Genomic DNA, 72,089 nt, shown 5'->3' with positions numbered 1-72,089 from the left:
GAACAGTATCCATGGCCCTCACACTGATGTGCTGAGGAGACTGCCTGCATCACTATCCGGGCCTTGCGACTTTGTGTCATTGAGTTGGGCAAGCCCCAGCTGGAGTTCCTGGACCTATCCCTATCCCTTCTAGCCTCATGGTCTTGAGGCCAGAGGCATGAAGAAACCTCCTTCCTTACACCTGCTTCAGTTTTCTTCATGAAGATACACCATCCTAGCAAAGACCCTCAACATTTCCCTCATCATGAGATCAGTGGAGCACAGGAGGTGGTGAGGAAAGCAATGCAAACAACTAATTTGGGCAGTGTACTGTTCGGGGAAGGGACTGGGTTCCTTGGAAACTTATAAGATTCCCCAGTTAGAAGATCATTAGTGGCGTGAAATTTTCTGGAAGACATTTGGCTGCCACAATCAATCCTCTGCTCTAGTGTGTACATTCAAGAGAACATTGGGTACATTCTAAGCTAAAATCTCAGTTCCCATGGGATAACGATTAGGCCCAGGCAGCTTGGCTAGTGCCCATCATTAACTGAGCGTGCATCAGAATCTTCTACAACGTTCAGAAGTTCTTCAGCAGAGAAGTTGGTATAGGATGTGTTCCCAGAAAATAGAGAGCTTTAAAACACTGGTTTGGATGAGTTCGTTTGGATGAGTTTATGATGCACCATCAGAAGGACCTTACATTTCAGAAAGCAAACCCTTGAAAGTCAACTGAAACATTCAGAAGTAGCATGCAGAGCACCATTTTACTGGGCAGTACCACTTGCGCATGCAGATGGCATGTCAATTGCAGCTTTGCAAATACTATAAAATATGGGGTCCAAATTCAAAATGACACTGATGAAATTCAGAAAGACGTTGATGGGGTAGAATAAATGTCATTGACAAATTCAAGATGACATCGACAAAATGGAATGGAGCAGACTGTAGAGAAATGTGAAACCTTATACCTTGGGTAGTAAAAGCAAATATATAATTGCAGAATGGAGGGAAACTGACAAAGCTCCAACACTGGTGCGAAACTGATCAAAACAAAAGATGACAATTGCTCCTTTCAAAGGTTTCTTTCGGATGGTTTTGCAGGGTGCTGCGTTTTATATGTAGAACTGAATGTTCAGACGTTCAGGGCTAGTTCCTGCTGTACAGTAGATTCTTACCTGTTTCAGGTGACACAATGGGATGGGTATAGATGTAAGAACTAGGAGTTCTTGCAGTGACAACAGGATTCACCTTGTATCTGTGGCAGGCCCAATAGGTTTCAAATCCATTTGATCTGTTAAACCAAAGCTCTATTTTGCCCCCTTGACTATAATGGGAAATATAAAATGACAGTAACTTTTTTTTCCTTCTCACAAAAGTGGTTGAAAGCAATTGAGCCCCTTCTGAGCAGATTAAGCCTACCAAATTCCAGGCGGACCCCACCCACAGGGTTTCATATAGGGATCCCTTATTACTTTATTGGTTTCTTCAAAGCCTCTAACTTGATTTTCTGTCAGAGCTGGATGCAAATTACAGCATAGTCAACTTATTTGAGGTGGTGAAGCCTCTAATATTTCAGAAAGATAGGTTCAAGGGCAGACTTCACCATTGGGGGGGGTGAAAAAATAGATACAGAAATCCCCTGCAATGCATTTTTGTGGGGAGGCAATCAGTTTTAAAGCTGGTGGTATGAGGGAGGCACTTTTGGGAAAGAAATCTGTCAAATCTCAGACAAATATGGTCCAGGGTCTACCATTCTGGATGATTACATTTTTGTTATTAAAAAAAACTGGAGGAGTTACGGTTTTTACCTCAGTGTCCCCCTTTCCTCCATGAAGAAAAAGAGAGATAAAGAGACCTGGTTTTAATTCATACAAAAAAGAATATTTGGTAAAGAAGTAGGTCATGCAAATAGTTTAACTCTGCTACTTATGCCCTGCCCTCACAGTGAAAACTTGTGGGAGGGTGACTCACATGTTTATGTCAGTATCCCTCCCTCAAATCACTGTGATTGGAGTGTGATGGGGAAATAATTCATTTTGATTAAAAGTTAGACCTGCCCATCAAAATGAAAAATCGCCCCCTCCCCTCTTGAGCTCTATGTATTTCCCCAGTCAGCTGGGCTTCATTTCTCAAAAAAGAAAAGAAGAAAGAGTGGTTGATTGGCAACAGCTCTACTTTTAACTTTATGGGGGGGGGGGGAAATAAGACAGAGCTACTCAGAATGTTGGTCACTCTCTGATCTGCTTGAACACAACTTGTTAATGGCACAAGGTCAGCACCAGATTTAGGTTTTAGATTTGATGAGGCCCTAAGCGACTGAAGGTAATGGGGCCCTTTATATGTCCAGCTGTCCTTTGTCAACAACAAATTGTCATCATTTTTTGTGTTGAATGTATGCTATATGGTAATTTATGGACCTAATAGGTATCTAAAGCCATTTGCACATAACAAATAAGAGCCTACACAACACAAAACACTTTCGCTGCATGTAGGTTTTATTTTATTTGTTTTTATCTTATATTTTGGAAATGTATATCCAGTTGTTGTTTTCTTTTTAAAAAAATTTGAGGGGGCCAAAAGAGTGGGGCCCTAGGCTATAGCTTGTTTAGCTTATACAAAATTCAGCACTACACAAGGTAACTTAATAATGTGAACTACTATCCTAAATTACTCTAATACACCTTGTTATTTGGGGAACACAGAGAACCAATGTTCACCCCCTAGTAAGAAGTGTTATCTGATTAGTGCAGCAAAAAAAGCAGGTATTGAGAGCACATTGGTAGTTGTAGCATGGATGAAAGCCCTATTCCATGAGCAGAAAAGCATTCATGGTTCAATTAAGAGGAACTGGTTCACTCGGGCAGAATTTAAAATGGAGAGACTGTCATGCAGACAGGATTCTCACAAAATCTGCAGACATGCATACAGGTGGATACCCCTTGTGTGTCACTAGGAAATGCATGTACATAAATGCATTATGTACATAAATGCTTAAAATGGGTATAATTTGCATACTAACTCAAAACTATTCAAATGTCAAACGGCGGCAAAAATGTGCACACAAGTGTGATCAAGGAATATTTGCAAAGCATATGCACACAAGAATAATAAAATGGAAAATATTTTATCTGTTTGCAAACAATTAAGGAATCGGGTAGGAGGGCAATGTCAGAAATTCTCTGTTAGAGGCAATCCACCTAGCTCTATACATGAGATTAATTACAAAATTAATATGAATATGACAAGAGACTGATGAGTTTATATTATGCCAGCCCTGACATACAATTAATTAAGGAGTGACAACTGTGATAACAAGCAGTAGGGCTGTACAAGGGAATTAGATCTTGTCTTTTTTAATTATAAGATAGTTTATCCTCACCAGTCAATCCACCCAGCTCACAGCACTCCACATCATGCAGAGAAAGAGAAGAAAGAAGCAAAGAACAATAACTACATTAATATCCTGATTTGGAGATTGCAGATCTCCCCTTCATCTCATTGAACAGTTTGCGTGTTGGTGGGGGAACGGAAGTCTTCCCCCCAATAGAAGAATGAGTTCAAGGAGAAAAAGGGCAAGTTCAGCAGTGGACATGCACCCCATTTCTTCAGTTTTAGAATTCTGACTTTGGGAGATAAGTGATCACACAAGCTTCATTACTAGACACAAAGGTCCCCCAAACAGGACAATGATGGTGGCACAGCACATGTAGAATGGTATGGAACTTAGGGTCAGCACCAGATTTCTTATTGGGTTTTTCTGCAGCTAAATATAATGCTAATTCATTTTAGTATATCATCTGCTTTAAAACTTTAATTTATAAATGATGTCAAATCACAAAGTGCCAAGTTTGAATATCAAATGTGAAGAATTATTCACACCTCTAATAACAGCCACTAGCTTAGTGATAGCTTAACAATTGAAGACATTAAGGGGGCATTCCTGTGGCATAATCTGCCAGGATGAGAAGTTTGTTGTTGTTGTTTAGTCGTTTAGTCATGTCCGACTCTTCGTGACCCCATGGACCAGAGCACGCCAGTCACTCCTGTCTTCCACTGCCTCCTGCAGTTTAGTCAAACTCATGCTGGTAGCTTCGAAAACACTGTCCAACTATCTCGTCCTCTGTTGTCCCCTTCTCCTTGTGCCCTCCATCTTTCCCAGCATCAGGGTCTTTTCCAGGGAGTCTTCTCTTCTCATGAGGTGGCCAAAGTATTGGAGCCTCAGCTTCAGGATGTGTCCTTCCAGTGAGCACTCAGGGCTGATTTCCTTCAGAACTGAGAGGTTTGATCTTCTTGCAGTCCATGGGACTCTCAAGAGTCATGAGAAGTTTAAGATGCACCAATAACTCCAATTTAGCCAGGAGGTTCCTGGCTCAGCCAGGCTCAGCCACAATAAGCCCCCTACCCAGAATCAGCCAAAGATATGCTGGTCTAACCTGATCATCCTAGGTCAGATGGGGATAAGCCAGCTGAGGAGAAGTTGGGTGAGTGGAGGTCAGTGTAAGTCCCAAAAAAGTTGGGTTCCAGAGGTATGGCAGGGGCAGAACTCGGCAAGAGGCTGTATCCTAACTGTTCAGCCAAGTCACGTGATCTGACAAAAAGAGTAAAGATAAAGGTAAAGGGACCCCTGACCGTTAGGTCCAGTTGTAGCCGACTCTGGGGTTGCGGCACTCATCTCGCTTTATTGGCCGAGGGAGCCGGCATACAGCTTCTGAGTCATGTGGCCAGCATAAATAAGCCACTTCTGGTGAACCAGAGCAGCGCACGGAAATGCCATTTATCTTACCGCCAGAGCAGTACCTATTTATCTACTCGCACTTTGACGTGCTTCCGAAATGCTAGGTGGGCAGAAGCAGGGACCGAGCAACGGGAGCTCACCCTGTAGTGGGGATTCGAACCGCCAACCTTCTGATCGGCAAGTCCTGGGCTCTGTGGTTTAACCCACAGCACCACCCGCGTCCCTCCTGACAAAAAGGGTAGTTTATGTCGAACCCTTTTTTAAAGGCTTGTTTTTTCTCTGACAAGCTTCAGCCAGCTCATCTAGCAGTAGCCTTGCTCCTTAATGGGGTTTGGATGTGGCACAACTTTCTCCAGCTTAACTTACACCAGCTTGATTTACACCAGTTTTCTTTGCCTAGGATTGCTTCCTTCTTGGAGGATAGTATTTCTGTCTTTATTAAAAATCAGTGGAAATTTACAAATGCTAGTCTATTAACAGTGCTACGTGTCTCCTCTCAAAAGTACGGTAAGTCCCACTGAGTTTATTGAGGTATACTCCCAATAAAATGAGTATATAATTGCAATATATGCTCTAATAAGCAGGACTCCATTCATCAGCCAAAGAAGTTTGAAAGATGAAACCATTTCTTCCTCTTAACAGATCTGTTAAATTGTATGCATATGGTACATAGCTTCCCTTTGTATATTGATTAGCTCAGCTGGACTTACTGTTTCCCAGGAATCCTATGTACATACAATCCTATGCATATTTACTTGGAATGGGGGGGGTATCCCACTGAGTTAATTGGGTTTACTCCTGTGAAAGAGCTCACTGGATTGCAGCCAGAGTCCCCACAAACTCTCAGTTCTGGTTGCTCAATCTTGATATCAAATCAACAGTCTATATCAATCAAATTGCCCACCAAGAATGAGGCCAGCAATTGTACCAGTATAAACACCTACCGTATTTTTCTGTGTATAACACGCCCCCGTGTATAACATGACCCCTATTTTGGGGGACTCAAATTTATGAAAAGGGGGGAGATGACCCTCGTGTAGAAGACAACCCCCGTTTTTTAACATTATTCTAGAGTAAAAAAAACTTAGTCTTATACACGGAAAAGTACAGTATATACTATTATAGTGGTACCTTGGTTCTCAGACACCTTAGTTCTCAAAAGCCAAAAATCCAGACGTGTTCTGGTTTTCGAATGTTTTTCAGAAGCCAAATGTCCAAAGCAGTTGTTGGCTATTGTTTCCGGGGCACCTGCACCAATCAGAAGCTGTACCTTGGTTTTTGAACATTTCAGAAGTCAAATGGACTTCCGGAACACATTAAGTTTGGTGCTTTTGTTGTTGCTATTTATTTTGTGTTTTTCTTTTTAAGGCTTTCTTGGGTAATTTGTTTTTGTGACTGTGTAGACCCCAGTTCAGCTACTAATTGATTAATTGTGTGACTGTGGAAATAGATAAAAGCCCCCCATCCAAACAATGACTATCATCAGTGCAGGTACGGAATTTTTTTTTTAATTTTTATCATCTACAATACTGTCTTTGTTTTATAGTGCAGTACATTTATTATTGCTTTCATTTTATGGATCAATGGTCTTGTTAAATAGTAAAATTTATGTTAAATTGCTGTTTGAGGGGTTGTTTTTAAAAGTCTGGAACAGATTAATCCGTTTTGCATTACTTGGTTTGTGCCTTGGTTTTGGAACACGTTGGTTTTGGAACAGTTTGAGAACCAAGGTACCACTGTACTAAAGACAAACTGACAGCTGAACATCATAAATTGGACAGACACTGACATTACAAAAGATCAGGGAAAGTCAAATCACAGGCAACCACCTACTGCTAGCAGAATATAGATAAGCTCTTCATGTGGTTTGCGTGAAAGCTCAGCTTGCGCAAACGGCAACACGTTATGTTTACTCGTAAATGTCAGATATTCTGCTAGTGACATTATTCTTCTGGTGCCTTGGAAAGCTTTTCTGGCCATTGTAACGCACAAGTTCAAAAGTTATGTAATGTGTGCACCACATCTTCCCTTGGGGGTTATTGGGATGAACATCTGTCAACATAAATCAGAAAGTGTCAAGAACCAGCAGAAAATAGCTTTAGTGCAAAGAGTTCTAGAAGGTCTCTTTGCTTCTAGGAACTACTTCTTAGCAGCTGTTTCTGCTACCAATAGATCCTGTGATAAATCAGACATCAAAAGGCATGAAATTCCACAATGACATCTGATGTTGGTGCAAGTTTAATAGTGAAAGTCGGGGATTTGTCATGTGATGAGCTTATGCCTGTTAGAACTTAAAATGCTTAAAAAGAAAATGAAAAAACACCTGCGCACACACGCACACACACACACAAAGATAAAGAGTGGGGGAAGCACACCAGAATTTCTTTAAAAGGTGCTTAAGAAAAAGAAATGCCCTAAAACTGACAGTTCCTACATTCTGGGCCAATGGCTTATTAACATCAAATGAATTAGGTACTGCAGTGTCAAGTGTATGTGGTGTAGAGAAGAGGTTATTGCTTGCATTGCATATTAAATATTAATTCCCACTTCAGTGAGCTGCTTTAGACATAGCCAGTGTTTTGGGGGTAAAAACAACAACACAGTAGCAATGAGGTGCCAGCATTAATTTCAGATTAAAAACACCATCATGGGTAGCAGCACAAAATGGCTGCCATGGGCAGAAAAAATTTACCAGCGAGTTCTATCATTAAAAAACCCCTGGACATAACATTTCTAGCCTAATAAAACATCTTTAACAGGCATATGTTAACACACACATTACCCTTCTTCCATTGTGTACCAACCTCAGCACTTCAGTCCTCGTTCCCCACTACATCCCAAATAGGGAAATGTGATTTAATGTAGGAGGGGCAGGAAGTCATTTCCATTTTAATCCAGATGTACCTTGTTCACATGTCCCAAATAAGTGAACCGAAACATCCTTCGAAATTTGCACCTGTCTGAATTTTGTGATGCAGAAACTGCACAAAAACAACATATATGCAAGTGAAAATTACATCTGAAACTAATTGCATTAGGCAACGTTGCTTGCAAGCGTGATGAATGAACTCTGTGCAAAACTGCATATATTAAGATAAATGTACAGAAAAATGCATATGAAAAAAGCATTTTTTAAAAAATAAAAATTCTCAAATAGATGAAGAAATTAAGTGACGGTTGGAAAAATGAGAAACAGAGAAACCAAAATCGACAAATAATATCGGTATACTAACCAGAATCTCAACTCTCTTTTACTATTTCAGATGTAATGAGAACTGTGATCACTATGCTGCAGCTGGAGTGTATGGAATCAAGGTGAAAGGAGAAGGAAAGGATGTGCAGGCCCTGCACTCATATTCAGCTTCCTAAACTATGGTTTGATCTTAAATATTTGGTCTTATTCATTTGCATCATTTTATCTGCCTGTAATTCCACGGCAAACATTCCTGCAATTGCAGCAAAATGTCTGCCTTTGAGGAAAGGCAAGAGGGTAGCCATTAGTAGATCCTGCCTTACATACCTGCATGTTCATACTAAGTTATCTGAATAAAGCTATCAGTTGACCCCTTGGAGGTCACAAATTACCATCTGTAAAGAAGAAATGTGCATTGCAGGCCATACATGAATCCATTTTTCCAGATCATAACAAACGTTGCATTCAAAGAGCTGCAGAAAAGTCAAAAGATAATACATGCACAAAATAAAAAAAGAAGCTGATTTCTCACTCTCCCCAAAAGCTGTCATAACTATCTGGCTAACTTCAAATTAAAAGGACATCAGGCAACATTTTGAGAAGCTTCCCTTCTTTTTATTTTTAATAAAATTCTTTCAACCAAATTACCAGAGGGCTAACCACTTTATTATTCAAGGAGGAAATGATTGAAAGCTTTCTTTATGTTTCAGCCAAGTGCTGCATTAGCAGAACAATTTTGTAAATTATTAATCAGTAAATACATGTAATAATACATTTTGATTTTGGAAGAGAGGGGGAAATAAAAAAAAGGGTTAATTGCTCTCCCCTCCTCAGTTTACCTGGCAGCAGAATTCAAAGCACAAAAAAGGAAAATAATTAATACTGTGCCTTCACCTACATTGTAAACTCAAAGGCTACTTTCCTGGCTTTTAGACTTATTTCAAAACAGTTTTGCTTACTTGTTTTGGGAAGGGGAAAAATGGCATCCTAGTTCTATGCAAAACTACAATGGGATTTCCAATTCTCCACCTTGCACTTGAGTTCTGATTAATGGCAGTCAGACCTCCCCCCCCCAAAAAAAAAACACACACCTCTGCTAGCTTCTATATTTTCAAAGTGAAAACAGCCATGGTTCTCTGTCCCTTGAGCTCTGGGTGCAGCCTGAGATCTATTTGTACCAGGCACAGCCCTTCCAATTTTACAGTGCAACCAGTAGAACCCATCAGCAAAATGGGAAGTTGCTGCCCCTGCCAGGAGGTGCGGGGGATGCCACCGCCCCAGGTGTCATCCTTGAGGGGGGTGACAAAATGGCACACAGGGGTCAGCACTTACCGCGGTGCCTTGCCTGCAGCATATCCGAGCCATGCGTCTCTCCTGGGAGTGACGCGGTGGCTTGGGCCCCCATGCTGCTCAAAATGACAGCGTGGGGCTTGCGTCCACCAGGCAGACTCTGTGGGCAGCTCGCCACACCACCACCCTGGGCCGATCACCATGGTGCCCCCATGCTCGGATCGCCGCGGCACTGCCATAAAGTGCCCCATGCCCGGATCGCCACACCCCTGTGTAATTCCCCCATGTGAGGATTGTCACAGCGCCCCCGTGCGCAGATCGATGTGGTGCCCCTGTGGGCAGATCGCCCCGCCCCCGCTACTCCAGGTGCTAGAGCAGCTAGTTACGCCCAGAGCCTTGCAGAGCCAGGCAGAGGCCTGGGCCAAGTAGATAATGTGCCCCCCTTTTTTACCCTGGGGATAACTGAAGTCTTATAAATAAGTAAGTATATAAATAATTTTCACAATAGTTATGTATACAAAAGTTATGCTGACAAATAATTTTATTTCAAGGCTTGAACCGTATCTGCATATAAAGACAAAATGGAAAACAGGGCTTGTGAATATGCTGACCGAGCCCCCCCTTGGAATCGGAGGCCCGGGCCAAGTGGCCCATATGGGCCCCCCTCTGTCTGGGCCTAGTTATGCCCCTGGCCCCTGCTGTCCTCCCACCCCACATAAGCCTCACTGACCGGAGCCACACAGTGGTGGCTCCTGGTAAGCTCACAAGATCTCCCTGGAAGCTGCCAGCACAGACCCCGGTAAGCAAGGCTTCTGCAGGAGCTTTCGCCACCTGAGGCAGCTGCTTCAGTCTGCCTCATGGGCAGGCCAGCTCTAAGCGCAACCCTATGCACCTTTACTCAGATGTAAGGCCCACTGGGGTTTATTTACAAGTCAGTGTGCATAGGAGTTCAGGTCTGCGTCCAGGGAAGGAAGAGCAGTGAAATCAGAGGCAGCGAACTGCAAAGCCCTGCTTGCTTTTCTTTTTATTTGCTGAGCAACCAACTTAACCTCTTCTCTCCTAGTGTAAACAGCAACATAATCGAGAGATATCTTTGAAGGGCACCCCCTCCACGCCCCCCCCTCTAGTGTGAGGTGGGCAATTAGGAACCTCTGGCATATGCATTCTATAACAGTGCCAATCTGCCGATTCTACTGTGTGGCATGATAATGATTTCATAATCCGGAAAGATAAATAATGCAAACGAAGTTTTCCAAGATCACAAGGGAAGGGGGTTCCACTTAATAATCCTCACTTTGCTGTTACTTTTAGCTATTATTTATTTTACTCTCCACATTTTCTTGATAATGTAATATTTCAAGCCGACTCGTCATGATCATAAGCGCAGGTGTATGTGCTGTTAGCTTTTAAGTGATAAAATATTTCTTCAAATATTTAGTATCTTTATTGCCTCCTCTTCAAGCTATTTTCCTTGTAAGCTGATGCAGTGTTTTCAGGGTCCTACTTCTTCATTTAAAAGCATTTCTAAACCACTTAATATTTTAAAAGTTTGTAACTGGTGTACAATAGTCTTCAGAGGATCAGACACTTCATCAATCACAAGAGTGCCAAGGATCACAATATGGCAACAGTACAAAGTCTGTACCCTGAGAGTGAGGACAATATTTCCTGTGATCATTCTGAATGAGTAAACACTTTCACCCCATTTTAGAGAAAACACCGGGAAATTGCCAAAAAGGAACATACTTTTTACTCCTGATTAAAGATTTTTTTTGTTCATTTTGCAAAAAGTGACCCCTATTGCTTCAGCCCAAAGAACTAGCAGATAACATGACCTTAATTTTTATTTTAAGTACAAAAATGAAGCCAATAAAAGGACTGTAAAATATCATGTGCCTTTTCTAACCCTTCACTATAATCACTACTTATTTTTCAGCCTGCTCTCACTGTTCCTTTTGACTATTTTTACCTTATCTGCCATTAACTCTAATTTTGGCTCTAGCATTTGCTCCGCAGGGTCATGGGTTCAAATTCCAAATCCTCCAGAGGAATCAGGTGCATCTCATTTTGTGCTCTGCAAAGACCAAACAACAGCAATAATAATATACAACAATTTGCAGGCCACAAAAAAAGAGCAGTAAAAGCACCACAACAAAAACCCTGTTCTACAGATTAAATTCATACATGTCCAATGTGTTTTTGTTTTCATTTTTTTAATACGGAAATTTTAAAATGTTTACTTGAAAATTGTAGAAATATGAATATTTGTTCTGAAGTAAATCATATCACAAAGAGACATTTGTGATAAAAAATATGATCTTTAAATGCTACTTAGTAGGTCATAGGCAGTTTAATCAAAAATCTGAAATATCTTTTTTGTTAAATATTCAACTTAAAACCTTTTGCTACTCTCTCTCTCTCTCTCTCTCTCTGTGTGTGTGTGTGTGTGTGTGTGTGTGAAAAGAACAAATTCATATCCAAAAGCAAGTGGCCAAGACTATTTTGAAACAATCTAATGAAGGACATATTTCAACATTTGCAATGGCTTTTTAAATGAGGATATTCTGCTTTGCAGGACAGGAGGAAGGAGAGATCTATCTATATTTTCTTTTTTGCATGCTAAAGAATGATATGAAATGGGAAAAGAGAGTAGAATAGGACAGCATCCATCATTTTATTTAATTCTATTTGTTATTTATTATATTTATTTGTTAATGAAAATGTATTAAAAATACAGGGGGAGACAGAATCATCAAGTCACATTCACAATACTATAAATATAATCTGCACGTATGCCATCCAAATATTTATTATTTAAATTTATTATTTAGTTATTTATTTATTCATTGAATTTGTTAGTTGCTTTATCTTGCCTAGGGCAACCCAATGCAACATAAAAAAAACACTCATAGGGACAGTAAAGCCAAAAAGAAAATGAAGTACATTAAAACCATCCTGCCCACTTCTAAAAGGCCACAGAGAGTTAAAGGCCAAATGCCTGGTCTTAGATGAAAGTGTTTGCCTGGCACCTATAGATATATTAAGGTGATGCCAGGCAGGCCCCAAACAAAGCAAAGAAGACCCCAAAGGTGCACAAATAACAAAATATTTCAAGATTTCTTCCTATGCTGGTTCCTTTCCAATTTTCTGTCATTAGCCAAGTGCAACATCTTTGGATCTTGGCATGGCAACAATCATAAATGTTAAAAAAAAGAAGATGTTTGTGATGGTATGCCAAAAAACTGATCCTCCATATGGCAGGAGGTACATGTGATCTGTTTGATACAGACTGGGAGCCATGCAACATGCACCACTACATAGCCAAACAATAAATAAATAAATCCAGAAGACCATGTGAATCAACCTTTATTCTGCTGTCTAATGTTAATAAGGATCTCCTTGGCATCTGTCTCTCAGACAGTCCCCGACACCATCTTTTTATAATGCACAAAGCATGTGGCCTAATGCCAAGGATATGGTACTAAACAAGACTGATGGACTCCCGTTTCACAGTATCATACACATTCACCTGCAAAGAGTTTAAATAGCAATTCGGCTCTGTATTGTAAGGATTATTCTTCCTGTTTCCTTTAGTTCTTCCCTGGGATCTTTCTAGAGCATTGAAGCTCCTCTTGGATGTTTTGTTCATTTCCTGGGAAGCTATTAAATGGGAATAGTTAGCATAGAAAATTTGATCATAATCCCTGTTTGATACATTTCTCTGTTTCAATAGGTTGTTGTTTTTTAAGTACAGTATCCTTTTCCCTTCGCCTTGGTTATTGCTAGAATAGTCCCTTGCCTTCTGAGTTTTATCAAAAGTTTGATTTCACCTGCACGCTTCATTGTAGTACCTTCCGAAAGGCTGCAGGGAGCTTGCCTCTCACTTTCTTTGGCATAAATAGCTTGGCGGAACACAGAGAGCTGCCTTACAGTGAGCACTACCAAAGGAAGATCAGCCTGACCCCCAAATAATTACAACTGGCCACTCAATTTTTTCCTCCACTCCAGCTCCAAAGAGGGTTTCTAGTTTTGCTTTATTCGCAAGGTCCTCCTGAGCTCTGGCATGATCCTGTCTCCTTTGGTTGCCCACCAATCCTGACTTTGGGCTTCCTGCTCAATTCTGCATCCTGGTTTTACTGGACCAGCTTAGAATCTGGTGGATTCTTGGATGACCCACCTCCTCCCATCCTGAATATCCTTATTTTAATACCCCATTGTGCTAGTTACTGCCACCTCCAGCAGCTTCTGCTCATCCACATTTTCAATGGACACAGTTGTCAGGAGCTCATCCTACACTGGAGCAGGACCCTGGCAGAGACACATGCCTGACTGGCACATTCTCTCCCTCCTGGTCGTTCGTTTGAGAGCTTCAAAAGCTTTCTTCTGTCCAAACATCACAGCAATTGATGCCAACAGACACTGGCACACTTAGGGATCCGCAGAGTCTGCACAGTTTACGTGACAGACCTCAGCAACTCAGCATTTTGGCTAATCTACTTTATTTACATATAAACACACTCGGAGCACTGCAACATGGCTCCCTCTCTCTCTAGCATCAGACAGCAAAGAGAGAGAACAAAGGACAATAGTGCCACTTCACAGAACACAGTAACCCAAGCATCCTGTCTCTGTCACTTCCCACTTTGTGGAGTTAAAACATACACCGTCATGCGATAGACAAAAATCCCATGACTGCAGTCATGGAGCAGGAATTCTAACAGTGGCAGAACCCAGCAGAGCTAGATGGAGAGAAACATCCATTGCATCCTAACTTCCTCCAGTGTGTCAGGTCAGGGCTGTTGACTGGCCTGCCCATCATTTAGTGTGCAGCAGTCAGAAGTTATATCTGCCCTAAACCTGTAAAAGTAGGATGGTGTGGCTCCTTCACTGCATGATGACAGTTGATTTGCATTTTTCCACTTAAGAATTATTGTGGTGGGGAGGGGAATACTACTGAGGGATAGCTAAGTCTGTTGAAACCAGACTCTCAAGCAAATTAGGTTGCATATTAAAACTGAAAGAAGAAACGCAATGCCAAGCAGAGAGAGCAATAAATGAGATTTTGCGCCAGGCAAAAATGTTCCTTTTTAATCAGGTCTTTGGTTGATTTGATTGACACCCTCTTAAAATGTGGGGTTTTTGTAGGGGTGGGTTATTGGGTTGTTTTTATTTTGGTTATGTATTTTGTGGTTTTATATTTTGATTTTATTCTGTGAACCGCCCTGAGACCTCTGGGTATAGGATATATAGATATAGATATAGATATAGATATAGATATAGATATAGATATAGATATAGATATAGATATAGATATAGATATAGATATAGATATAGATATAGATATATAGATATATATATATAGATGCAGGTTTTGGTGTCCTCGGGTGTCTTCCCGTGTAAAAGTTGGGGTGTCTAGGCGACGTTTCGACGAGGTCTCACTCGTCATCTTCAGGCTGGTTCTTTCGGCTTCTTGTTACTGGAACAGAGCAGGATCTCAGTGTTTGAGTTCCTATAAATACTGTTGAGGGGGTGTGGTGTATAGCCTCCAATGTTCTGGGCAGAGAGGAAGTTTCCAGGCTAGTGTGCCTTTTCTTCTTTTGTTCCTGGAAACTTCCTCTCTGCCCAGAACATTGGAGGCTATACACCACACCCCCTCAACAGTATTTATAGGAACTCAAACACTGAGATCCTGCTCTGTTCCAGTAACAAGAAGCCGAAAGCACCAGCCTGAAGATGAGTGAGACCTCGTCGAAACGTCGCCTAGACACCCCAACTTTTACACGGGAAGACACCCGAGGACACCAAAACCTGCATTCCTGTACCCGTGAAAATCTACGAAAGCATATATATATATATTTGCTTTCGTAGATTTTCACGGGTACAGGAATGCAGGTTTTGGTGTCCTCGGGTGTCTTCCCGTGTAAAAGTTGGGGTGTCTAGGCGACGTTTCGACGAGGTCTCACTCGTCATCTTCAGGCTGGTGCTTTCGGCTTCTTGTTACTGGAACAGAGCAGGATCTCAGTGTTTGAGTTCCTATAAATACTGTTGAGGGGGTGTGGTGTATTTATAGGAACTCAAACACTGAGTTCCTGCTCTGTTCCAGTAACAAGAAGCCGAAAGCACCAGCCTGAAGATGACGAGTGAGACCTCGTCGAAACGTCGCCTAGACACCCCAACTTTTACACGGGAAGACACCCGAGGACACCAAAACCTGCATATATATATATATATCTCCTATACCCAGAGTATAGAGTATAGAATATAAATATTTCGCTCTATAAGACGCACCAGACCATAAGACGCACCTAGTTTTTGGAGAAGGAAAGCAAGAAAAAAAAAATTCTGAATCCCAGAAGCCAGAACAGCAAGAAGGATCGCTGCACAGCGAAAGCAGCAATCCCTCTTGCTGTTCTGGCTTCTGGGATAGCTGCGCAGCCTGCCTTCACTCCATAAGACGCACACACATTTCCCCTTACTTTTTAGGAGGGGAAAAGAGAGTCTTATAGAGCAAAAAATACGGTAAATTCAATCAATCAGTAAGTAAATAAGTAAGTAAGTAAGTAAGTAAATGAATGAATGAATGAATAAATGATGTGGAAATGTGGAGAAGTGAAGCCTGGAAAAATGAGAAACTGAGTTAAACCACAATTTACAGATTCTCCCATCCCAAACATGGGCTTACAAACATACAGCATCGTCTACCGAACATCCATCCATGATGCCCTTCCCTGTTGTCTGCTTCTCATGAGTGAATCATGCTCTAGGAAGAGAAAGGGATTGTTGTTCATGACAAATCATCATCACATCTTTTTGCCAGCCCCCTACGTTGCTACCATGCTGGACAAAAAACCTACAACAACTCTGAATGCATCAGTATTTTAAGGATTTCCGCGCTAAAAGTCTAATGCAGCACAGTTTTCTTCCTGTTCGACTGGCATCTTATTTATTCTACAGAATAATTTAGGAAACATATAGGTGTTCTGACAACTGATTTGTCTTCATGTCGTTGAGGATACACCTGTTTATATGAAAAGCGTATTTCAAGGGCATTTCTTTCTTCATTTTACAAAGCAAGAGAGTTTTCTAGATAAAAGTGAAAATGGGATGGGATGTGTGGTGTGTGTGTGTAGTAGTAGTAGTAGTAGTGTGAACCAATATGGTTATTCTGTGCTATTCATTAAAAAATAAGCTGTTGCTTGCAGGAAGCTTTAATTTATATGCTGACAAGTCAGGCAGGGGTTTGTTAGGATAATTACTCTGTTATTCCAGAATAACAAGCAATTATTATACTAACCCTGCTATCCCATGCCATGCACCTAGCCCCAGTTCTTAAGAAGGAAATCAAAACGTTTCCCGCACAAATACCGTCACATTCCTTCAAATACTTTTCCATCCATGCTGGCCATATGAAGCTCACTTATTCTGTTTTAGATCACTGGACCACTGGCCCTGTATATGATTTTGTGTATTTTAACCAAGATTTCAGCTTTACAAAGTGTGCATGATTTTGATTTTACTGCATTTTGTTTCAATGATGTCATGCTTCCCTGCCCTGGGATCATATGGTGAAGGGTGAATTATGATTATTACAAATAAAGAGATCCAGTCCAACATTATCAACTCTGGCTAGCAGGAGCAGAGCCTCAGGTCAGCATCTTTCTAGGTCCCTGTTGCCTAATCCTTTAACCAGAACATTTTGCATGCAAATATTGAGCTCCACAAGTTAGCTGTGATATTTCCAGTGCCACTGTTATAGAATAGCTTTGTTTACCACTCTTCCAAAAATAGTTGAGAGATTGTGAAATTTCAGTCATACACATATGTGTGCAATAGTCACATTAGATATCACCCTCTGTGCATGTGGCTGTTATGTACCGTATTTTTTGCTCTATAAGACTCACTTTTTCCCTCCTAAAAAGTAAGGGGAAATGTATGTGCGTCTTATGGAGCGAATGCAGGCTGTGCAGCTATCCCAGAAGCCAGAACAGCAAGAGGGATTGCTGCTTTCACTGTGCAGTGATCCCTCTTGCTGTTCTGGCTTCTGAGATTCAGAATATTTTTTTTCTTGTTTTCCTCCTCCAAAAACGAGGTGTGTCTTGTGGTCTGGTGCGTCTTGTAGAGTGAAAAATACGGTATATATCTATAAAAAGGAAATCCACAACTCAGATATGTATACAAACTAGCTGCAGTGTATTAAGACAAACAAACACATGCACAGATATATCTTGGACAATTCTGTATGTTGTGCATCTGATTCCCAGATCTCTGTATATTTATTTCTTCACTGAGGCTGGGAAAAACCAGAGGTACCTAACCAGCCAATATAATGCTGCATTTAAGATCAGCCGCAGCATTTAAGAAGACAAAGGTACCAGGAGGAATTGGACTGCCCTGCTTTGCACATGGAGCATGAAACAGAGATTAGCAGCCAGTCCTAGCCTTCCCTCAAAAATCCCTGCAATGTGTTTGATTCAATTGATCCATTCAAAATACCATTTTTTCCTGATGTGTGCAGCTCATTAGCAATCCAGATTATTTCACACTGTTTGTAAGACCTAATTCAATTATTTCCCATCCCAATTACTTTATTAAGACCAGCTTCCATAAAATTATTGACAGTTCTGTCTCATCTGGCTGTTCCTCCCCCTATCTTGGCAGACTGCCAGCTGCGAGGAAAAAGCAGCTGTTCCTTGAGACGGGAATAATAAGCAATGCCAACTGATGCAATCTTTTCTGATTTCTGTTGAGCTGAAAGAGACTATTAGCATCTCTTGGAATTCTTCATTGGTTGCCCTTATATCTGCGTGCTCTTAAGGTTTTTAAGGGAAATGCTGTGGGTAGAGAACATCAGGTGTATAATGAGACAGGTAAGGCAGGGAATCAGACAAGGGATATGAAATTGTTAAGGACTGCATCATTTTTTTAACTCTAATGTTACACAATCAAATTAGAGAAAAGAGGAATAGTTTTTTTAAAAAAACCCTTATTTTAAACTTAAGCATATAATGGCAATAACCATATTAAAATTATTATTACCTACTAGAGTATGTTCACACAAAATTAGCTCAGGTTCATACAATCGATAGATATAAAACACTGCATTTTGGGTGAGGTGCTTAGGAACTACGGACATCTGTAATTTATGTTTCTGCTAGCTTTAAATAATTTTCCAATCATGTCACAGCTTTGCCTCTAGAGAAATCACAGGTAAATGATTGTCCGGCCATCTGTTCACACAGAGGGTATGGGAAACCAAAAGGTCACTGACATGTTTAAAAGGTAGCCTTTTAACCACCCACCAAAATTTGGACAAATACCAAACTTTCATCTAATATAACATTTGACAGCAAAATATAACATTACAACAAGATGTTCTGTAAGAAATTCTGGTCAGCATTGTGGTAGACACATGCCTTTCCTTTTTTGTGTTTTTATGCTTCTGGTCCAAAATGCTCGTGTAAGTTTAATAACCTGAACCGAAGAATTTGGGGGTGGAGGGGTGGAAAAGGATTCTGCAGCTGCCCCTGGAATAAGTTGGTGCTTAACAGTCAAAACTGGGTGCAAGTTTGAGAGGGCTCTGCCATGAATTTTGAGCCCCCTTGTGTAAGTGGGACCTGCCCATGATTTCCCAGGTGGCAAAGTCAGGTGGGCTGCTGTAGCACCAGAACTGAGAAATGCTGCAGGCATTTGTTGGGAGTGTGGGAGCTGCCATTTCAATCTCCCCAATGTCTCTAAAGTAGAATCGTTCTGCTACAGGGAGGGATTAAGGAGACTCATTTGCCTACCACAGCTGCTGCTTGGTGCATCACTCAGCACTGAGCAAGAAGGGATTTTATTTATTTCTTGTTAAGAGGGCCCAACAGACCAGCAGGGCAGTGGGCTCCTTTAAGAACTATTGACTCTTGCTACTCAGCGTTGAGAAGCAGTTCTGACTTTCAGGCTCCCTCGCCTTTTTAAAGTAGATGGGCCTCTAATGACCATGTATAGGTCAGAGAGGCACATGCCACCACAATGCCATTTCCCCCACCATGTGTTCATTAACATTAGGCAGGCAACCTCACTATATAGATGCCTACTGTATACTTTTTATTATTTCTGCAAGGCTATCAGACATAATTTAGTTATGTATATGCAATGGTTCTAGGGGTTGCTCGTGTGTAAGTTGCCACCACTCCTGGCTAGGTTACCTGGTTGAACCCTTTCTGTCTGGACAGCCCTTCACTTCGTGGCTGTCTCAGTCACTGGCAGAATCCGTCAGAATTCTTGAACTTCTTCCAGCAAAGACGTTCTTTGACACCAAGTCTCCTCCTACTCTCCCTGCGCGGAAGTCTTCTGTGCAGGGAGGGTGTGGGCAGCGGAGTACCCGTGCTCTCCCCGCTGGTCTCCGGTGAAGAGTCCTGGAGCCTCCTCTCCGATTCCCCCATCTGCCCCCCCTTCTCCACTGGTGTTACGCTGATTTCCTTCCCCAGCAGATGGGCTGCCTCTCTCCCTACTGGGACCCTCTCCGGCATCCCTCTGGATCCTTCCCTCCGCCTCTAGCTCCGATGGCAGTTCCCTGACAGTATACTTGTACAAAGTTTTTGTTGTTGTGTACAAAAGAATCATGGGAACAGTAGGTTGTTTTTTTTTAAAGAGTGCTGGGAACAGAGAGGGGTAAATAAAAGTTTTCAGTATTCTTTGGGGGAAAGCCATGTGCTTTAAGTGGATGGTGTTTATGCAGCCAAAATATGCCTTTTCTTGATAATTTTAAATTTTATATTTGGTCCCCCCCCTTTTAAAAAAAATGGTTTTATAGATAATTATTTTATTATGTACACTGCTTAGAATTTTTTTCTGATTACGTGTTCTGTATTTCCCTCCTTCAATAAATAAATAGAATAAAATAACCCTCAAATTAATGTCTGAAAAGTACATACAGTGTGACACAACTGTAGAGAGACAGTACTATATATTTAATTGTACCGTGTCTCACATAGAGTCTCTATATTAGAAGGGAAATTGGTTGGAATTTGCTCCTTACAATGCAAATAGGTAGATCTTCAAGTCAAACTGGAAGACTTTCTTCTCCACCCCCTCATCCCCACCCCCAAGCTGTTTAGAAAGGTAAGAGGAGAAAACTGGAAGGAATTGTGCTAACATTCCAATCAATAATTTCACTAGAAGGGCATATTGATTAAATGAAGGGTAGAGCCTACATTTCCCATTGGGATATTTTGCTTTGCAGTTCTTGACTGATTACATGCACTTAAATCACAGATAAATGCATGGTTAAGATAAAAGCCTAAATAAATAGTTTTATTTGCACACAGCACTTCAGGGGTGTCATGCCAGTCAAAGTGCACAAAACAGCCTGGAAATGAATTATATTTATGTGTATACATGAGTAAATTTCATCATCAGTGCCTCCTTGTGGATCAGTGGCTTTTCTTCTGGTGATCAACCATATCATTTGCCAATAAGCTGAAATAGTCCACTGTAACAACCAGCTTATATTAAGAACACCAGTGAATTTGACCATGTTTAGGCAACCTATTTATGTTTGCAGTGTGTTGCTGTAGCAGGAAAAAGAACCCAATGGGGAAAGTCAAGAAGGGAGCTTGCTTGAAGAGTTTTGAATTCATTCATTTGGCATGCTTATACCCCACCTACTAAATGAAGCTCTTGTGGCAGCTGGCATTATATATAGCAGGACAACAGTTACTATAGCAGGGCAAAGTTCTCTCCCTCCAGTGCTCCAGCTGCTACTCTGCAGTCTGGAACTGGTTTGCTAGAACAGCCAGATGTTAGGTCTTCATAGGTCAGGTCTTCCTCTGCTACCGTTGCTGTCTCTCACAGCCTCTGCAAGATTAGTAGTCAAGAAAGTGGCAGCAGCTGCAAATTATCATTGTTAGATTACATTCTGCCTCGTCCTATTGGGCAATGCTTATAGGCCGGCAAGGTGGCAGAATTCGACCTAAATTGAAATGATTGGCTAAGTTGGCCCTGGCTGGAGAGAATTAAAGAGACAGGCTCCAGTCAAGGTGGAAAATTGCTGAGAGTGGCTGTTGGTCAGCTGAATAATAATAATAATAATAATAATAATAATAATAATAATAATAATATAATTTTATTATTTATAAGCTGCCCATCTGACTTGGTTCCCTCAGCAACTGAAGGAAGACCTGGAAATTAGAATTAGGCAGTGTGTGTCAAGGGACAAGGGTTGGTTCAGAGAGACTTAAGAAGTCTGAGAAGAGCCAATGAGTGATATCACTAGCTTGTGCTGAGCAGCTTTGCCAGGAAGAACTTGCAACTCCAGCGGCAGCCTTGAGGAGTCTTCAACAACCAAATTTAAGCAGGATTGCTGAGGACCTGAGGCAACAGTGGTTGTGGGACAAGGGGGGGGGTGACAGTGGCAGACATCCTGAGAGACTCCAGAGGTGGGGAAGTGTGGGCCTGACTGAAGACTACTAGTCATTGGTGCCCACTTGATAAGCGTTAACTGCCCCAAGTAGGAGAACTGATATAGGGGAACTGGCTTTAGGTTTAAATAGAGGGAGGAAATGAAGCTCACATAGCTTCATCTGAAAGTAATAGTAAATTTATAGTGTTAACTTATCTCATTTATTAAGGACCCATCACCATCTGCTTATACAGTGGTGCCTCGCAAGACGAAATTAATTCGTTCCGCAAGTCTTTTCGTCTTGCGAGTTTTTCGTCTTGCCAAGCACGGTTTCCCATAGGAATGCATTAAAAATCAATTAATGCGTTCCTATGGAAACCGAACCGCCTTCAGACCAGGTCTGGGGACAGTCTGTCCCCCGACCTCTTCTGAAGGCTGGCGGGGGCGAAAGTCTTTGCTTCCCCCCCCCCCCGCCTGCCTTCCTGGGACAGTACCGGGGGCTTTTAAAATGCTGGCAGGCGGCAGCGAACGCTTCGCTGCCGCCCGCCAGCATTTTAAGATCGCCCCGGACAGCGGAAAAGTCCTTTGCTGTCCCTGGGCGATCTTAAAATGCTGGTGGGCGGCAGCGCTGCCGCCCGCCAGCATTTTAAAATCGCCCCGGAACAGCGGAGGAATTCTCAGCTGTCCCGGGGCGATTTAAAAGCCCCCGGGAAGGCAGGCAGGGGGACAAAGACTTTTGCCCCCCGCCCGCCTTGGGAAGAGGTCCAGGACCTCTTCCCAAGGCGGGCGGGGGGCAAAAGTCTTTGCTCCCCCCGCCTGCCTTCAAAAGCCGTCCGGGATAGCGGGAAGCGCTTCCCTGCTATCCCGGACCGCTTTTATTTTATTTATTTTTTCCCTTTTTTTAATTTTTTATTTCCTTTATTTAAGAAAAATACACACATATATACAAATCCATAAGAAGTACTACATATATCCAGATCATCACGGTTAAAAATAAGGTAATAAGGTTACCGCTTTTAAAATGCTGGCGGTGGGGAGCAAAGCCTTTCGCCCCCGCCGGCCTTCCTGGACCTCTTCTGAAGTCCGGAGGGGGGGGGAAAGGCTTTGCTCCCCACCGCCAGCATTTAAAAAAAAGGTCCCCGAGATTTCCCTATGGGCTTTCGTCTTGCGATGCAAGCCCATAAGGAAAATCGTCTAGCGAAGCGTCGCAAAAACCGAAAAACCCTTTCGTCTTGCGGGTTTTTCGTCTTGCGAGGGATTCGTCTTGCGGGGCACCACTGTATTAATAAATCATCTAAATTAAATATAGCCTCCTTTGTTTTCCCCTCTATATTTGCATCTCTGTTTTGTCTTATTCTTATCCTTAGCTACTGGTACTTAAAATGAGATAGAAAATAGATGATATTAAGATGTGCTGTGTCAGTGGTTATAAAGGGTAAGGTAAAACAGGTCATAGCTAAGTAACAGGTCATAGCTAAGGACACAAACTAATGTATGAGATATCCCTCAGTAGTAAGTAAGTAAGTAGTGGGGAGTAAGGGGTTCTCCACAATAGCAAATGACATTTTTACTAGCTTTGTCCTAATATCTAGGATATATAGTCAGGTGACAACCATGTAAGTATAAAAATTAATGCATCTGTTTATCCCACCTCACCCCCCACCCAAATGATCTACTCATGGCATTTTCATGGAAGCTGGGGATCCTGTTCTCTATGTCACTACAGGGAGGCATCAACAAAGCAGCCTTGGAGAATGGCACCTAATTGTATCTAAATGGAAAATGTCCTACTTGATAGAATGGCAATTAGCTGACAGTAAGAGCTAACTTGGGCATAATAACAGCTGGTAGTGTGGTTTTGGTCTGAGCTTTAGAGGCACATCACAGCCAAGATGTAATAGCCCCTTTGGAGAGATAAGACTGCTCAGGAGCTCGGCAAAGAAGGCAGATGTGTGAAGACTGGGATAAAGTGAGAGGCTCAGTTAAGTAGTAGGAGAGATGGAGCCAGGCGGAATCTTGGCACGTGGAACAATGAGGGCTGCCTAATGGAATGTAAAGATTTGCTAGAGCAGCCTTCCCTAACCTGGTGCCCCCCAGCATGGCAAATGGTCTGGGATGATGGAGGTGTACTCCAAAGAACATGGAGGAGACTGGGTTGGGGAAGGCTGGGCCAGGAAGTTTCAAAGACTGAGGCTCCAGTTCAGATACTAGCCAGTTTTTTTCAGATGGCTGCTCAGATGTTGCTGCACATATGAAGCCCTCTTCTGCTGACAGCGCTGATGGCCTACTTGGCAAGTATCATAGGAAGCTGCATCACACCAAACATTGAGCTCAAGCATTGACTACAATGGCTGGCATTCTGGCAATCACTCTTCAGGGTTTCAGACAAGATGTTGGGAACTGAACAAGGAGCTTTCTGCATAGAAAGCATATGGAATGAGTCTGGTGTGTGTTCCTCCTTTCCGGTACCTAAAATGGTGATCAAAGTTGATTACATCTTAGATGCCACATATATGATGCAGGAATATTGGTTGAACAACTCCAGTTGCTTGTCTGGGCACCATCTCTCCTCCTTACATCTATCCTTGCCAAACTGATCGGTTGTAGGCAATATAGAAAAATGGCCTAGTGACTGGTAACGTCATTTGTGCCTTTACTTTATGAGCAGAAATTCAGGAATTTCATTGGAAATGCAGTCTGTTACTGCATGGAGGAAAATGGTGTAATGCTATACGATAACACAGATGCTAGTTCTGAGTAAGGCCTGTTTAAAGTGGGATTACAATAGCAAAGAGCTAATGGGGCCTCATGAAGGAGATGGAAAAGCAGCCAGTGGGGGAAAAAGAATAACATTGCTGCTGGAGGGCAGTCCTGGAAAGGTTTATAAGGGAGCCATCTCCAACCTAGTACTAGCAAGATGTTTTGACTATAACTCCCATCAGCTCCAGCCAGCATGGCCAATGGTCAGGGATGATGGGAGTTGTAGTCCAAAGAATCTGGAGAGCTCCAGGTGGGGAAGGCTGTTGCAAGTCATTGTAGGAACAGAGTAGCCAGATTCTTCCAGCATGTGTAGGACTAAGTGTGGCTTATAACTGTTAGTGCCTCTTTGAATTCTTGATGGAGGGCGCAGACCAAAAGGTCATAGAAATCATTGTTATGTGAAAAGAAGTGGGGAATGATGAATCTGGGAGCCATCACACTCCTTTACAGCTGCAAGGCATTTTTCCCCCTGGAAAACATCTGCCAGGTGTGTTTCAGGTTGCTCAACTGTACACAAGTGGACACTTTTTCTTCTGAAAGGAATGAATTGACATTCCTTCAAGCAGCCCTCCAGATATCTCTGGAGTGATGTTAAAGGAAGCAAAGAACTCCAGCTGGTGATATTAGGAGTGATGATGAAGCAGGTTCAGGTTTTGCTACATTTTTGGTTTTTAAAAAGTGTTTTAAGAATAGGTAGGGAAGGTCAAGAAATCTTGTAATCATGGCTACGTAAGAATGCCTCATTGACATTAGACTGGAATATTGTTTGTCCTTAGAACGAAATATGTCATCCATCAGGTGCACTGAGAACTGACCAGCTAAGCGTTAATAGATTGAACATAGTTAACAAGTAACAAGTGGGACCCACAACAAAATACTAAAATGTATTCTCACCTCCTAGCCATAGGGCTCTTGTTCAGGCCTTCTGTAATCCATGCCTTACTCCAGGATAAACTGCAAGGAACCCAGTCCAGGCGTTCTACTATTTCCCTTTTCCAATTGACACTCAAAGCCTTAGCCATGGAACATGCTCAACCCCACTGGGCTGTTTGGGGGGAGCTTTCATTATTTTGCATCTGTAAACCTTGGGGCTCCCCACCCATGTTGACACCATCCACTTTTTCAGTGACTCCTTCTTGACTCCACTTCTGTTGGCATTCACCACCTGAATTTGCTACTGGAGGGAGTAACTCTTCTATAATGGCTGGATGGTATGAGGCATGAGCAGCACAGTATAATTAAATATAAAATAACCACATTCCTTATTGCATTATAAATGAATGTATCTGCTGTGCCTAATGTGCAAATATCTGAACAAATTTAGGTCTCCAAATGTCAGCTACATCCCATGGTTTGCTGTATGAACCAGTGCCTTTTGTTCTAATGCACCATGAAAATCTTTCTACACATCTTTGGTAGCCTTGCTGGTTAATAACCCTTGGGTAGGATTCATCTAATGAATCCCACCAGTAGAAGCCCAGCAAAAGGACTTCTGCTTGTACAACATGGCTTTACCTCCTCTCTTCCCTCTGCGCACCGCCTGAAATTGGCTTGGGCGGGGTGCCAACTTGAATATTGGGGGTCTCCAGGTCAGCCCTCCTCCACACACACGCACACCATTTGCCCACACATATGCACCATTTGAATGGCAATGCCTATCAACTTGGGTGGGGGCTACCCCCTCAAATATTTTATGGGGGGTGAAGAGAGCTCAGCCCCTAGGAGGTGGGTCCTATGGGCTTGGGAATGGGTCAGCAGAACAGTACAGAGGCGGAGGAGAGGGTGTATTGTTCAGTCTGGCAAGCTGAAATGCAGCAGTGGGGGCCTGCAGTCCTCCAGATGTTGTGGGACCACTGAACCCATCAGTTGTGACCAGAGACCATGCTGGCTGGGGTTTCTGCAACTGGAGGACCACAAGTATATGATATATGGCTTTTTGAAAACGTTGATTCTCCCGCTTTTAATATTGACAAATTAAGCACTGGGCATACCATGGTCCATACAATCAAAACGTGCATTTTGTTCTGTAAAATAATGTCTAAACATTCTTTGAAATAAGATTTTGCACATTAGAAACCTTGCACATCCTATATATAAGTATAGGACACCAGTCATTTATTCCATCATATTTCACCCTTCAGCAGAACACATCATGCTGTTATGTAAAGAAAAATATTTCCTAATGCTTTCTTTATGCTGGCAATTCTTTACAAACAGACGTTTTGCCATTCAGCATTTTACATGCATTAGCAGTAGTCACAAAATGCAAGCTGCAATATTGTATGAAGCAATATAGTAATGTTTAGGTATGCAGGCAAGCCAAACTGGATAATCTTTAGATCACTAAAGTCCACATTTGTAATGTAGCATGCAGTCATAGGAAGACAAGACTTTAAATATCCCTGGAAGTACTTTACTAGGGAGAATAGTAATTGTGAAATATCACATCCTGCCTAATGCTGCTACACAGCTGCATATGGAAAACATCAAGCTCTGGAAACACCAAATATCACAATATCAAATTGAAAGAGTTGTCAGCACTGTTTATATAAAATTTTCCCCTGCTTCCAGTGAGTCAACTTTTACTTGAACTCAGGTGCTGTCACCACCTCAATAGTTCTCCGACGATCACAGACTTCCAAGGCAGATGAAACTTGAATTTCATCCAGAAGAATAATTTAAACCACACCAAACTAAGAATATTACAAAGAGGCATGAATTTTTTTTAAAAAAAATAGTATTTTAAATGCAGGCTTGAAATTTTTGACTGATATGATCTATTAATTTCTATGTTAAATTCCCCAGAAATATTCCTCTTGTTTGTTTTGTTTCCCATCCAAATTTTCACACATTGAGAAATATCTCCCCCTGCCCGCTGAACACCAAGTACCAAAGTTTGCAGAGCTGACCATTTGTGAGGTGCTAATCCCCACCAGGGACATGGGTGGCACTGTGGGTTAAACCACAGAGCCTGATTCGAATCCCCGTGACGGGGTGAGCTCCCGTTGCTCGGTCCCTGCTCTTGCCAACCTAGCAGTTTGAAAGCACGTCAAAGTGCAAGTAGATAAATAGGTACCGCTTCGGCAGGAAGGTAAACAGCATTTCCGTGAGCTGCTCTGGTTCACCAGAAGCGGCTTAGTCATGCTGGCCACATGACCTGGAAGCTGTACGCCGGCTCCCTTGGCCAATAAAGCGAGATGAGCGCCGCAAACCCAGAGTCAGCCATGACTGGAGCTAATGGTCAGGGACCTCTTTACCTTTACCTTGACCTGTCAAGCTGGCTTGATTTCTTTCTTTGTAGTTTATGATTTATTGGTGCACCAACTTAGTTTTATCTGCTCTTCTTTTATTTTATTGATAACTAACTTTTAAAATGTTAATGACTTTTAAAAACTAGACTATATTTCCTGCATATACTTGCTCTTCCACCTCCAACATGTTCTCAACAGTTACAACCCTATGCCCATTTACTTGAATTCTGTTAGATTTCCTTCAGTGTAGCATGTAGAATTGCACTATATGAAGTCAATTTACTTGGCTCCTATTCTATAGTACCGGACAGGTCAAGATCTACTCTTGTACAGTGGCCTGTGCACAATTCAAAAATGTCTCAGACTGCCCATCATCTGCACAAATCCAATCACTCCATTTTGACAGAACTGTAGATGAAGTTGAAATTATAGGGTTTTTTGATACCAATGTGAATGAATAAAAATGAAAAAAACGAATGAAAGGTAGTGGTTTATTAACTGAACAAAGGGCAATGATGTGCAACATCTTGATTTGTGTTTAAAGTTATGTTCTCTTAGTAGGCAGTATGGGTAAAATGTTCCTGTTTCTGGCTTCCGCTGTACATAGTATAGATTTACCTTCAGGGAATCAAAACCTTAATATATCTCAACACAATAGATAAGGGAATGGGAAATCTCATCTCAGTGGTTTTCCTGGTTCTCTCTCTCTCTCTCTCTCTCTCTCTCTCTCTCTCTCTCTTTCTCTCTCTCTGGAATGGCATAGGGCCTTCTTGTTTGTTTAACAAGCTGGTGGCCTCATTTTCCCACCTATGCATGTTGACAAAATCTCTCACAGGCAATCATGCTGCAATAAGAAAAACAGTTGGAAGGAAAGGTTTGAGCTGGTACTCATAACCCCAAAGAGCTGCTGAGACTGTTGTCTTTAATCTTTAGCTAAGTGTTCAGAAATCTCAATAAGGCAGGACCCATGCAAGTCTAGAAAAGAGTGATAAGCACTTTAAATTCAATGAAAAGGAAGACACAACCACACACTAAATCTATACACCAGTGGTAGCCAACATGATGACCTCCAGATGTCATCTCCAGATGTTGTGGGACCACAACTCCTGTCATCCCCAGACAGGATGACTAATGGACAGGGATAATAGGACTTGTAGTTCAACAACATCTGGTGAGCATGACGTTAGCTATCTGTGATATATTGATATAGATATATACAGGCACACCCTTAATTAATTGCACCATGCATAATTCCATATTGAAAATGGAACTTAGCATACAACAGTTTCCACAACCACCACCCCTCTCTCTCTCTCTCTATATATATATATATATATGTGTGTGTGTGTGTGTGTGTGTGTGTGTATATATATATATATATATATATATATATATATATATATATATCTGGTTGACACCAGATCCAGAGGCACACAGAACGCCATCACCAACCAACCACACCAGACCCAAACCCAGACCCTCTCCACAGATAAATTACAGACACCATCCAGTAGCCAAACCATGGTGGCACCTCCGGATGCTGCACCCCCCTGCAATCCCTACACAGATCTGGCTGACACAGGCCACAAAACCACAGCTCGCCCCTATACACGAAGCCAAGCCAGAGCACAACTAAGTGCAGTACAGCCATCTTCTCAGAAAAACTCTTCACAAAGTTCAAGAGGTCAAGACACAAAGACTTTAGCAACTAATCCACACCTAATGACCCACCTAAGTGGTACTCAGGATATCACTCAAGAAATCACTCAAGATATCCCTCAAGTAATTAAGGAACAAAAGAAGAAAAGGCACACTAGCCTGGGAACTTCCTCTCTGCCCAGAACATTGGAGGCTATACACCACACCCCCTCAACAGTATTTATAGGAACTCAAACACTGAGATCCTGCTCTGTTCCAGTAACAAGAAGCCGAAAGCACCAGCCTGAAGATGACGAGTGAGACCTCGTCGAAACGTCGCCTAGACACCCCAACTTTTACACGGGAAGACACCCGAGGACACCAAAACCTGCATTCCTGTACCCGTGAAAATCTACGAAAGCATATATATATATATATATATATATATATATATATATATATATATATATATGAGAGTTTGTGAGTGCCAGGATCCTCTAAATTCCAGGGTCCAATAAGTGTTAGAATTTAATCAAGACTTGTATGTGTTAAATTGTGTGCTAGAGCCCTCTAACCCCCAGATCCAGAAATCTCCTGTTGCCCCATGGGCAACTGGTGGCATCAGTATTTAGCAGAAAATGTATATTTTGCTGTCCAACTTTAACAGATAGTAAGTATGTGTTGAATAAATCTACTTTGGAAAATTTTGTAACCTCAGAAATGTGTGCTGAATATTTTTCCTTTCTGTTTTGTAGCTAGGTTTTATCCATCCATTGTAGGATAGCCGGGGTGGGAAGAAGCTGAAGTAAAACTAATGGGAGGAAATCTCCATGATTTGTAACAGTCCAGTGGGAATACAATCTGCACTCCTTGAATGGCTTTAATCCAATTTAATTTATCTGTCAAAGAGCATGATGGATTTGTCTGTAGAGTTGTAAAGTATAGGATGGAGACCACTTTAGTTTTTAATAGGTAGCGCCACCTGGTTAGATACACTCAGCAAATCAAGTCGTCTCTTACTTATAGGCATGTCATGAAGTTTGTCTGTATTGCTGCAAACTTCATTCGATATGCGTTTTCACGTTAGGGAAATTTGTTATTCAATGTCTATAGCATTGAATATATGCTATATCTGCTGAGAATGTCCTACCATGAATTAGCCGTCCAATCTGCTACATGCAGATCCAATCCTTCATACCATCATTAGGAAGATGGTCTGAGTTCTCTGTCCTAGTGCTCTAGGACAAATATTGCTGATGGAAATCCTTTCCTTCAATTTCTTAACTTATCTTTTGCACAACCACCCATGCACAAGTTTTCTGGCTTATAGGTTAGAGTGGCTTATTAGGTTTAAATTAAAATATATTCTTACCTGTGATTTTAAATGCAAAGTCTATATCTTTAATTCATACTGACTAATTGAAAATAGCTTTCAACTGCCAAGGCAATAAAAAGGTTTAAAATCGTGGGGGGTTAAAACATAAGTTTGACACTTAAAAAAAGAATATGTCTCATTTTGTACAATTTCATTTTCATTTTTAATATTTTAAACCAGAAGTTTAATTGATCTTAATCTGATTGTTTGAAAGAATGTGAAACAAAGGCCTGTGACAAAAATCAGATATTGACAAAGAGCTTATAAAATAAATTGTGGAGACTAAAATGATGGATGCCAGAGATTCTTAAGTAGCGGGGTGGGGAACCTCAAGCCAAGAGCCAAATGCAGCCCTCTAGTTCCCCCTTTCTGATCCTTGGGCTTCTCCCCAGCCCATACCACTTACCAGGCCTGCTTTTTATGCTCCTTTACTGTTTTTGCCTGTCTAGAATGTGTCCTTGAACTTGACCATGGCTCTTAGTTGCCTGGATGCGGCTCAGAGAGTGGCATGTGAAAGTGTGTTAAAACTAACCTGCTGTGCAAAGATAGCATTTGCCTTAGTTTTCTAGGTTTTGACTCTGGCCCCACACATCACTGGCATGAGGCCCCTGGATATTTGCCCACAAGGGAATGAGGCCCTGGTCAGAAAAATACTCCCCACCATTGCTTTACAATAATGGCTTTCAAACTGGGATGGAGAACCTATGGTTCTCCAGATGTTACTGGACTCCAGCACCCATTTTCCTTGGCCATTGGCCCGTCTGGTTGTGGTGTGGCTGATGGGAGTTGGAGTTGAACCATAACTAGGAGGCCATAGGTTCCTCATCCCTAGTATAAGGAGTTCCTCTAAAGGAAGGCACTGCCCCTTCCAGGTATGTCTCAATTACAGACTATGAGACAGCCTAGCAATCTTCTCACTCCCAGCAAATGCTACTTAATAGCCTTTAGCTCTTGGTTTTTGGTTTGCTCAGCAGTGCAGGGGAGTATTTGGCGAATACCCCTATTTTTTATTTTATTTTTTGCTTCCGCAGTGTGTTTTCCCACGATCGAAACAGCCCCAACTCCCTGTTTTCGCTTCTCATGATCTTGGGAAAAGAATGAGCATTGTTCGGCTAACGATCTGTTTTGATTTATGTTTAAATAAACTTTGAGAAACCAAACATTTGTTTTCTTGAATGGACTTATGAGATAATTTAGGAATCCTTACTTTGGGGAGTCTAGAAGACAGTCCCTTCCGATAGGTTTAGGAAGAATTTTAGCTAATCCTTCACAAGAGCTGTAAAAAAAATATAGTTTAAAATGATACAAAAGTTTAATTTATTGGTCTCTAATTGCAAACATCCTTTGCGGAGTTTCCCAAGGGGTCTGGTGACACCATCTGGCACAATCTATCTCCTTGGGTTCATGGCATAAGAAGAATAGACAATTTGATGATTATGTAAATGTTCAGTCCCAAATGCAGTTAAGATTTCTGGGTTAAGTTTGAATTTCTAGTGGGATGGCACCGTTAGTCTCTTGCAGCAAAAGCAGCAAAGAGTTTTGTGGGACCTTAAAGGCTAAGGTGCTTATTATGGCATAAGGTTTATCAGAAGTGTTATCCTGAGTCACAGGTAAATGTTCTGATGGTTTGGTAGTTTGGTACCTAACATAGCTACTTGTCAGTGGCAGCAAGCCACATAATAGAGCTGCAGAGATAGGGACCAGCCCCTGCAACAGAACCAAATGCCAGCTCTGTCCACATATTTACTTTGGCAGCACTATTACAAGACCTATTTATGTCATCCACAACAGCAGGGATTCATTCACCTACTCGCCTTCCACTGTAAAATATGCCATTATCCACACTCAAGGTCCTCCTGCATTCTACAGAAGACGGACAGCCTAGCACCTGTGCAAAAGAACAAATAGACCCAGATATTGTAGGGAAAGACTTAGGATTGCACAAATAAAATGGTAGCCCTGTGTTAGCATTTCTCGCTCTCTCTTTTTCCTATTGAGAAAGTTCTACTGCAAATGTCCTAAGGATACTTATGATAAATGATAGATGAACATCAAAGTTGCTTATATTACTGCGTACCTCATTAAAAAAGGAAATAAAGATATACTGCCTGTGGCAGGTCACATTACTGCTGATTTTGCATATCTGCATTAAATAGAACTGTTGCGAACATCACAGTCAAATCAACATAGCAAGGTGGTAAATGTTGAAAGAAAAGTGTGTGTATGTTACATGTTTGGCATATCCATTTATAATACAATCCTAATCACACTTACTTGAAAGTAAGCCCCACTTTGGTTAAGGGGATTAATTTCCAAGTGAATGTGCCTATAATTGCAGCTTGGATAGTATAAATTGCATTGCTTCATGACATCAGTGACTGTCTAGTATGACGTATTTTCATTATCATACAAATATTATCTGTGTTGTCTTGTGTTTGTATGCTTGAAAGCAGCAGCTACATATGATTTTAGGACATCAAGGCAACAAAGTTTCAAAGGCTACGGCTTGCCAGTATAATTATGGGTGCAAATATAGCAGAAGTCAGAGCAATTGTGTAATTATAACAAGGTATTGCAGAATACTCTGGTGTAATCCATATACATTGGTCTAAGGGTAGAAACTCACAGTGGTTGCCTTTTCCAAAGTCCACCATAGCGGTGAATACTACCCCCCCTTCCTTCATTGTTTCCTCTATGTCAAATTTTAGATTGCAAGCCCCTCAGGGCAGGGACCTATACTACATAGAGCACCATGCACCGTGGTGGTACAGCAATCATAATGAGTAGCCCATTCCTCTAGCAAGTGCTCATTCTTTACATTCCACTTTCTCTAAATGGGAAGCCTTTTATAAGGCTCATGTGTGCCAGAGTCCTAGAAAGCCACAACCGGTCACATCCACTCACTGAAACAGCTCACCTGAGCCACTGCACTTTTCATTTTATCTAGTTCATTTCTGTCCCTTTTGCTTTGTTTCGTTTAACAGCACAGTTAAAAGTTCTTAGGCAAGGCTGTGGGGGGCCTTAAGCGTGATGTGAATCAAGCCTAAAGTCACAATCTAATGCAGCCTTCCCCGATCTGATGTCCTCTGGGTGCTCTGAACTACAACTCCCATCAGCCCCTGGGAGTTGTAGTCCAAAGCATCTGTATAGCACCAGGTGGGGGAAGGCTGGCCCAGCAATTGCCCTCTCCCTCCCAAGCAGCAGAGGAGCCTTGCGCAGAAGGTTGGGTGAAGGAATTAACTGCCTTTGCCAGCACGCTCTAATTAAACAGTTGTACAGACATCTATGAAAAATTAATCCAACACATCAGGTTTGTTATTGGAATTGAAACACATCATAACCAATGCATAGATTTCCACTGATTACTGTATTCTGGAAGATACAAGTTATGTCAGTTTGTTTTCCCTAGAAATTTAAAACATGTGTCCCACCTTAATAGCATGATATTCAAGTGAAAAAAATGAAGGAACTAGGAGGATAATCAGAGCCAATAGGTTCAAAGGCCAACATCCTTCCCAAACATCATGGAAGAAAATATAATTTATGAGTCTGGTGACACTTTCACTTCTAGCAAAAATGATATCGTGATGGTTTGGGCAATCCTCTATTGCCCTATTATTCCAGGTAGAAGCAGAATGTAGCCTTTTTGATGCCAGGAGTGCTATCAAATTTATAGTTTTGACATGCACTGAAGCATGGCCAATGTTCTTTTGAGCAAGGACTAGAAGAAAACCTTATATACTCAATCTGCCCTATACATTTAAAGCACTCCTGTACCACTTTAACCCCCAAAGAATCCTAGGACTTGTGGTTTGTTAAAGACACTGAGAGTTGTTCAATTCCCCTCACAGAACTACAATTCCCCTCACAGATTCCTATTCCCCTCACAGAACTACAATTCCCAGAGGGGTTTAACAATCCTCCCAGGAAATTCGGGCAATTGTAACTCTGAGAATAGGAGCCTTCTAACAACTCTCAGCACCTTTAATAAATCACCATTCCTAGGATTCTTTAGGGGAAGACATTACTATTAAAGTGGTATAAGGGTGCTTTAAATGTATAGGGTAGATGGGGCCACAGTTAGTTGCACTCACTTTTACAAACCAGATACCAAAGTTAAGTCAGTTTTGACAATCGCAGGCTAATCTAAAATGGAGTTTCTCTAATATCCAGTCTACTGATAGCTGTCAAGTTCCCATCTTAAAAAGCCCCTTCATTTACAATCAGAATGTAGCAAGAGCCACTCAGTTTTGGCGTTCCCACAATGACATGCAACATAAATGGCGTTGATCTGTTCCCCCTTTGTAATGCGCCCAGTTTTCCAACTATAACTGTCTGTTCCTCAGCCACTCTTAAGTGCCCTAAATTACAGACACACAGAGAAAGGATTCAAAAATAAGATGTGCTTAGAGGATGTTCAATCCACTTCACAATGAAATCCCTGTGATTCTCAAGGATGTAAATTATATCTTCACTGAACATCCTATAATTTATGTAATACATACAGCTATTTCAAAATGTGGTGCCAAAGACATTTTGATGAATACAATTTTTAATCCTGCTAGAAATGTGACATCTACTTCTATTACACACACACACACAAACGCACAAACACAACTTCCTTATTCTGCCAAGTGTCATCCAATAGCAAATGGTACCTGAGCACTTCTATGTCTATTTTGAAAGTCAAAGCCATCTTTGGATAATTAGTGAGGGCACAAGAATGGTCACAGAGACATAAATGAAGTATCAAATTCAGGTATAGACCACATAGATTTAAAGGAAAACAGTACCAGCTTCCTCTCCCCGTAAAAAAGGAGACAAAATTGGCTGCAGAGTTTACAATGCATGAAAATTGCAATCCTATCGTATCCTATCCATGGTTATTCAAGAAAAAAATCCCCAAATAATTAAATTGAACTAACACTCAGATAGGGATGGAGGCTTTTAATTCTGTTTGCATTGATAGGTAAATCTATCTAATTTGCACATTCTGAAACAATATGCAACCTTTCAAAAGCTGCACATCTCAAACACCATAAACCCAGAAGTAAATGCTTCGGTTTTCGAACACATCCCTGAAGTCGAATATGCCACGCAGCTTCCGTTTTGAGTTTCCCGTACAGTGGTACCTCGAGATGTGGATGGGATCCATTCCGGAGTCCCGTTCATGTCCTAAAGCAAACACAACCCGTGTCTGTGGGTGCGTGGGTCGCATTTCGCCACTTCAGCACATGCACATGACGTCATTTTGACTGTCTGCACATGTGCGCGCGGCAAAAACAAAACCCAGAAGTAATGTGCTCCGTTACTTCCGGGTCGCCACGGAGCGCAACCCGAAAATACTTAACTTGAAGCACATTTATCCCAAGGTATGATTCTACTGAGTTTTCCGTATTGAGTTTTCAGTTTTCGAATGTTTCGGAACTCGAACGGTCTTCCAGAATGGATTACATTTGAAAACCAAGGTACCACTGTATTAGTGAAAATAGCATACAAAAATGAATTTTATGAGGGGATTTTGCTTTGCAAAACAGTGCATATTAGGCCAAACAGTGACAGGTAGGGGAATTCCCACTGCCTGAGATAATAAGCAAATTCTAAAGCAGCCATCCTTCGAAATTTGCTGAATTTTGCAATGCAGTTCTCCAGCCAAATTGTTGGCATCCATCTGTCTCACAAGGGAGTGTGCCACCAGGGGCAAAATCAAACCCCTGGAGAATAACAGGGCCTGCGGTGGCTGCAGAGATTGATTACACATAACTGCTGCCTCGAAAGTTTGCAACACCAGAGTGACCTCTCTGGGGTGCAAGCCTGGGCAGTGAGTATGGAGGTCTTGGGCTGCACACTGATGTGTGCTTGAAAGGAAAGCAGAGCAATATGTTTGGCACCAGCTTGGCTGTAGGAGTTGCCAGAAGGAGATGTACAAGATGCCATCCAGCTGTCTTAGGGACTCAAAATTGTGCATGCTGAGGTAAAGTGTGCGAATAAATTAACAAATTACTGAAGGTAACATACAAAAATGCTGGTGAGGACTGAACTCAAGACCAGGAATAATGAGAAGCAGAGAGAACCCAAAACTGACACCCCTCTAATGACAGATTGGGATAGCACTAGCTGCCCCCCTCATACATTTATTTTCCATAATATTCCATAATTCCAAGCACCTTAAGAAGTGATCCTGTGATCCTTGGATGAAGGGTCGTATAGAAATTTCTTAAATAAAAGAAATAATAAATAATAGTTCCCAAAATTATTTTCTCCGCCCAAAATTCCCACACATTTCTCAAGTACATACATGCTCAATATTGTGTGGAGATCATGCCATGAGACCACAACTCCCCAATCCAAATTGCCTCCTTGCTGGGAAGGAAAATGCCAGCCATCTCACGCTTAAGTTTGACCTTTAGGATCACCACCTCTTTTCTTGACAGAGACTTTGTATGGCAGCCAGAAATTCAACAGGTGTTGCTTTCCCTTTCATTGCATCTCCTTGCTGCACTTTAATCTTTGCCCTGCAATTGTTTGAAAGGCACAAAGCTTCTATCAGAAGAAAAGTGGGAGCGCTCAGTCTCAGGGACAGGCCTATGGAGGAATAATATGTGCAATTGTTTAAAAGTGCTTCAGCAAGAAACATTCATACTGAAAGATAAAAACCTAGAAGTAAGTCTGTGTTGAACAGAAAATTGTTTAGGTTGTCAGCACCAGAGAACATTGGGGTGATAAAGTCTGAACTGCTTCAAAAAAGCCATCACAATAAATATTGTATTTCAACACTGGCTTTTGTTTCCACGTAGTAAGCAGACTTCTGTTAGTTTAAAACCACAGCACTAGTAGACCGGGGCAAACAGGCACACATTTGACAGCAGAGTCGATCCAAAAGTCTTCGCTTGGGTCAGTTTAGTCATGACAGCTGACATGTACATGCCAACCAGAAGGATGAACCAAACAACTTTCACCGCCAGGTTTAAATCTCTGAAACCTGGAGTGTTTAAAAAAAATAAATTGTGCTTTTGAACATGCACAGAGTGCTTTGCCCACACCCCTCGCTAAGTAAACACATCCCACTGATCTAGAATCAGCACAGAGAGCTTCCAGGTCAGCACATGTTGAATGCCAAGCAAATTTGAGCTTGTGTGTGTATGGGGGGGCTGGCAGTGAGCGTGAGCAATAGGAAAACTTCATCTTTGGCTTCCCCTCAGCCCACTGACCAAAAGGCACCAAACAGCCAAATGTCACGGCTCGCTCTCATTGGCCCTCCTACCTCATGCTGCTCAGAGGGTCATGTTGCAGATCTGGGAATATTGAGAACAACAGGTGTAGGGGCCATGCTCTGAATTAAATCAAGTTAACACTTTGCACTACCTCCCGCTTTTCATGTTTCTTAACTCAGCTGAACTATGCAATTAAGTATTTTTCCCTCCCCCTCTCCAATCCTATTAAGAGCTGGTCCCTTCCGTTCAGTCGAGGGTTGCATATTGTTTTTTACTTTATGAAATTGAGATTAATTAATTAGTTAGTCAGAGCGCTTTTTTAAAAGAAAGCCCGGGGGGGCTGAGCTTTTTTTTATTTTATGCAGGCAATATTCTTCTTATTAATTTGTTGTGATCAATTGTTACTGTTATTGTTATGACAGCTATTATGGTTTTATTCAAATCCTTACAGCAATGTAAAAATCCAATCTTAAAATCAATTGTATTGCAATCAGAACAAAAGGGCGGGTCCTAAAACAGATATATTTGTATATTTTCACTAGGGACTGAGCAGATCTCTTGAAAACTACGTTTCATTCACAATATGAACTTCTCTTTTTAACTGTCCACTATCTATTAGTGTTTTATTGATGTTTTTAATTATATTAATTATGCTGTCTATAGATTGCTTTTATTATATTCCATGTTGTAAGCTGCCTAGACATATTTTATTAAAGTGTGGTCATAAATATTCAAGGAAATATAAATCACTGGTGTCAAAGGTTAGTCTTTAGCATACCGCAGTAGTGATGCAATAATGGTGCTAGATGCACCCCTGGGGGAGGGAATTCCACAATTTAGGGGCTGCCACAGTGACAGACCCTCTCCTGGAAATATATGCAGTAGGGTTCAACCTAACAATAGTGCATGATATTAGGGGAATCGCTTGCAAACAAGTATCTGTTGCACAAAACTGCATGCAGAAATGTGTGCATTAGGAAAAATGTGAGGATGAATTTTCTGATGGTTTTTTTTTTATGAAAAAAAATCAAACTGATGTAGGATGCGAAAAACTGAATTTAAGATTGGAAGAATGAGGAAATGAACTGTTCCAATTTGCTCGTTTCTAGCTATGATAGAAGTGCAAGGAAACATTTCAAAAGATATTGAAGTTCTTTGTTATACCTGAAAGCCGGTTTGTTGTACAGCTTAAGCCCTAGTCAATCATTATCCATGTATGCAAGATAAGGGAGAGCAGAGCTGTACCGGTGGCCCTCGCCCACACTGCATCTCTACAGACTTCTGCAGAGGGGAGCTTATGCATTAGTGGTTCAGCTCAGGAGCAGCTGGAGGGGCTGCAGAACTGGCCTCCCAGCCACGGCACTGCTGTCCCATGGCAGGAGAGCCATTAGGAAGTGATCCAGTGGTCCCACTAATGTGCCCCTGCCCTCCTGCCCTGCTCCTGCTCCATTCTGGTAAGTGGCAGTTCTCCAGCAGGACCCTACTGTTGGCTCTTGCCTAAACATACAGAAGCATGGTTACATGCACTGAGTTAACTCACGCCATCAGTGGTATTTTGCAGACGTCCAAATGCAGGGTGTCAGATCTAAGTGGTATGAACACTTAGGCAGAAGGAACAGGGCAGCCCCACTCCCCTTTACCAGTGCATGCATTATATCCATAGATAATGACTGCATAATGTTCTAATGAAAGCACTCATAACAGTATTATATGGCTGGCGTATTTTAAAGGAGACTCCTCTTCATCACCATTGGTTCATTTCCAGACCCAGTTCAAGGTGCTCACATTAGTGTTTAAAGCCCTAAATGCTGGCTCCCGCCCCTCCAGATCCTCCTAGGTGTTAAGATTGGTTCCACCTCCTTGGAGAGGCATTCTCTGTGGCACCCCTAGTGGTGTCCAAACTTTTTTCAAAGAGGGCCAGATTTGATGAAGTGAAGGGCCGTGAGGGCTGACCAAATGGCCAACCAAAGTTGTTGACCTTTCTTTAGAATTGAAGTTGAGCTTTTTTTAGGATTTTACCCCAAAGTTGTTGAGCTTTTAGGGTTGAAGTTGTTGAGGTTTTTTAGGATTTTACCCCAGGAAATAATCTGGTAAGGGCCGGATTAAACCAACCAGATTAGGCCCCCAAAATGGACTTTGGACATGCCTGCTAAATTGTGGAATTCCTTGTTAAGTATAATTATTTTAATTGACATTGAAATGGGAATGTCTGTGTAGTGAAAAGCTTTAACATGGGGAGATTCCACTGAAGCTTTAGAACAGCAAGAAGAGCACTCTGAGCTCTTGCCGAGTTGATAATTAACTAATTGTTGTTTTTTTGCTAGCTGACATGTGAGTGAGTAACCTTAGATCAGGTGACAAAGGTATTTGATTGCAAATCTCCATTCTGAAGGGAGTTGCCTATGAGTCTCTTATCTCAAATCTCCATGGGAGGAGGATGAAGATGAAGCTCTCCAAGAAAACAGCTCCAGGCAAAATGGATGCCTAAAGCAGTGTTTCCCAACCTTTTTTGGGCAAAGGCACACTTGTTTCATGAAAAAAATATCGAGGCACACCACCATGCCAGATGGGGAAAGGTCACTTTTTACCTATGTAAAAAAAAATAAAAAAAAATAGTAACAGCATAGAAGGTAATGGTAAGCTATAGCTTGTTTAGCTTATACCTAAATCCGACACTGATTGGTCTCCCTTCCAAGGCACTCCAGGTCCCACATGAAAGCGAGCCCCCAGCAAGGCCTCGACGGCCTGCAAGGCGCTTCCCCTTGCGAGTGGGAAACGGACGGGCGGCGGCCCGAGCACGACCTGGCGCCCTCTCAGCTCAGTGAGCACGACCTGAAAGCTCTGGCCGCCTCCCTGCACGCCCTCCCGGACCTGGAGTACGGCGGCAGCAGCGCGCCTCCTTCGACTGGCCCCGACGGCAACCGCGAGCGGCCCCGTCGGCGGGCCTCGGCGGCGGACCTCCTGCAAGACAGCTCCGGCTTCGCGCCAGACTACGAGGGCTTCGAGTACCGGGGCGACCCTTACGAGGAGGTGGAGCCGCTGCGGAACCTGCCCGCCTTCGAAGCGTGCTCGCCGGCCTCGTCCGAGTCCAGCATCGACATCTGCTTCCTGAGGCCCGTCCACTTCACCAACGAGCCTGGCAGGACGGAGCGCACGCTGCAGCCGCTGCCCAAGAGCGCGGCACCGACGCCGCAAGCCAGCGGCACCTACAAGCGCGAGGTTTTCCGCAGCAAAGGCAAGCAGCTGAGCCGCTCGCTCAAGGAGTTCCCGCGCAGCAGCGGAGGCGGCGGCGGCTCCGAAGGCATCGCCAGCAGCAGCGGCAGCCGCCTGCCGGCCCCGACGGAGAGGGGCTTCCCGGCCCACGGCGCCCCCTCCGCCGCCTCCCGGAGCTCCCAGCAGCACCACTTCCCGCCGCCGAGAGGAGCGGGCGACCAGCTCAGCTTTCTGGAAGTAAGGAGAGCAAAAGGCAAGGGCAAAGGCGCTTCCTAGCCAGGGTCTAAGCGTGCCTATGTGGGGCACGTTACAGCCCCGTGAAGTCAGCGCCACGCAGGCAGCCAGGCAGGCAGACGGCGAGAGCCCCGCGCTGGGCGGCCTCTCCTCGCCGCCGCCGCCCCGCCTCTCGCCGCCCGACTCGCCCGCCTCCCTCCCACGGCACACCAGGCAACGTGTCGCGGCACACTAGTGTGCCGCGGAACACCGGTTGGGAAACACTGGCCTAAAGGTCCGTTTGAATTATTTCATATTTTCTAAGATGCTGAGCCTGTGATGGACAGCACAAGATATTGTACAGGTATTTTTTAATGTACCTTTGATGTTTAAATTCTGTTGTGAAGGAAGTTCCACAAGTAAAACTGTGAATAAAATTTTTATGGGTCTGGACAATGCTTTATTTCCAAAAGGAGTAAGTGCTTATGCTTCCAGTCACTTCAAACTATACAGATTTCAGATTCAGGTAGGTAGCCGTGTTGGTCTGACGCAGTTAAAATATATAAAAAATAAAATGAAATTAAAAAATTGTCCAGTAGCACCTTAGAAACCAACTAAGTTTGTTCTTGGTATAAGCTTTCGTGTGAAGAAGTGTGCATGCACACAAAAGCTTATACCAAGAACAAATTTAGTTGGTCTCTAAGGTGCTACTGGGCAATTTTTAAATTTTTTAAATTTATATTTATGCAGATTTCATTGAATGCTGACACCTGAAGTGTGTCTTTTCAGGTCCCACTTTTTAAAATAATAGTAAGAGGGCTACCTGGGAACCTTTTGAGGGCCATAAAACAACAACTGAATGGTATGTTGATGCAATACTTGTTGCAATCTTACAGCTGCCACGTGAAGCTGCCCAACAGTGTTGGTGTGGGGTCCCTCCTATATCATACCCTTCCTTTTTCGAAGGGTTTAGCATGCCTCAGGGCCTCATTTCCCACTTCCTGCCATGTCAAAGCACGACAAGTTGCTGCAGATATGCCCTTACTAAGGCAGTCAAGCAGCCCTGGTTTGCCCTGCCTTCTTTGCTACAGAAGCCTGATCCAGCAGCCCAAGTTACAAGCAGGGTTAAATGTCAGCAGTGCAAAAGATAATTAATCTTATCTGTCACTGCAGCTGTTTCACATAATTTTCACTTAATAGCAGCAAATATCATATATCATGCTAACGTAAAAGAACAGCAAAGCAGAGCAGGATTACACACACACACACCAAACTTTTAATATGCATGATAGGAACTGATGCATCCTTACTTCAAAGTTAGGGCATTTAATCCCATGTTTCCTCCAATGAAGGTTTAATGTCATTCATTGAGTTTCCCTGCAGGGGCACAGATAGAATTGAAAGGGCTACAAACTCTTGTTATAAGTTAAGACTACAGTGCAGAAGCCTGTGGAATATAGGGTAAGGGCCCCAAACAGGATGGGGTTGCTTGAGCAAACCTACATTCTCCAGCATGTGTTTCTTGTCAAATAGACTTTCTTTTTATTTCATAAAATTTATAGACCACTTCATTGGTGTGCCCCCCCGGGGGGGGCAGGGAACACACCTCAAAGCAGTTTACAAAAAAAAAGAATAAAATAATGAAATTATCAGTTTAAAAAACATTAAAATGGCTATTTTAAGTGATCAAAACAATGAAATCAACAGTAGACTAAAAACCAGATCAAAGCACAGGTCAACATTGTACATACCTTGAAAGGCTAGATTAAACAATACAGTGGTACCTCGGGTTAAGTACTTAATTTGTTCCGGAGGTCTGTTCTTACTCTGAAACTGTTCTTAACCTGAAGCACTACTTTAGCTAATGAGGCCTCCCGCTGCTGCCGCACCGTCGGAGCAAGATTTCTGTTCTTATCCTGAAGCAAAGTTCTTAACCTGAAGCACTATTTCTGTGTTAGCAAAGTCTGTAACCTGAAGCACATGTAACCTGAAGTGTATGTAACCCAAGGTACCACTGTAAATTTTTTTTTACAGGCACCTTTAAAAACCTAGCCCCATGTTGCAGGACACCGACTCAATGCAGAAGGGCAAAAGATAATGCATAACACAGTGACCTCAAGGAGAATCCTCCTCCTTCCATTCCATCATGGCAAATGTCAATTTAAAAGGAAAAAGATGTATGCCTCATTTTAAAAGGCCATTTCTTTACATCAGCTTAATTTACGCTGGCATGCTTTATGCAAGCTTCTTGCGCATGGAACTGCTCCTCCCTAAGAGTGGCAGATGGAAGAGAGATCGTATAATCCCCCCTTCAAATTGCAAATGAATATTAGTTGCACTCTGTAACTAAACATTCCAAACTCTGTACCTGAATTATTGGCATATTTCTTCAAGGCTGCATATTTATAGTCTGCAGCAGCTTTCAGAGTCTCAGGGTCTCATTTTAATGAACACGCTTTCTCCAGCAACAACAACATCCAAGTTACAGATCTATTCAAAATCCATAATTTTAAATTAGCAGGAACAGTTTGATGGGGTTCCATTGATATTTTCCGTTAGTTATTACCAAGAATATTACACAAATTAAACTACGTCCAGCAACGTACTAAACTGCACAATTTAGATCTAAACAGACATGCTTCGAAGCACTTACAGTTTTAGTAATCCAAAGCAATTGAACATTATATTCCAAAACCAAATTCTACAAAATCAAATTACTTTCTGCTCTCAGACAATTAATAAAACTGTTCAGGGGGCTCAGAAATCTATTAATCTCTTTTTGCTTCCACAACCTAGAATGGATCTAAAATATAAGAAACATTAAATCAAAGTTACAGAGTCATACGCTGCTTTCTCCTGCGCTCCTGTGTGGGGATCGCATTAGAATTCAGACTTTGAATGGAAAACTGTGCTATACGAGTATTTATGAAGTTTTATAATCAAATAATTATTTATTAGACTTTTTAATCCACTCTTCACCATGCAGTCTGAATGTGGGTTACACTGTATTAGCACTCAAGGGAGGAAATTGTTTCCAGGCTACCTGAACACTGATGCTGGGTTTGAGCTTCAGATCAAAACACTAATGTAAAATTGCACACGAAATTAAATTCTAATTTCTCAGTATCAAAGAAAAATATTGCATTGAAATATATTTTAAATTTTTGCATGGCCATCTGAATATGATTTGGTGGTTAAGCAGGTGCTCAAGCTTTTGGCATATTCTGATTTGGTATTGTGAAATCTCAATAAACTGCTAAATTTTAACACTGAAAATAAATTTTGATAAAGGCTACTTTTTGTAACATTTTCCTGCAAATTCAACTCTTGAAATTGGCTTCTTTTTGGGGAATACTGTTGTTTTCATTTGCAATCAATTTGGGGGCTGTCAAAAATGCAGCCCTAAAAACAAAGTATTGAGTCTTTTTTTAAAAAAAAAAGGAAAAAATGTGCATGGCTTCTTTCAATTTGTCATGGGCCATTTGTTGGATAGAAAGCAATACATATAATGTGAATGGACGATATCACATCTCTACTACAAAAGCACACCATCACTCAGGTCCAACCTCAGACATTCTCTCAACTGCAGGATATCTTAGAAGTGTGTTTGTTTTGAGAACTACTATGAGGTATTCTCCAGGCCATCAGAAGCAAGAATTATGTTGCACAGAAATTCTTTTGCAAGCATGATACTGTACTTCAGAATGGTACAAAGGTAAGACAATAGCACTGACCAGCTCACTTGCTTCCAGTGTTAATATCTTCAGCAGATGTTTGGAGGCCTTTTCTACTTCGTTTGTTTTGAAAGTGTGATATTAATTAATGTTAACGTTATTACTGTGTGGGAGTGATGGTCATTTTTGCTTTGAAACAGATATAGAATGCATGAAAAGTTTGCATGAAAACAACACCGCATCCTAATATTCAGCAACAGACCCATTAGTAGCTTGTCTTTGAAACACAGTTGTGCAAAGAGTTTCTATCAGTGCAGGGGTACCTCGGGTTACATACGCTTCAGGTTACAGACTCTGCTAACCCAGAAATATTAACTCAGGTTAAGAACTTTGCTTCAGGATGAGAACAGAAATCGTGGTCCGGCGGCACTGCAGCAGCAGAAGGCCCCATTAGCTAAAGTGGTGCTTCAGATTAAGAACAGTTTCAGGTTAAGAACGGACCTCCGGAACGAATTAAGTACTTAACCCGAGGTACCACTGTATGTATTAAGAGGTTTTGCATTTTTCTGTCACTTCTTTTGGTGGAGTGCTAGCTTTAATTGTGCAACCTGAATTTGTCAGTATGTTATTCAGTCCCACCCCTAAACAATGACAATCTGGAAGTGCCCAAAGTCATGCTATGAGGGCCACACTGATGATGTTCTTAGACTAGCTTTCCATATTAAACAAACATTATGTACTTGAGTTCTTCTCTGGCTCAGATCTGAATCCAAGCCAGAAAAGAATACCCACCTTCTCCAGTAGCAACAGCTCTCAGTTTCCCCTGTTTTTCTTCAATCTTTCTTCCTCATCCAATGTGTGGGAAAGTCAATTTCCCAAGGACATCAAGAACACCTTGGGAAGATTGCAATTCTCAGAGGTCCCTTGGCACACTACTTTCAACTGTGTTTCATGTATCAGAGAAAAAGCGAGTAGGGAGAGAGACTGAGACGGGCTCATTCCCCTACCACTGCTGCCACCACCTACTGCTCCATTGCAACTGCTGGAGCAGCCACCAGAGGGGGCAAGCAGGGAGAGAAGGCAATGACAAAGGGAGAAGAAGAGCAAGGGGAAGGTAGGGGGCATGCTGGCAGAACTGCCACTGCAGTTGCCAGCTAATAATAATAATACAAAGCAACCAACAGCTATTGAGCTCTACTCCACCAACGTACTAAAGGTCCAAACTAGCAAGTATCGCCTAAGTTGTTGCCTGAATAGTACCAACATGAACAGCTGGATTTCCACAGGGAAGGAATCCTACAACTTGGGTGCATTATATGGTGTACGTCTTTGAGGATCAACTTCTGTGATACATGCAGTCTGGTCCCATTCACAGGGACTCAGAAGCAAGTTCCACTGTGTTCAACAGGGCTTAAACCCCAATTCATGCACACAGGGGTGTGCCTTAGAAAGGCCTATGAATGTTGGCAAAGCACGAGGCAAACACAACCAATAAAACCAGCAGACCCAGGTCTTTTGCAAAACTCCAGATTTGTATAAAGCGTTGCGTATTTCATTTGTAGGAGAGGTGGCTTTTCATAGAAAGTGATCTGAGAAACGTTACCATACTAATGTGTAGCAAATGAATTCTGAAGTCATTATTCTCCCACATTTTCTTTCCCGTCACTCACTTCCTCCAGGAGGGTATCTTCAGAACATGATATTTCTCGAGGGTTTTACTTTGTTTACTGATTTGTGATCTGAGGATTTTTACGCACATGCATGGGAAAGATAACACGCCTGGAATGTAAAGAGCATGATAACAGCATGTCAGATAAACAAGGAAACCAAACACCATCATTAAAAGGTCAAAAAGGCCAATGGAAAGCAAAGTAGTTTAATTAAAGGCTGCCTATGTTGTTAAAAAATGTCCTGACATATTGGTGAGCTATTGTAGGCATACATTCCAGAGCAAATGCAAAAGGAAGAGTTCTGTGGAATCTTACAACTGGTTGTGGCATGGACCTTTATGGCTTATAGTCTATTATGTCACATACAAAAAAAGAGTCTTATGTCTCATATGCACACACAGAAACAGGTGGATATAGCTAGCATATCCAAGAGCCCAAAAATGAAAGGGCTAGGAGTAGGCTTGTGACATTTCTATGCAGAATCCAGATCTATACATGATGAGAACTGAGTGGTGCATTCTCAACTGCAGTCATAGCTATGCCTATGCAATTGAACACACATAAAGGTAAAGGTAAAGGTACCCCTGACCATTAGGTCCAGTCGTGACCGACTCTGGGGTTGTGACGCTCATCTCGCTTTATTGGCCGAGGGAGCCTGCATACAGCTTCCGGGTCATGTGGCCAGCATGACTAAGCCGCTTCTGGCAAACCAGAGCAGCGCACGGAAACGCCGTTTACCTTCCCGCCGGAGTGGTACCTATTTATCTACTTGCACTTTGACATGCTTTCGAACTGCTAGGTTGGCAGGAGCTGGGACTGAGCAACAGGAGCTCACCCTGTCACAGGGATTCGAACTGCCAACCTTCTGATCAGCAAGTCCTAGGTTCTGTGGTTTAACCCACAGCTCCACCTGCGTCCCTTACACATAGTGTGTAAGGGACGCCACCTGCATCCCTTACACATAGTGTGCAAGAAACTCACAGTTCTGATTAAGTCCAAATTGAGGAGAATCAAATTTGCTGACACACTGTAGTTCAGCAATTTGGTGGTGAAGGCTCACTTTAAAGTAAAAAAGTAAAGTAAAGTAGGAAAATTGTAGTATGCTGACCTTGGGTGCCTCCAGGCGGTCATTATTTTTCAGGAGGAAGTCAAGCACATTGTGGAATTTTAGGTTTTCTGATTTAACATGGATTAAAGCAAGAAGATCAAACCTATCCATTCTTAAGGAAATCAGCCCTGAGTGCTCACTGGAAGGACAGATCCTGAAGCTGAGGCTCCAACACTTTGGCCACCTCATGAGAAGAGAAGACTCCCTGGAAAAGACCCTGATGTTGGGAAAGATGGAGGGCACAAGGAGAAGGGGACGACAGAGGACAAGATGGTTAGACAGTGTTCTCGAAGCTACCAGCATGAGCTTGACCAAACTGCAGGAGGCAGTGGAAGACAGGAGCGCCTGGCGTGCTTTGGTCCATGGAGTCATGAAGAGTCGGACTAGTCTAAATGACTAAACAACAACAACAAAGCACTTGGCAAATCCACATTAAACAAACGCAAAAACCATGAACTTTTTGCGGTTTGGAAAGTGATGGGGAAATGCATTTAAAAGTGTTGAATGAACAATGGGGAAATGTTTAAATGCCCCATTAGCAAATCAGAATGAATGCTGATTGCCATGCAACTGCCCTGTAAATGAATTCAAATGAATGTTCAGTAAATGAATGTTCAGTAAAGACCAGGCATAATCTAACAACCATGTAAGCTTTGTGCAAGTGAATCAGAATGAATGCTCAATAAACAGATCATCTGAAGGAGCCCTTTGAGATCAGCATCAGTGCCCTGGGACACTGAAATGTTTACCATTGATTTCTGAATGAGGTTGCTTCTGATCTCAAATTTGTGTTCATTTATTGCTATGCATGGAGGCTGACTTAAATAAATCCTGCTTCTTTCACTCAGAGTGATTGAAGAAAGTGGTGCTTTTTTTAAAAAAAAGTGTGGATATTTTCATTCTTGTTCTATCAAGTCATTTTTAATTCTGGGAATGACCTACCCATGCTATATGGCAGAGAACAATATTTCAGTGCAGGGCACAGATTAAGTGTTAAGTGAGCAAATGTGTTTCAGAAAGTTACTCCTCTGAAGCCATCTCATTCATTTTTCTGCCCTGCTGCTGCTGCCTAGACGTTGACAGATGGAGTGGTGTGTTTTGGGTCAGAGGGTTTTCCACCAAGTAGAACAAGTCAATCTACATTCTCATCAAGGCCCTGCGGTTGTATTTTGAGTTTGCCTTATTGTATTAGTTAGTATAATCATTTTAAAACAATGCTAATGTGGCCCCACTGGAAGCAAACACTCTTGTTTTCTTATTGAAAGCAATGAGCCCCCAGCAGCTTTGTTTAATCAATTATAATGTTACCTCCAGGTGAATAGATTACAGAGACCAGGTCAAATTCTGTCACTGGAAAGAGGGTATATTGTGCCTTTTGATGTTGTTAGTAATTATGAGAGAGTGGAGATTTCATCAACTTTTTCTCTCTTTTTTTGAAATCATTTTTATTTGAATTTACAAATATAAATTTATAACCATACCAAATACACATCCATCTAAAGAGATTACTCTGAATCTCAAGACTTCCCCCATCCCCTCCATGGGTCCTACCACCAACATTTTCAACTGCATTTTATTTAGTAATCTATATTTTGTATCTGTCCATGTTGTCCGTAATATCTGTTACATTATAAGTGAGATTAAAATCCTGCTAATGTTTTCATCTGCTTACAGAGTTCTCCTAAATAAATGATAAACTTTCCCCATTCTTTCTTGAATTTCTTGTCTTCTTGGTCCCTGAGGTTTCCAGTCAGTTTTGGCATTTCAGCATAGTCCAACAGCTTAGTTTGCCATTCGTCTCTGGTACGTACTATGTCTTCTTTCCATCTCTGAGTTAGCAGCATCCAAATTCATCAACCTTTTCATACCCAGGACCCACTTTTGACTCAAACATGCATTTGGGGAACCATTTCTTAATCTTTAACTATCCTCCTGATGTGACTCACCTTGGATCATAGCTGTCAACTTTTCCCTTTTTTTGCAAGGAATCCTATTCAGAATAAGGGAATTTCCCTTTAAAAAAGGAAAATGTTGACAGTTATGCCTTGGATCAGGCTGTGACAACCCACTGGTAATTCCCAACCCACCAACTGAAGACCAGTTAGTATATACTATATACTAGTTGAAAAGAGAGACTTTTTATTATTATTCTAAACTTATTGTACTGCAGATACTACCAGATAACAATACTGTTTAAACAAAAGAAGAGAATCCTGACCATATAATTTAATCAGGAGAGAAATACTAAATGGATGATCCTGTTGAATGTATTTCAAAACTTTAAATTATTATTTATGCCCTGCCCATTTGGCTGGGTGGCTTACAGCATATCTAAAAACATAAAGCACAATCCAGTTCTATACCCCTCTAAACAACAAAAGGTACTTTATTGGAACACCCCATTTCCCACTGACTGAGCCCCATGCCACCCCTCCATTCCCTGCTGAAGGAGGCTCTAATTTTGCTGAATGCTATTTTTAGTTAATCTGCAATAGCATGTTGGACACTATAAAACGACATGTCTTCAACTCACAGGTATTTATTTTTTAAATGGCTTTTGTCCATTCTTCACCATCTATGAATAGAATAATAATAATAATAATAATAATAATAATAATAATAATAATAATAATAATAATTTATTTATACCCTGCACATCTGGCTGGGCTTCCCCAGCCACTCTGGGTGGCTTCCAACAAAATATTAAAATACCGTAATACAGAAGGTTTCTTTCCATCCACTGAAGGCTTTTGGTCTAGTGGAGTAATCCCACCAATCTGAAGGAGGCAACTTTGCCAACTTTCCTCTTCCTTCTACAACTGCCAGTGCCTCCTCCCGCCCAACTGTTCCAGAGAGATGTCCCCTAAGCCTCAGGAGCAGATTTCTGAAGGGCACAAGAGAGAATTAGCAAAAGTCTCCTCCTCTTCCACTTCTGGTGATGGAAGTGAAGTCTGAATCCAAGCCAGTATTCCTAGTTTCACCACAACGAAGTTCTCAGAGCTCAAAAGAAGAAATAAAGCAATTTGAAATACAAATTTAAAAAATATCCCAATAAAACAATAAATGTGGCATAACTATTCAAGGCACAGAGTAAAAACAGCTTAAAGCTACGGCGGGTTTTAAAGGCCTGGGGAAATAAGATGTACGTTGGGTGCTGATTGACACCAAAGAAGATGCCATGTAAGCATATTTGGGGAGAGTAACCTTACAGTTGGGTGGCTACAACTGAAAATGCCCTGTCTCTTGTATCCTCTCTACATGTTGTTTTTGTAAAGAAACCCGAAGTGTGTTTTCTTTCAGTTAAAGAGATGCCCAAAGATCATAAACCACCAAGCTTTTCATGATGAGCCTCACCATCATGTGAATTGGCAGTCTTTGCCCTGTGTTGTGTTCATGTGCCTGCATTTACATGTTTGTGCTAAAACCTTAACAAGGCAAAATAAATAAATAGGGACAATGATTCAGGGAAGCCCACCATGCATGCAAAAAGTAGGGATGATCCAGCTGGTAAACAGGGGTAACCAGAGTTCATGCTGCAAGGGCCTGGGCAGGAGAGTGAGAGAACTTTGCCGTGACTGGAGATAGGGGTCTGCTGCAGCAGGAACGGCAGGCTGTGCTGCACAGGAGATGGGGACAGAAAGGCAAGTTCCAGAAAGGGCAGGAAGACCTGAGGCAAAATGAAATGCAGACACAGGCAAGCATTCGACAAAGGGCTCTGCAGCTCTACAGTTCTGTGGTTTTGTGTATACAAAGAGACTGTTGCTGATTTCGACAGCTGGAAACCCTGAAAGTGGAAGCCTAGAAGTAACTTGGCAAAAGCCCAAAATACCACTGTGGTGATGTCACCCCAGCTCAGAGATGCTGGGAGTGCTTTTTAAGCAAAACCTGATGATTGCAAGGACATGAAAGCCCTGAGTTGAGAGAGAAGGTGCTGCAGATTCTAGTTGCCACCTCTCTGTTGTCATAATCTGCCGGCAATGTTCCTTCTAATGTATTTCTCAGCTGTGTGGAGGGGTGATCTCTGTGAACCTGGCCCATTCGCATGGATGCTTTGATACGGTCCGGATTGAAAGGAAAAGCATTCTGATAAAAGAAAGCAAGAACAAGGAACTCGCTTTTGGTATCACCCACCCACTACCACACTTCTCCACCCACACACATGCTTGTTCTGCTCCTTCCACTGCTGTTCTTTTATATACGCAGCAGATCCCAGGACTGAATGTGGCCAACCACATTTTTTATTTTTCAACCCAGACTGAATTTAAATTGTTGCACACTTTCTTTTGTGGATTGAATATCAGTTGTTGTGAAATGGGCTGATTTTTTGTGTATTGATGCCTGATGCATGGGGTGAAAGTGTATCTATTGGATCTCCGTCTCTGTTGAAATATTGCAAACCAATATGGCAGTGATGGAGAACCTGTGACCCTCCAGATATTGCTGGACTTCAACTCCCATCAGTCACAGCCAGCCAGCAGAACCAATAATCAGGGATGATGGGAATTGTAGTCCAGCAATATCTGGAGGGACACAGGTTCCCTACCCATGCCATATGGTACAGTACTGTGTTTGTCATAGATCAGAAAGTCCTGGATTTAAAAGATCTATTCTACCATGAAGTGCACCATGTGACCATGAGTTACTATCACAACCTGAACATTACAGAAAGAGCAGAAGACACATATAATGAATAACTGAATGCCAACTCAAAACATTCATCACCATTTCTATTCACACTCATGTACACACACACTAAACCACGCAAAAACACATGCATGTTTGAGAACGGTGTAGAAAAAGGGGGCACTTTAATTTATTTATGTATATGGAATGTCATCCAGTAATGTTCATAACTGGCCACCGGGACCATATAACACCGGTCCTAAAGGATCTATACTGCCTCCCAGTACATTTCTGAGCACAATTCAAAGCGTCAGTACTGACCTTTAAAGCCCTAAATGGCTTCAGCCCGGTATACCTGAAGGAGCATGTCCACCCCCATCATTCAGCCCAGACACTGAGATCCTATTACAAGGGGCTTCTGGTGGTTCCCTCACTGCAAGAAGTGAGGTTACAGGGAACCAGGCAGAGGGCATTCTCAGTAGTGGCACCCACCCTGTGGAATGCCCTCCCATCAGATGTCACAGAGATAAAGAACTACACAAATTTTAGAAGACATCTGAAGGCAGACCTATTTAGGGAAGTTTATAATGTTTGACTTTTTTAATGTTTTAATATGAGCCAGGTGGGGCGGCATATAAATAATAAACTATTATAATTGTTTATGCAATTATTTTTTTAAAAACGAGATAAGCTTATGCATCAGTACAAAATATTGCTTACACCATAAAAAGGGGGTGGAGGTGTCCAAAGACAGGGGGTAGGCAAGTTGCTCCATGCTGCATATTGTTTGCATAAATGCTACACGGCTGCTTTCTGTACACATCTTTGAGATATTGAGCAAAGCTGTTTTTAAAGTGAAGCTGTTTCTTTCTGGCAGAATTGGATTTGTCAGTGTGCTGTACCTATTCATCTCCCTGTATCCGCCAGCTACTGAGAAATTCAAATAGCCTCACTCTCAGCGCTCTGGTACTCATATTCTTCAGAAGCAGAAAGAATATTATTTGGGAATGTCTTCTTGGCAGAATATCAAAACTGATCTGAGCCAGTATTTTTTAAAAGTATTACTTAAAAGTCCTGGTATAAGAATTCTCTCTCTGTAAGTTCTCCCACCCCTCATCTGTGGAGATGGCTGGGGGAGTGGCAGAGGCAGGGGGTTAGCTCATTTCCAGTTGAACCCAGTTCAAAGTGGGAGCTAGATGTAATGTCAAATGGGTCTACCATCATCAAGGAAACCATTTCCTACTCCCCAGTTAGCATGCAAGCAGAGTACCCTCCTCCCACCTCTGGGCAGAAGTGTACAAGTAAAAACTTGTGAGGAGGGAATTTGGTGAAAGAGCACTCAACAAAAAATGAAGCAGTTTGCAAAAGCAGCCAGGACAAACAACAAAGAAGGAAGGACAGATTGATAACGCTTGTATCTAGGGATGGGAGACAAATCTAGTTTGGTTCAGATTTGAATACAAACCTACCTAATTCTCATTTTCTGAATCGGTATGTGAACCAAAAGACAACTATTCTTTGAAATTTGCACTTCTCCAAATGTTGCGAAGCAGTCCTCCAAACAAATACTGTGTACCGAGATGTGTGCAATATGGTAACGTGTGCATAAAAATGCATATATTTGTGATAGTAGCATATAAAATGCATTATTTTACAGGGAATCACTTGGAAAAAAATGTGCTGATGAATTTTCACGAGGATTTTTCAATTTTAAAAATTTGCAGACTTATGCAGAAATTTGGCAGACTGAAGGCAGGGAAAAGGGGAAAGTAAGAAAAACCAAAATTGGCCATTCTTACTGTGTATATATATACTGTAGTATATACAGTGTCTGTATATACTATTAGTTTGCTGTTTCAGGACCCAAGATGCAAACACACCCGCCCTTCTCTGTTGCCTTTGCACAGGTAGAATTTGTTGTATTAGGTATGGTTGTGAAGCAAAATTAACTTTAAAGAAACATTGCTATAAAATTCGTATATTCTGCTTATTGTCCTTTTTAATTAAGAATATATGTGACGTCACTTGTGCAGCAAAACCACAGAAAATGCCCTTTACCACAAACCTGGCGCAAAGATTTACAGCTGAATCGGCAAGATGCATTACTGGGGCACTATCCCATCAAACTGAACAAGCACTATATGACAAATGGAAAGTCTTTTATGTTGGACATGCCAAACACTGGGTATCACAGATAATTTGAGGTATCCTGTTAGGTGGGAAATGTTTTACTGAACAAAATTAATGAAACCCCGAATTGAGAATGTGATAGTGTGTAATGTGCTCTCTTTTTTATAAGTACCCCCTCCCCCGCTGGAAAAGATCAACCAGCTCAAAATACCTTAGGAATGAATTGTCTTCTTTAGCGTACATACTGGAACTTGCTGTTTTGAGGTGATACTCTGACTGGCTTGGACGTGCCAGGCAGCTGAAACTGCTGAGAATTAATCTCTCTCTCTTTTGTTTGGGAAATAGGAGTGTATGTACTGAAACAGCCATCCCTGCCTTTACAGTTTGCCATAAACAAAAGCATAATATTCTTCCTTCTGAGACTACAGACAGTAGAAGTAAATACAGAGAAAGCTCAAAGAAGACATGTGAGACCTGACTACCTATTTTTCTATGCTAAACTTTACCCAGTTCATGCAGTTCTCAAAGCCACCAAGGATATAAAAATCAAATAAATACGCCTCTAAATTACTTCCAGAATTCATACATTTTACTGCCTCTCTCTCATTCCATTAAACCTCATTAGTCCATATTCCCAACCCAAATGAGATACATGGAAAGAAAGGAGAAGAAGAGGAAGAGGAAGAGGAAGAGGAAGAGGAAGAAAAAGAAAAAGAAGAAGACGAAGAAGAAGAAGAAGAAGAAGAAGAAGAAGAAGAAGAAGAAGAAGAACAACAACAACAACAACAACAACAAACAACAACAACATTCCATTCTTCCTCCAAGGAGCTCAAGGTGGCACACATGGTCCGTCCACCCCATCCATTTTCTCCTCACAACAACTCTGTTAGGTGGGTTAGGCTGAGAGACAGTGATTGAAAGGTCACCCAGTGAGCTTCCTGACTGATTGGGGATCTGAACCCCAGACTCCCAGAATCTTAGTCCCTCACTATAACTACCACACCACACTATGTTTGCTCACATTCATCACTCATTACTCTGGCTTTTTCATTCCCTCTGTTTGTTTCCCCCACAGTTAAAATTTAGATTCCTTGGGTCAGAGACCAATTTTTCTGCTTCCATTATTCCATAAGTTCTGGTTTCTGACATGAGCACATAAGAACTCCTAAATGGTCATGCATGTGTATCTTGAGATGTGGGTCTTACAGTGCTCATAGGAACGCGGGTGATGCTGTAGTCTAAACCACTGAGCCTCTTGGGCTTGCCAATCAGAAGGTTGCGGTTCAAATCTGCTCGACGGGGAAAGCTCCCGTTGTTCTATCCCAGCCATAGCTGTCAACGTTTCCCTTTTCTTGAGAGGAATCCTATTCAGAATAAGGGAATTTCCTTTTTAAAAAGGGAAAAGTTGACAGCTATGATCCCAGCTCCTGCCAACCTAGCAGTTCGAAAGCACGCCAGTGCAAGTAGATAAATAGGTACCACTGTGGTGGGAAGGTAAATGGAGTTTCTGTGTGCTCTGGTTTCCACCACAGTGTTCTGTTGAGCCAGAAGTGGTTTAGTCATGCTGGCCACATTACCCAGAAAGCTGTCTGCGGACACATGCCGGCCGCCTTGGCCTGAAAGCAAGATGAGCGCCACAACCCCATAGTCGCCTTTGACTGGACTTAACCATACAGGTGTCCTTTACATTTTTACAGTGCTCATCTAAATATTGCTATACCCATTCAGTTCATGAATGAGTCCTGCTGGATCAAGCCAATAGCCCATCTAGTCCAGCATCCTGTTCTCACAGACGCCAATGGTAAGCTAGCTAGCAGAACCTGAGCACAATAATTAAAAATAATAATAATTCTCAGCTACAGAAAAGTCTTTGACACATAATGAATCATGCCATTTCTTGTTATTGCTCACATCCGCAGTTTCAACAACAGAGACAAAATGTCCCTGTGTAAGTACCACTTTTTAAATGACTTATAATTAAACTAACTATTGAGGCTTGTTTAAGGAAATTCGTATAGATATGTTCAGCTTCTTCTAAATAGTGTTATGCAGTAAGTGGCTTCAAATAGACAGAGGTGTTAAAGAAAAGTAGTGCATAGTATGAAGAGCAATGCTATAAAAAGAACAAAGTGTTAGATTGAATAAACATGATATGCTTGGGAATCACAGCATTAGCAACATTTCTTCTTTGTTATTTTCCATCACCTAAACTGCTAGCTCAAAAAAAAATCTCATTTTGATCAAAGTCTCAATGAATGTTTGTTTTTATTATGGAACTGAATATACATATTGCTTCAAAGAACTGAGTAGCCCAGTAATTTATGAATGGATTCAAGTTCCCTACAAAACCATCCATCATAAGGAGTCATGCTCTCTTTTCATAACCAAAGTAAGATTTTTCTATCTCAGCCAGATTCAAAACCTTTCTTAGCTATTCAGAAATTGATGGAACCTTAGGGAAATTCTAGTACACAGCCAAGACAATCTCTGCATCTAGAATTAGATCTTCAATAGGCGATCTATACTGAGGTTGTGCAGTGTTTGCAGTAATTCAATAGACCAACCAATAGATTGCATCTTATCCAATAATCCATCATGCATCAAACTTCTTTCCAATAATTCTCAACTGGCATACACTTTCACAAGATGTGCATCCATTCCATGAATATGGAATGTGTGAAATTCAGGTGTGGAATGCGAAAATGATGTAAACAAATTGGGATGGGTTCAGTGGAGGGAAACAAAGATGACCAGAGGTATGGAGCAGGGCTGTGTGTGGATACACACACACACACACACACACACACATACACACACACACACACAATTCTACCCTGTGGCCCTAATCTGTGGCCTGAGGAAGACTCTCAACAGCTATGGATCCTCTAGACAACTTGCCACCTTCCATTCCTGATCAGTTCCAATGAGCTCTCTCCATTTCTACTTCCCAAAACCATTTATAATCCCTTCATTTTGCCATAGTTCCTATAATTTTGTGCCCATGGCTAAGGCACTTACCTCTGTAACGTTTCCTTGAAAAGTATGTGGAGAGAAAACAGTCTGAATAACATCACACCCAGCCCACTTCAGTCCTCAAACTCACTGCACTTCATCCTATCAGGAACTGTCAACAAGGTTACTTTGCAACACTATATTGAAATGGCAATGAATACCTGTGAAAGGGCAGATAATTTCTTACTCTTCCTTCCAGACTTCAGTTGACAGCATCTTTTCTACACTGGAAGCCAAGAAATTGTGTGCTTTTACAGTCCCTCGACATCTGCAAAGATAAAAGAGCTTACGTTCCAAACATTTAAAGCAGAAGAATTTGTTTCTATCACAACATGGAATATGACTGGTGTTAGTGTGGTTTCTTTGGCTAAATTTCCACCAGGATCACTTCCCTGCCAAACTGTACATCCAATAACTATACATAATTTTTACTTTTTAATAAGTGACCACTAAATGGTTATATAAACAGAGCAAACTAACAGCATATATAGTTTATAATTAATATCTGTTGCTGCATGAGTAACAAATAACTCACCCAGACTGACTCCAGGTCAACACCATTACCACTGGCTGGTACAGATCAATAGTTTCTCTTGCTGAGAAAGCCACATTGTAACTGTTCCAACAGATACACCCTTGAAACATCTCCCATGTTTGTACATTCAGACTGGTTTTGGAAATATGACTATTAATACAAGAGTAATAAACATTATGACTCACTGACCCATATAGCTCCTATTGCAAGACTCCCGTCTATATTCTTCTTCTTCTTCTTCTATATTTTGCATTATATTGGCAATTAACCCTACTAATCTGTATCACAGCTAGATTGCGGACAACAGGCATTATCCCAGATAAAGGGCACAATCCTATGCACATTAAGATGGAAATAATCCCAACTGAATGCAGTGACATGTGTCAATATATATTCAATGGCTTAGACTGTGTCCCTCAAAATGTGGATGGAGGAAGCTCAAAAGCAGCATCTGAAATAGCGCAGACAACAACCGAAAGAAGATCTGAAAGCTGTTGCAATCCTCAAGGAAACAGTTTGATTCTGGATTATTCAGCATACAAGTAGCATGTGCTAAATAGAAATGTTGTTTTTAATTGCATTTTTCCAACTTACTTTTAGCCCACTTTAGATGCTGTGTTGTGCGACACACAGTAACCCAACCGATAGCACCAGATGCAGTGCACCATTACCTTGAAACTAACCTGGTTGTATAGTGAAGACTTTTTTTGCAGAATTCCATTTTGTCTAAACAATGCACAAAAATCAACTGAGAGAGATTGCAGACTTTGGACAACTGCTATATAAGCAAGAACTCCATTACCACTACCACTAGAAGCAGCTTCCATTTCCTGCAATCATTAACTAATTCATAAAAACCAATGGGATGACAGCTGACAATGTATCTACTTGGTACTACACACCACAGATTAACAACCAATGGTAACCAAGTGTGAGATTGGATAAGCACCTTTAGACAGTTTGTGTAACAAATTGTTTATTATACTTCAGTCGTAAGTACAGTCTTTGAAAACATGTGACACTACCTTTCATGATACTTAACTTGCAAATAAGAGTGAATTATCAGGTGCAATATTTGTTCAGCATCTTTTCCCCCCAACTCTGGTTTAGCTTGGATTTGCACATGTACCAGCTGGGTGGGCTGAGGAAAAAGGAAGGCAACTATACATGGGCTAAGGCTGTGTACAGAGATTGGAAGACTTAAGGTCTGAGGCCTTTGTTTTTTAAAAAATCAGAATGGTGTTTGTGTCTAACGCGCAGTTTTAAAAAAATGTTTACATGTGAGGAAGAGATCCTATGTCTAGAAATCCTCCTCTCAATAATCCTAGTTCCAATATTACTAATGATCTGGCATGACTATCAAATACCGAAACATCCGAGGAAGAGTTTTGTAAAATTTAGAAGTAAATCAGTTATTTGGCCATGTTTTGACTGATGTCTATACAAGTATATTAAGGGCGCTGGGGTCTAAAAGCATAGCTGCTAGACAGAGGGAAAGAGAGACATCAGCAAAACCCTTTGTCTGGGTTATACTTAAGTGATTTCATACCTAGTAGGAAAAATAGACAAAGTGCAAGCAGTCTGGCTACACATTTTTTAAAGTACTCAGTCAAAGTTTATCACAGGTTACTTTGGTGGCCTAGTTGGCTGACATTTCAAAGTCCAAAATGTCTGCATTTGAGTCTAAAACTTGGCAGACAAAACAAGTTCTTTTGCTCAGTAGGAAAATCTCATTCCCTACCCGCTACTCCAACCTCCTTTAAATGCTATGAACTGATCAGGATTTCAGCACTGTTTACATATAAAACAGTTTAACAGGATTAATTTCAGGAAAGAGCATTTGCTCTAAATTTAGAAATACAACTCAAAGCTAATACTAAATATGAAATGCAACCAGCATTTTCCATGTACAAAAAAGTAACCTGATGTTTTGCAATGCAAAATAAATGCTGCTTTATTCTGAATTGCAGTTTTATCGTATTCTTGCTTTTTTTGTATATTACCTTGTTACTGTGTAAGAAAGTCTGTAATAATAATAATAATAATAATTAATTTATACCCCACCCTTCCCAGTTCAGAAAACCGGGCTCAGGGTGGCTAACAACAAATTTAAAACTCTTAATTGATGCAACAAAAAACAGCATAAAATACAGTATAAAACATAAATAACAATAAATTCAGAATTCAAGAATCAATTTAGGGGGGAAATCCATCCAATAAACATTAGATGATCACCAGGGCTAGCTGGCTAAATTAGTCCAATTTGGGCCAGCGAGGAGACCAGGGGAGAATTAGCTGTGGGATCCCAGAGCCGGTAATCTTCATAAAAAGGGGAGGGGGGAAGGAAGGGGAATAAAAGATCAAGCTAAATTCAAATTGAAAGCCAGACGGAATAGTGCACAAAATAGTGATATGTGATTATCAAGTTCAGGTTTCTCAGTTTCTCATTTTTTCCCCAATCTTAACTTTAGTATCATCCACATTTTCATGTCAGTTTGAATTTTCATTTTAGTGTGAATAGTTCCTAATGCACACTTTTGCCAAATACACATTCTTTACAGAACAATTCTCCCTAATACAATGCAATTTTTGTATGTTATTTTCACTAATACACATATTTCTTCTTCACACCTAATGTATGTTTTTTTTGTACACAATATTCAATTGGAGAACTACAATGCAAAATTCATAAAAATGTGAATTTCAAAAGACATATATTTCAGTTCACATGTTATTTTGGGAGGTGTGAATTATGCAAAATATAGTGTGAGTAGAAGTCCTACAATCGCTTATTTGCATATAAAGAACAGCGAACGAGGCAACATCAGAATGTTCTAGAAGAGCCACAGAGCACAGCACACCTTTTTGGCTTTTTGTTCAAAGCTGTGCAAGAGAAGCAACATGAAGCGACTGACCTGAGCTGCAGAGGATGGGGAGAAAACCTTATTTCCCAGTTACAGTCCCAAATGCTACCCTCAATTCTGAAAAATGAGATGGAAAAGCACTATAGGAAAAGCAGCTTGCATTCATTTCTTAACAATTATGACTGATATTTCACATCAGCTCCCTTTTCTACAACACAATTTGTGTACATATAAACTATCCAGAAAACACAGTTATTCGTGGGCTAGAAAAACAGAGCAAGCTATGGCAAATGAAAATATGTGTATAATTTGCTAACGTTGCCTCAAAATTGTTCGGGGTGGGGTCTATCTATCCTCCAAAGTTTCAAAAGAGAACTTTACCATCTTCATTCTCCTCCAGAAGACCCAGCTGCTTTTCATATTCCCGTAGTATAATTTTTACGCCAAGCAGACCAAAAAACTTTTATTTTCATAAATGAGGCATGCTTTTGTTTTTCTGTTTTTCAACCAGGCGAGACAAATGGCCAGTTAAGACAATATTTTAGTGCCAGTCTGGTGGACACCTTCAATGAAATATGTCTGGCACCAAAAAAGAAAAGAAAAAAAGACTTGTTGCTGGAGAACATTCCCTTCCACCCTCCTTGGGATACACAGCGCATTGCAAAAGTAATACCTAGTAACTTTAGTGGGTCTTCAGGAACACACAGCCTTATAGCACAATCTTATGCACTTTGGCTCAGATGCAGGTCTCGCTGAATCAGAATTACCAACACTAGTTTCTGGAAATTATAATGCTATCTGCTGCAGGAATAGCTTAGCAAGCTGAAGCCTCCTGAAAATATGGCTGCAGGAGGTTGTGGTCACCACTTTTAAGTAGTTGGAGAAACGTGTATTAGGAGCACTTAAATCTTCTAAAGATCTGCCACTATATGAACACAGTGCAACACTCAAGAACTTTATCAGACCTTTCTTTAAAATGAACGACAGGGTGACCGGATATTATAGGCATGCGAACCTCACTGCCAAGTGTTTTACTTGGAAATACATCATTGAAATCAAAGATTTGCTCCTCTTAGGATCTGAATATATCATAGGGGCTTCAGCAGGTATCAGTTGCAACTGGTGGGACAGAGACAGGATCTTACTGGAGTTAGACCAGCTTGCTTTATGTCCCTCGCTTCACCCTTTCCTCCCACACTCTGCTTTTTTGGAGGGGCACAGTTTTCCTTTTTTCTGTTTACTGTCAATGTAATCTGACTTCGATTGGTTTGGAGAACTCATCCATCTTAGCTCGTGGTTCGTCAGGCAGACTAATCAAAGGAGCTTGCAGCCTCCCACTACAAATGCAGAGGGGGCGCAAAAGAAAGAAGCAGAAAAGGAACTGGAGAAAGAATAAAAGGTTGTTATTAACTAAATTTCTCCGTAGTGAAGTACTTGAGTAAGCCAATCATCTATAATATGTATTAACTCACTACTGGGTTGGTGCTTCAATAAAGAAATATACACCAGACCCAGAAAACCAGGACTCAAGGTTAACACAGAAGCACTGAATGGTGATTAATATAATAATGTAGTATAATATATGATCTATGATCTGATCTGATCATTCAGGAATGTGCTGTATAATGCATATATAATTCAAGGATGTGCTGTAACTAACTACAGTGGTACCTCTGGTTACCAACTTAATTCTTTCCAGAGGTCTGTTCTTAAGGTGAAACCGTTCTTATCCTGAGGCGCACTTTCGCTAATGGGGCACACAATTTCCATTCGCATCCTGGGGCAAAGTTTGCAACCAGGAGCAACTATTTCCAGGTTAGCAGAGCTCGTAACCTGAAGCATTCATAACCAGAAGCGTTCGTAACTAGAGGTACCACTGTACACACACACACACACACACACACAGCCTGATTTAAATCTGCTATGCTAATTCTGCTAATTTTGCTGGCGTTGTTTTGCTACTATTTTATGGAATTCACTTTTTTTTTTACCTTTCTCTTTTATGCTGTTTTAAATTGAATTTGTAAAGTTACTTTAAATGCTCTGAGGTGCCCTGGACATTTTTTTAGGGTAGGGTAGAAATTGTTTAAATAATAAAATGAAATGTAAAGCAAAGCAATGTACTTGCACCCTCCTTTTTCTTAAGAAAAAGCCCATGCTCTTAGGATTTGGCTGAATATTCCCTACAATGTCCTCGATGGGTGATAATCTTTCTTCCCCCTTATCTCCAGACATAGGACCGGTTCTCAAGAGCATGTGGCCAAAGTTCTACTCCAAGAAGGATATTCCTGTCACTGTCTAACAGAAGGAAAAGAAGTGTGGCGTTTGCCCACTCATTACGGAGATGTCATACTGGCGGAGAGAGTGAAAGTGTTAATAGGCTGACCAATAAGAAAGCCTGGGGGTGGAGCCTAACTCTGTTTAAGGCTCAACACAGGGGTTTTGGCAGTTAGTTCGGTTGGTTTCTTGTGGGTGGGAGGCAGAGGAGTCAGAGGCAGAGGAGAGACAGAGAGAGTGAATCGAAGTACAGTGTTTCAAAGTATTTAAAACTTGTTTGCATTCACAATAAACTGGAATCTTTGTTAATACGTTACAACCTGACTGAGTCTGAATAGATTACCGGGGAAACCTGGTTGGTGGCAGTGAAAGAGATAAGCCGTGGTGGTGCAGGGTCAATGCTCCGTGGAATGAATGGGGGCTCTGTGCGAACGCCACAGCAAGGTTCACCAATTTCCCCTCTACCAAACCCTGTGTCCTCCCGTAAAATCTATTGCGGAGGGATGGGGTGCCCTCTAGAACAGTGATCAGTGGAAATTACTCACACCCCAACCTTCTTTCTGTTGAAAGGAATGGATGCTTCACCAAAGGCCCTTTTCATTCATGGAAGAACTCGTTCTGACCAGACATTTTATACATAATTTCTGACCATAGATTGTCTCCCATATGTGGTGAAAACATTCTAACTATAGCCAGCAGCATCAACAATAGTGTAAGGTAAAAGTAAAAGCATTCAATCAAGCATACCTTATGTTTGAAAAATCATTCTCAAGTTATGGAAAAGGACTAATGAAAATCCAAAAGGGTCTGAAAACATGAAACATGCCAATGGAAGTCAAGATAATCAAGGGCACTGAGAATGCCAAGTGAAAGGTAGGCAGCAGCGGCAGCAGCAACAGAGAACAGAGAGGCTGAGAAGTGGAGAGGTTTAGGAAGGTTGAACCAATTACCAATTAGGAAGTCAATTCCTGAGTTATGTTACAAATAAGCATGCCCTACCAAATCTAAGAAGGAATGTCTGTGCCACTTACTGGTGCAATCGTTCCTATTGCAAGATTCTTTGTGAAACCCACACATACTTGCAGGAAATGTTATATAAGGAAGGCTGTGGGCCTAGGAGATGACTGTAAATAAAAGGTTCAGTTGGAAGAGCACATGTTCAGAGATATCCATGCCAGATTTGATTCACATTTCCAGTGACAACTGAAGGAACAGTTGTCATCGGGAAGGGTAGTAATCTTGCCAGCCATTCCGTCTGGCAAGTGCAACAGAAGCTGTTTACGCAGTCCTGTTGTGTTGGGTGAGACATTCATAGACATTTATATGATAACCAGCTAAGGGGCAGATTCCTGCAATCCTCTCAGGATGGGAGAGGGGAGAGAGAGAGAGAGAGAGAGAGAGAGAGAGAGAGAGAGAGAGAGAGAGAGAGAGAGAGAGAGAGAGTTTTCAATGTTCAGGCTGTGAGTGCCACTGCTTACGTAGCTGAAATGGTGTAAGCCAACCGAAAGAAGGCCATATTAGCATGTTTCGGGTAACCTCCGACTTATAGGGGATGCAGGTGGCACTGTGGTCTAAACCACTGCTTGCCGATCAGAAGGTCGCAGTTCGAATCCCCACAACGGGGTGAGCTCCTGTTGCTCAGTCCCAGGTCCTAACAACCTAGCAGTTTGAAAGCACACCCCAAAGTGCAAGTATAGGTACCGCTCCGGCGGGAAAGTAAACAGAGTTTCCATGCGTTGCTCTGGTTTTGGTGTTCCGTTGTGCCAGAAGCCCCTTAGTCATGCTGGCCACATGACCCAGAAAAAGTGTCTGTGGACATACGCTGGCTCCCTCAGCCTGTAAAGCAAGATGAGCGCCACAACCCCAGAGTCATCTGTGACTGGACTTAACTGTCACGGGTCCTTTACCTTTACCTTTTTTTACCAGTTTATAGAGGTTGGATGACCATCTGTCATGGATGCTTTAGCTGAAATTCCCGCATTGCAGGGGGTTGGACTAGATAACCCTTGGATATGAATCCCAAGGCATGTGCTGCTTTTCAAAAATTTTAAGAATTACTGCTACATAACACTCAGAATAGATATTCAGTGGAAGATATGCACAAACACAAAAATATACAACCAAATTGTCGTTGCTGCTGCTGTTATTTCAGCATTGATATAATAAATGAATAAAAAGAGAATATATATAAGTCTCCCTAACTTTTGGAGGAGTGGGGAAAGGAGCTGTAGGGAAAATGAATTTTGACCATTTTAATTCTGAAAGCATCACACTTGGGCCAAACTAGGCAACACACCATTCATGCAATTAGCAATTGTATGGATGACTTTTAAAAAGCAAATGGTCATGGAGGCTAAGGTCTGGATTGCCACAACAGTGAAGGTAAAATAATTGCTTTACTTTCATGGATTCAGTTATATTAGTACATCTTGGGGGGGTGAAGAATCTTTTGTATAGAAAAAAGTCAATGTTCCCCAGATTGTCCACCCCCAGAAGGACAGTAGCTCAGTGATAGAGTGTATGGTTTGCATGGAAAACATCCCCGTGTTTAGCCCTTGACATCTCTAAGCAATAATGGGAAAGTCTGCCACCTGAAATCTAGTCAGCTAGATGGGTCAATGGTTTGACTCAGTATAAGGTAGATTGCTGTGTTCAAGCACTTAAAAGTTTGGTTTTCAGGAAGCAATGGTTGACTTACGGAACAAAACAATCACTATAAGCTGCAACTTGAATACATTAATTCTATTATCATATATATGTGCACATAGTACAATACAGGAAGATAAGCCAAAAAAAGAGGGGGAGACACACTTTTCACAAGCAAATGATAGAAAATACAGCAAATTCTACAGTTCTAGAATTTCAGTGCTTAGTGTCTAGTTTTGGCAATGTACCAAAACTTTGCACAGGCCTATCTCAAAGGACACACTTCCCCATGGTAGACTGGCTGGCTGTCTACTTGAACAGGAATGCTCCACCTTTCAACTTTCTGTTGCAGGCCCCACTCTAATGTATAAAAATGCATTTATTTCAATGGGACTAATAATGCACAAATAGTTATGTGAGGGGCTGAAGACTGTTTCATTGATTTGACCATTCTGCCCATTCACAACAGCTCGTTGTAGGAGGCAATGGGATGGTGAACCTATGGCCCTCCAGACATTATTGGGGTCCAACTCCCATCAGCCCCACACTGTATCATCAATGGTCAGGGATAGTGATGGGCTGGTGTCTCCAGAAGCACTTGAATGACAACAGGTTCCCCACCCGTCACAAAACCACGTGCACTTCTAAAAACAAGATAATGTGACTCGGTTAACAAGTTTGCAAATAATTACATATTCGTGTGCTACTTTAATTTTGCTCTGTGTCATCAGTCTGAAAATACTTTCCTGCTCATCTTGCAGATGCCCCAAACATATGTCTTTGATTTACCTGAGAGAACAAAGCGCCTCATCTTGACTCTAAACAGATGAATAGTTAATCAAAGCGCTTGACACGGTAAAGGAATGTGCAAACATGCAAAGAACTGGAGAAGACAGATTCAAAAAGAAAATACTGCATGAAAAAATAATAGTAAAAATTAGCACATTTTTAAAAACACTGGGACTTACTGAGGACCAGTGTTGACAGAGACTCTGAACACACCACTTGGTGATCTGTCTGTGTGTGGGTTGTTGGGTATTTTTTCATATTTATTATCAGGGGGTGTCATCAGGATTACAAAGATCACATCAGGAACTCCCTGTGTTGTTATGGTCTTTTTTTTTCTTTTCTTATGAAAGCCTACCACATCACATCTCATTTTACCTTCAATTGTAATGACAGCATTAGATAAACAGAGAAGCCTTCTCCTTCCAAAAAACCTGGTTGTAGTTCTCTGTGGTCGTATCCACACCATACATTGAAAGCACTAACAGTCACAACTTCCCCAAAAGAATCCCAAGAACTGTAGTTTACCCATCAAAGAACTGTAATTAAAGCATCCTTTTAAAAAAATACATTTCCCAGGATTAGATGTATGGCGTAGATGTCACCTATGTGCACTGGCCAAGGAGAATGGATTGTAATAGTTCATTTAAAAAGGGTCCAGTGAGGAAAGCTACCCCTGCTTCTTGTCCTAGCGGCCACTAGGCTGTGCATATGGATGTTTGGGTGGCATCCATTACTCATCCATTTAGTGCTCTTTGTCTGAGGCTGTGTACACATTACTAGCTGAAAACACAGCCAAGTTGTTCTTTTTCTCAATTCCAATCGAAGATGGTTTTGGGAGGGGACACATCAAAATGCAGTATTTCATAAGAAACGACAGAACAGATTCAGGATAGACATGGACTGCAGCTAGGCCAGTTCCCAACTCAGTAGTGGGAGAGCACTGGATGCAGACTATATAGGATTGTGTACACAGCCTAAATGACACCTAGGGAGCAACCCTTGCCCTTAACCTCTGCCTCAAGTGGGGTTTTGAAGCTGGCAGAGATTTGCCTCTGCTGGGCTCTGCCCTCTCTGTGAATCTTCCAAAAGCAGTGTCGAGGGCACTGACCGAAATTTACGGGCATTCTGCCTCCAGCAGTGGAGGCAGAAGTGTTGTACAGCATGCTACCCTGGGGAATAAAAAGCATGAGAGACACAGTAGTCTCCTTCTTTCCTTAAGTGACCTTCCCACAGGTCCAGGAACAGCACCTGAGAAGCCCCACTTCTGTTGCGCTCAAAAGGTACTGTCTACTTCCCTTGAGAGATGAGGAAGGATCAGAGCCATCCCACTTTCTTTTATGAGCGTAGTCTGCCACTGCTGGAAATTATAAATCAACAGGAAGGCTATTGTGTGTTTGTATACACAACCATGGAGCCATTTGCAGACCTTGACTGTTGGCCTATTACGGTTTCCGTCACGCTGAGTACAGCTGGAGAGGAGAGAGACCTTTGTACAGTTTTGTGCTTGTTCAACACCTACGCGAGACAAGATTATAAAACAATTTGGTGTTTATTGAGGCAAACAGACTTTAATGTGGGCTGCCTCCTGCCAATATTAGTAGGCTTCTGAGTATGATGGCATTTAAAACAAGAAAACAAGAAAACATGACCAGTTTTGAAAAGGGTGGCTGTGGGGGAAGAAAATGCCAGCTCATCAGCAAAATAGGAAGCAGCTCAAAAAGGACATTTTAAAAATCAATATAATTGATACCACATAACTTCAAAAAAAACCAAAACCCTACCTTGCAATACTAGTTCGTCTGCCCATGCATATCAGCATAACTCCTTAGTGAGACATCTCCACCCTGTAAACAGTGCTTCCTTCAGGTTTTTATTTCGTGGGGTGGAGCCTGGGAAGGGTCCATCGTTCAACAGGCCAGAGTACATATTTTGTATGCAGAACATCTCAGGTTCATTTGCCAACATCACCAGATAGGACAAGGAAAAGGTCCTGCCTGAAACTCTGGGGAGATACTGTCAAATACTGCTACAGATGGTCTGATCAAAATAAGGCAGCTTCCTATGAGCCTAAGAACATTGTCCCCAGAAGGCCCACTCCTTTAAGGAAGCTGTCTTATACTGAACCAGGCCACTGGTCTACCTAGTTCAGTGTTGCCTACATTAACTGGCAGCAGATGAGTTTCAGGCAGAGGCCTTTTCCCCAGCCCTACCAGGAGATGCTGGGGGTTGAATCTGGGCTTTCTGCCTGCAAGGCAGGTGCTCTACCATCAAGCTATGGTCCTTCTTCAAGTAGGTGCACCTCCACTGTCATGACTGCCCATTGGCTTGCCCTCCAGGTCCAGTTTGTATCACTGCAAGTCAGGGTAAGTGGAAGCTCTTGCATCTTCTCCTAGGGTCCCTCCAGATTGGTAGGCTTTGTATTCGGTATTCTGGTGGGGCTGTATTCTGCAACATGTCTTTGGCTCAATCATAGTGCATTCCACCGTTTATTTATACTGGATTATACTGGATATTCATGCAGACCTTTTTTAAAAAAATCACAGATTAATGTGGAAACAGGATGGAAGGAACACAAGTGAAAAAAACATGAACTGGAAATGATCCATCCACCCTTAGCTGAATTGTGCCATCTCTGTTTACCCAATTAGTAGGTCTAACTTGCTCTCAAGATTCTGCAACTATTGCTACAGGGAAGTAGAGAAAAATATGAAAGAGTTGAGCTTCAAGGAACAAGCTTAATACCTACTCGTTTTCAATATTGATATTCAAACTGTGGCAAGGAGATTGGTTCTGATTGTTTCATCTTGAACATCTGACCTTGAAATCTACCTCAAGGCAGATTCTGAATGTTAAATTCATTTGAGCCCTACTTCAGTGTGCTAGAGAATTATTTTTCACCCCATCTACTAAATTAGAATGTGCATCTTGCTAATTGGCTGTCTTGCTTGCTTTATTTGGAAAGTCAAAGTTATCTTTAGCCTTCTCATTCTGCCTAAAGAAGTCAGTAAAGCATGGAAGCTGGCACACTCTCTCATCAGCAAAAATTGCATCCACAAGAGACATAATCTTAGTTGCATTGCTATTATTATTATTAACATAAGACACAGGAACGTAAGACAAACCCTGCTCAATTAGACTGAAGGTGCATTTAGTACAGCATCCAAGTTCCCACAGGGACCAACTAGATGCCTCTGGACTGCCCACAAGAAAGGCAATCATTCCCCAACAAACACTATTCCATGGTAGACCGCCTTTATTAAAAAGGCTTATATAGTGAGAAAACACAAGCAAGCAGTAGGGATTCTCGTAATCCAAGGGGAGAGAGAGAGCGAGAGTCTGATGGCTGGGCTGTATTTGAGGGGATAATGCAGTTTCTTTGTTTATTCCTTTTCCTCGATGTTTATCCCACTTTTCCTCCAAGGATCTCAAGTTCTCCCTCTCCTCAACTTTGCCACACCAGAACCATGTGAGGTAAATTAGTTAGGCTGAGAGACTGTGACTGGCTCAAGATCTCTCTGTGAGCTTCATGGCCGAGTGGTCTCCCAGGTCCTAGTCTGACACTCAAATCACTATGCCACACTGGCTCTCCACAATAGCTTAGTTCAGTGTGTCTGAATCCAATACACACACCCAAACACAAAACTCTGTAATTGTACCACACTGGCTCTTCACACTTAACTGGGAAGGATTCAGAAGTTTAAACATGATGCAATGGTTTTAAACTAAAAAAAATATCATATAAATTAATTATGGGCAGAGACAATCCACAAGAGAAGTCATCATCAGTCCAAATGCACACCTTAAAACAAGATATCCCATACCTCATACGTGGGTAGCCCGCAAGCCGTACACTACTTACACAGACCTTCAGTGTGACCAGCCATGGGTGCCCAAGCCTCTTCCACCACCAAATTCCACCCCTGACCAATGTAAATTTTGCTTTGGAGGGGCGAGGTGATGGTGTGATTTCAATAAGGAGTGATAGACATAATGAAGTTATGGTTAAACCACAGCTAAAGGCCTATTTAAACTATTTTTTTATTTAAAAAATATACTGGTCTGCTGTGGTGAATTGGGCCCTACTAACTTCCATCTGCCCTCCGCCAGCCCCCAACTGCCCACCTTCACCCTGACAACTAATCCAGCATGGCTTTACCTGTCATTGGCTCTGGGATCACCCACTCTTGGTCTCCCCGTCTTCCATCCTACCTGTCCCTATGAACACCAGCCACCATTGGCCATAGCTCAGTGGTAATGTGCATGTTTTAAATGCAAGGGGTCCCAGATAGGGCAGGGAAAGACGTCGGCCTAAAACTCTAGATAGCTGCTACCAGTCATGGTAGAAAACTTTGAGCAAAATGAGACATTGGTCTCACTGTGTGTAAAGCCATGTTTTACTACGTTGCTCACTGCCAGCTAAGATTTTGGTCTGGGTAAAACTTAGAAACAAAAATGTACATAAGCAATATAGCAGGTATGATCTGATCACCATAGTATCAAGATAAACACATAACCCTCTGTTTTTATAGGTGCCAGTAGAAAACCTATATGTTGTGTTCTAGGTTGTTTGCCAAATGTTGCTTCATGGATCTTCGCCACCCTTAACACATGCCAACCCATCATTTTATTTGCCTCCCAGGGTTGTTATAAGAGCCGTAAAAGGGTAGAGTTGTCTTCCTCTTTCAATTCAGGCTTATGTATGCGGTGAAATTCTAACACATATCAGTAATTATGAGCACAGAACCAGTGGGTGTTCCCTATTCTGGATTACTTTGTGGATTTCGTTAATATTTAAAAGTGTGATCTGGAGTGCAAACCCTAATTAAATATCCTGCAAGACAAGATTCCATGGTGGCTACAAAGTAAAAAAAGAAGAAGACTGTGAAATCCAAGAGATTTAACTACAGATTCTGTTGTATGATTGCAAGTCAAATCTGTTTCCCTCAGATCAACTGCCACATGTACATGTGTGAAATCAAGAGAAGGCAAAGCCAGATCCATCAAGGAGGGTAAAGCGATCCAGTAAGATGAAAGTAAGACGTTTCTGCTAAACTTTCACTGAAATGCATTCCTTTCTCAATTCTATTACTGCTTGAAACTTAGTCTGTGACCGCAGGTACTGGGTGCCTCCACAACTGCCCCCCTTGGGGGGAAAAAGCCCTCTCTAGAGTCGTGATTTTTCATGAGTAAACTTTTGCTCACAAAAGCAGAGTCCCTCTTATTTTAGACATTGTGGTATAAAGCCAAGATTTCACACTGTGCTAAAAGCATTACAACATCCACCAAAAGCGCAAAATGTATTTTAAAAATGGTGAGGCCGTACACAGAATAGCTGTGGTTTCAGAACTCTCGCCAAGTCAAGTTGGAGGCTTCTCTCCTTGCCCAATGAAATTAAAGCACAAGCCGGAAAAGATATGTATAAAATGACCTGCAGTCTACTATATCAAAGCTAGCAGATTGCTTTTACTCACTGAAGCACACTAAAATCAGTGTACACCCTTTATATTTCATTGAC

General features: G+C 41.6%; 1 long non-coding RNA gene across 1 annotated transcript; it reads left to right on the top strand.

Annotated features, from left to right (window-relative positions):
* The first annotated feature begins 39,134 nt into the window (after positions 1 to 39,134).
* LOC309369638 lies at positions 39,135 to 63,573 on the top strand. Its single transcript, XR_014168204.1, has 3 exons — positions 39,135 to 39,274; positions 61,374 to 61,528; positions 63,094 to 63,573. It is a non-coding gene; the product is annotated as an uncharacterized lncRNA (long non-coding RNA).
* The last annotated feature ends 8,516 nt before the right edge of the window (positions 63,574 to 72,089 follow it).

Source organism: Podarcis melisellensis, assembly GCF_964234715.1.
Source record: "Podarcis melisellensis genome assembly, chromosome: 5".
Lineage (NCBI taxonomy): Eukaryota > Metazoa > Chordata > Lepidosauria > Squamata > Lacertidae > Podarcis > Podarcis melisellensis.
This window is presented reverse-complemented; position numbering and strand designations above follow the sequence as displayed.